The sequence below is a fragment of the Folsomia candida genome, unplaced genomic scaffold, assembly GCF_002217175.1.
Source record: "Folsomia candida strain VU population unplaced genomic scaffold, ASM221717v1 Fcan01_Sc014, whole genome shotgun sequence".
Classification (NCBI taxonomy): Eukaryota; Metazoa; Arthropoda; class Collembola; order Entomobryomorpha; family Isotomidae; genus Folsomia; species Folsomia candida.
Genome location: NW_019091206.1, coordinates 1,266,730 through 1,325,778, shown reverse-complemented (window position 1 = coordinate 1,325,778; position 59,049 = coordinate 1,266,730). Strand labels below are relative to the sequence as shown.

At 34.1% G+C, this 59,049-nt stretch overlaps 2 protein-coding genes across 7 annotated transcripts; both read right to left on the bottom strand.

Annotated features, from left to right (window-relative positions):
- Positions 1-10,644: 10,644 nt before the first annotated feature.
- Positions 10,645-15,895, bottom strand: LOC110856074 (laccase-2). Of its 4 annotated transcripts, XM_035856811.1 has the most exons (9): positions 15,608-15,895; positions 15,443-15,524; positions 14,922-15,001; positions 14,365-14,612; positions 13,504-13,853; positions 12,032-12,331; positions 11,727-11,781; positions 11,150-11,353; positions 10,645-10,880 (listed from the first exon to the last, which is right to left on the bottom strand). In XM_035856811.1, the coding sequence occupies exons 1-5, from the start codon at positions 15,866-15,868 to the stop codon at positions 13,673-13,675; spliced, it is 852 nt and encodes a 283-aa protein (XP_035712704.1). In that variant the 5' UTR covers positions 15,869-15,895; the 3' UTR covers positions 10,645-10,880; positions 11,150-11,353; positions 11,727-11,781; positions 12,032-12,331; positions 13,504-13,672. The 4 variants fall into 4 exon arrangements, with proteins under 4 accessions (XP_035712704.1, XP_035712703.1, XP_035712705.1 ...); XM_035856810.1 differs by having other exon boundaries at positions 11,150-11,781; XM_035856812.1 differs by lacking the exon at positions 11,727-11,781.
- Positions 15,896-17,984: 2,089 nt separating this feature from the next.
- LOC110855959 (beta-1,3-glucan-binding protein) lies at positions 17,985-44,393 on the bottom strand. Of its 3 annotated transcripts, none has more exons than XM_022104397.2 (10): positions 44,239-44,393; positions 41,067-41,155; positions 40,331-40,505; positions 39,842-39,975; positions 21,687-21,835; positions 21,473-21,618; positions 20,014-20,268; positions 18,567-18,700; positions 18,392-18,490; positions 17,985-18,160 (listed from the first exon to the last, which is right to left on the bottom strand). In XM_022104397.2, the coding sequence occupies exons 2-10, from the start codon at positions 41,127-41,129 to the stop codon at positions 18,059-18,061; spliced, it is 1,257 nt and encodes a 418-aa protein (XP_021960089.1). In that variant the 5' UTR covers positions 41,130-41,155; positions 44,239-44,393; the 3' UTR covers positions 17,985-18,058. The 3 variants fall into 3 exon arrangements, with proteins under 3 accessions (XP_021960089.1, XP_021960090.1, XP_035712554.1); XM_022104398.2 differs by having other exon boundaries at positions 40,331-40,465; positions 44,239-44,284; XM_035856661.1 differs by lacking the exon at positions 44,239-44,393 and having other exon boundaries at positions 40,331-40,501.
- Positions 44,394-59,049: the final 14,656 nt, after the last annotated feature.

Genomic DNA, 59,049 nt, shown 5'->3' with positions numbered 1-59,049 from the left:
CAATTTTTTTTTTATTTTCGTAATTCCCGTGATGCATTAACGCCGAAAAGAGTAAATCTAAAAAAGCATGAAAATATAAAACTAAATTTAGATTTGCTTTATGCATCTGAAAATCCGATGTTATGTTATTCGTTTTGAAATATTGGTAGGATAAATTATCTCATTAAATTGAAGCCAATTTAGGCATTTCCATTTAAAGAGAGTTATGTTTAACAGGGATAGTTGAGTGAGTTTAAAAATCTATGAAATATCGCATCGTCACGTTAAGGATTTTCGTAATTCTCGTGATGCATTACATTAACGCCGAAAATAGTGCATCTAAAAAAAATATCAAGATATAAAACTAAATCCAGATACAATATTTCCTCTTATCGAACCAGATGGTACAAGTGTTATATTATTCATTTTGAAATAATAGTGCGATAACATATCTCATGAAATTTTTGAAATTTGAAATTAAAGATAATCATTCGGAATAGTTTGAGCTTGAGATTACGAATTTATTCCACATCAAATCGTGATCCTACGTCACCTTAAACATTTTCATAATTTTGGTGATGTATCTTAACGCCAAAAAGTATAAATCTAAAAAAAAATATCAAGTTATAAAACAACCTTCAGATAGTTCTAAGTTATTCGTGGGATAACTCATGAAATTAACACGATTTTAGAAATTTCCAAAAATAAAAATATTCATCAGGGGTTAAGTGAGATTAAAAATCTATTAAAGCTATAGTCACCACCTTATGGATTTTCATAATTTTTCATAATTCTCCATAGTAACGCCGAAAAGAGTAAATCTAAAAAACATATCAAGATGTAAAGCTACAATCAGATCTTATTTGTCCTCTTCTTGAATCGGATGGTACATATTTTATGTTTTATTATTCGTTTTGAAATATTATGTGAGATAACATATCTCAAGAAATTGATGCCATTTTAGAAATTTGCATGTAAAGATGTTCATCAGGGGTAGACTGAGATTTAAAATCTATGCAAAATCAAGTCAAAATCAAAATCAAAATCAAAATCAAATCAATCAGTCACCTTAAGAAACATGTAACCTTAATAAGCATTTTCATAAATTTGGTGATCTTTTACGCCGAAAGAGTAAATCTAAAAGATATGAACGTATTAAAACTACATTCAGATCACATTAGTTTCATACGGAATGGGATGTTGTCGTCAAATTCTTTGTGCTAGTCACCTCATTTGCATATTTTGACTATTTTTCGTATTTTTCGTACATACACATATATATTTTCCTGTGTATTTCGAGTATTTTTCTAAATATAAATATTTTAATAGATATTTCGAAGTTTTTTATTCAAAAATATTTGTCTTCATTCCGAAATTAATGTTTCCTCAAAATTACAAGTTATAAATAAAATAGAAAATTTCAGTTGAAAAACATTAATTTTTTATGTGCATATTTTAAGGTTTTTTAAGCACATATTACATACGTATTTTGCTGAATTTACGTACATACATATCCGCCCTTTGTTCATTAGGGGTAGACTGTGAAAATCTATGCCACATCAAATCGTCACCTTAAACATGTAACCTTAAGGATTTTCATAATGTTTGGGCTACGTGTTCACCCCCAAAAACCGTTAGTCGAAGAAAATATCAAAACACATTAAGGTACGATTTCTACATCTGAATCCGATGTTATGTTATTCGTTTTGAAATTTTAGAATAGTTCATGTAATTGATGCAATCTTAGAAACTTCCAGAGGGGTAGTGTGAGACTAAAATTCTTTCCATACATCAAATTGTCAAATTTGCATTTCAATTGGAGTAGACTGAAGTGAAAATCTACGTCACACTCGTGACATTGCGCCATTTTCATAATTTTGGCGATCATCAAAATCATTGTATTAATGCAAATCTTAAAAAAAATGTAAAATAAAAACTTTTTTTAGAAAGTTTCAGAGGTTCAACAGAGGGTAGAGTGACATTAAAAATCTTTCCATACATTTATCAAATCGCCACGTTAAATGCGTAACCTTAAGCATTTTTTTCATAATTTTAGTGATACGATTTAACGCCGAAAAGCGTAAATCTAAAACATATATTAAGTTGGTAATACATATTTAGATAGCACTTCTTCCTTAGCCTATAATTGAGTGGTATGGTTTGTTGTTAATTTTTTAGTTTTTGGGATAACTTATCTCATGTCAGTTTAGAAATTTGCATTTAAAGATATTCATTAAGAGTACAGACTGAGATTAAAAATTTATTCCGCGTTAAATCGTCACCTTAAGCATTTTCATAATTTTAGTGATCCATTTTAACGCCGAAAAGTGTCAATCGAAAAAAATATATAAGCATTGAAAACTACATTTAGATACATTCATTATGTTGTTTTTGTATATTGTGCTATTCGTTTTGAAATATTTGTAGGATAACTAATAAAATTGATGTCATTGATTTTAGAAGTTTCCATTTAGGAAGATTGAACAGGGGTTGAGTGAAATTAAAAATATCAAAATATCAAATCGCCACCTTAGAATTTTCTTAATTTTGGTGATGCATTTTAACGCCGACAAGTGCCAGTCTAAAGAAATTATGATAAATTAAAAGTACATTAGATAGCCCTTTTTCCTAATAAGAACTGATTGTACATATGTTACTGTTTTGAAATATTGGCGGGATAAGTCATGAAGTTGGAGTCATTTTAGAAATTTCCCTTTAAAGGGATTTAACAGGAGTTGAGTGAGATTAAAAACATATAAAATATCAAATCGCCACGTTAAGTATTTTCATAATTTTTCATAATTCTCGTTATGCATTAACGCCGAAAAGAGTAAATCTAAAAAATATATCAAGATGTAAAACTACAAATCAGATACAATTTTTCCTGTTTTCGAATCCGATGGTACACATATGTTATTTTATTCGATTTGAAATAATAGTGGGATAAATTATTTCATGACATTGATGTCATTTTTGACATTTGCAATTAAAGACATTCATTAAGGGTAGATTGAGCCCGAGATTTAAAATTTATGGCACATTGAATCGTGATTCTACGTAACCTTAAGCATTTCATAATTTTTGTGATGATGATGATGTAATTTTTGTAATTTTTATTCATTAACGCTGAAAAGCGTGAATATAAATAAATATCAAAATATTAAACTACATTCAGGTACGTTTTCTTCATCCGAACCCGATGTTATGTTGTATCATTCGTTTTGAAATATTGGTATGATAACTCATGAAATTGATAGCATTTTAGAAATTTCCAGAGATTCAACAGGGGGTTGAGTGAGATTAAAACTCTTTCCACACATCAAATCGTCAATCGTCACGTTAAACATGTAACCTTACGCATTTTTTAAATAATTTATGTGCTTCGTTTTAACGCCGAAAAGCGTAAATCTAAAATATAAATAAACTTAAAAACACATTCAGATAATAATTTTCCCTCAGACTACTCTTGTTTTATTTACCATATGATTAGTGCTGTTCACGAGCTGGCTCGGGTCATAAGATTAACATTGGCTCGGCTCGAGTACAACGAGCCGAGCCAATGTTAATCTTATGACCCGAGCCAGCTCGTGAACAGCACTACATACAATCCTCGACGTCATCACTCTCATTACTAATAGTATTGCAGTGGTGACGTCGAGGGTCGTATGGTAAATAAATGGACTGTAGTTGATTCGTTATTCAATTTTTTAGTTTTAGGGATATGGCTCATGAAAATTGGGCTATTTGAGTAATTTGTATTTCAATTGGAGTAGACTGAAATTAAAAAACGCATCAACTCGTGACATTACACCACTTTAAGCATTTTCCTAATTTTGATGATGCATTTTCATAATTTTGATGATGCATTTTCATAATTTTTATGATGCATTTTCATAATTTTTATGATGCATTTTCATAATTTTTATGATGCATTTTCCTAATTTTGATGATGCATTTTCCTAATTTTGATGATGCATTTTCCTAATTTTGATGATGCATTTTCATAATTTTGACGATGCATTTTAACACCGAAAAGCAGGAATGTAAAGAAATATCAAAATACGAAACTACATTTACTCCTGTTTTTTTGGCTACACTCTAAATAAAATCATTACCAAATCATTACCAAAATGCACACGTATATGACTCTGCAGTAACGGTAATAATAACCACCAGCTGGTAAAGAAATTGATTGAACCCGAAGTGGTAATAAAGACCACTTTTCGGGATAAAATTAATACCATGATGTATGACAGATGTACTACAATATGTAGTAAAATGTCTACCCCCTGGTAATAAACCATACCACTTTGTGCACGGCGTGCTATTCATACCGGTATTAATGCTTTGTATTACATGTACCCCATTATTACCAAATGTTGTGCAGATTTCCACCGAAAAGAATAGATTTTTTGTTTTTCTTTACAATGATCTTTCAATCAATTACATTTATTGTAAAGCAATGAGACATACTTACATAATTATAAAATTTAAGTATTAAGCAAACTATTCAGTTACATACATACACATGTATACATAGATATTAACATGAAATTGAAATCGAACTGAATATTTTATAGTCTTAGCCGTACACTTACCTTAAATTTATGTTTCACTGAAAAACTAAACACAAGATTATAATTTTTATTATTTACTTGTTCCTATTAAGATGGTGCTCGATCACCATCTTAATAAGGCGCCTACATATAATAATTTGATACTTACCTGTTTCCAAAAATTCTATATAATTATATAGAATTTTATTTCATTTCAGAGAAGTTTCAGAGGAATTTTTATCAGTTATTTCCCACAAGCAGAATTGGATTAGTTTCGCCGTGTTGACTTGAGTTGAGCTGAGCGGAAACTAAAACTGACAAATGCGCACTGTTTAGCGTCTCACATTTCACACCAAATGTATTAAAATTCTTACCCCCATGGTAATAAACTACACCAAAATGTAGATCTCATTAGCACCACAACGGAAACAATTTGTATAGCACTCTATTAAAATTATGGTAAAGAGTGTTACCTAAATTTGTAGGATATAATTACCGGCTCGTAGGAATTTATTACCAAAATCATACAGATAACTTAAAACATTGCGGTGGAAGGCTAGTTACTGGTTTGGTATTGATACGGTAATAACCCCGTATACTTTTTGTAGAACGCGTAATTACCAAGAGCTCGGTAAAGACGTTTATTAGGGATTCTTTACCAAGTTGCTAAGAGTGTATAAAATCTCGCGGTAAAAAGGTTTCCACCTGGCCCACACAGTTCGCACCCACTTCCATTCAAAACCCTATGTCTAAAGTTTTAAGTTGCCATAAGCTTTGAATGGAATTGGGTGCGAACTGTATGGGGCAGGTGGAAACCTTTTTACCGCGAGATTTTACAGCAAATAAAATAAGAGTAGATACGTTTTTATGCTCAGAATCCAATGTTATGTTATGTTACTCGTTTTAAAATATTAGTGTGATACTTGTCTCATGAAATTGATGCCAGTTTAGAAATTTGTAATTAAATACGTTCATTAAGAGTAGATTAAGGCTGAGATTTAAAATCAGATCGTCACGTTAAACATGTGAGGTTAAGCATTTTCATAATTTTGATGATGCATTTTAACGCCGAAAAGGGTGATTTTACAAAAATATTAAAATCTCAAAGTACATTCAGATAAGTTTTCTTCATCCGAAAATCCGATGTTATGCTGTTCGTTTTGAAATATTGGTAGGATAACTTATCTCATGTCAGTTTAGAAATTTACATGTAAATATATTCATTAAGGGTAGACTGACAATGGAGGTCTCCCAACGTATGCTCACAGATTTGGACCAAACTAGTGTCAATCGATCACAAATATGATTAGTATGAAATTTGCAAATGACACTATTTGCCAATGCGCAGGTTTGGCGGAGATATTTGCATAAAAAGCAGAAAAAATGCGCAGGAAATTTGGAAAATGAAAAATACGCCAGCCTTTTGGTGCGTTTCCTCCTCTTTTTATGCAAATATCTCCGCCAAACCTGCGTATTGGCAGATAGTTCCATTTGCAAATTTCATACTGATTATATTTGTGATCGATTGACGCTAGTTTGGTCCAAATCTGTGAGCATACGTTGGCAGACCTCCATTGTGAGATTTACAATCTATGCCACATCAGATCGTCACCTTACACATGTAACCTTAAGAATTTCATAATTTTTGTGATACATTTTAACGCTGAAAAGCGTGAATTTACAGAAATATTAAAATCCCAAACTACATTCAGATACATTTTCTCCGTCTGGATTCGATGTTATGTTGTGTTATTCGTTTTGAAATATTGGTAGGATTTGTATGGGTTTTTGTGGTGGTGGGGAGTGTGGTGTGTAATGTGGTGCTATGTATTCCTCTCGAGTGCTGACTCCGACCACTTCTTTACACTCGATGGCTTCACACTCCATTTTATTTTATGCCTTTTATTGGATTCTTATTCCCAACCCTTTCGCCACTACAGTCGCACTCAAAAGATGAGAAACTTGATCAAATGTCTCGTCTCGTTTTAAGAAGAAAAAAAAATAACAGGAAACTTTCGGGAACTCAATCCATTACAAGGAATCTCAAATTGAGGAAAAATACATATGTACACCGAAAAAGAAATGGGGATAAAGATTTTCTTAAAAAGTAAATATTGCAGTTTTTTAAGGAAAATGGCAAAATTCAGTTGAACAAAAAAAATCGGTTGAGAAATGACTGAGATATCGCAGATGGTCACTTTTTTGGGGTGGGTCAAATGCATACTTAGTAATTTTTTTCGTTGTTAGGTATTTGCCTCACTAAGAAAAAGCAGGAACAAAATTGGAAAAAATTGTTTAAATTCAAATTTTTCAAGAAAATGGTAAAAATCATTTGAAGAATTAAAAACAGAAACAAAATTTCAAATTGTATATAGTTAAACTTGCAATTTTTCAAGGAAATAATAAGATTCTAATTAATTTTATAAGTTTTAAGCAAATAATTTTAAAATTCAGCTAGAAATCGGGGAGGAATTTAAAATGAAGTTAGAAAATTTCAAATTTTAGTAATTGGACTAATGCAAAAATTTCATCCTATCTTAAATTTATTTTTAATGTGATTAGTTAAACGCCGCCCAACCTTGACAAAACGTTTTTGAATTGAAATAATATCCGCTTAACAGAAATTACCTATGTAATTTTTCAAGAAAATATTTAAATTTATTTTAAAAAGATGCAAAATTTCAAGGCGCAGTAAAAAAAACGGACAAAATTTCAAATTTTAGCAAATTGGAATCATGCCCCGGAAATTTTACCCATCTAAATTTTACCCTTTTTTACGTAGAAAAAATTGTAAAATAGACAAACGGCATTTAACCAAGACTTATTTCTTCGTCATAAAATAAATCATGCAATATTTTTTTTAAATGTTAAAATTCATTCAAAACAGTTTCAAAAAATTTAAAAATTTCAGTTAATAAAGGACACAATTTGAGAATTTTTATTGACTCAAGTTGTGTACTTTCATAGCTCTTGCGGAACTGAAGATTCCTCCAACTACACAAAAAATTCAAAAGTCAAACGGCACGCAACCCTGGCAAAAGTTATTTTAGGCAAAATAAATGTTCAAAATATTGTGAAATTTTTCAAGGAGAAACAAAATTTCAAAATGTAGTTAAAATTGCAATTTGTGCCATGAAATATTCAAATTCTGAGTAATAATAAAAATTTTTAAGAAAATACTTTTAAACGTATTTCGTCGTCATCAAAAGTAATTTTAAGAATAAAATATCGGCGTGAAATTAGTCATGCGATTTTTCAAGAAAATTGTAAAATTCGTTAAAAAAAATTTCAAATCTTATCAATTTGAATGATTAAGGGCGATTTTAGTAGTTTGAATTTTGCAAAACCTATCATCAAATCTAAATTTTACTATTAAATATAGAAAAAATGTAAAATAGTGAAATGGCATTCAACCCTGACAAACCTTGTTTTTTTTCTCCCCAGTGAAATAATATCGGCGTAAAATTACTTCGTGATAAGTGACAAACGATAAGTTTAACAACTTTTTCTTTACGAGGTCTCGTTCAGAATTCCAAATATCTTTTGATCCACCCCATTATTAAAATTCAGAGAATTTTTAATTCATTAGAAAAGGAAACCAAATTTTAAAAGTTTCTAAAATACAAAAAAGGCAAAATTTTAAATTTTAGTGCTTGCACTGTGTACAAGTTTTGGAATCAAATAGATCATCTTTGAAGAAATTTTTTGACTGATTAATAAAACCGAAACAACATTTCAAAAATTGCAAAAAAGTAAAAACTGAACAAAATTTCAAAATGTACCAAACTTCAAATTTTAGTAAGTTGAATAACGTAGCTACAAAACTAAAATCTAAATTTTATTTTTACTACACAAAAAAAATACGCAAAAAACCTAACCTAACAAAATTGCAAATAAGTAAAAAATTCAAAAATTTACAAAACTTCAAATTTTAGTAACTTAAATAACGTGTGGTTGTAAAAATAAAATCTAAATTGTATTTTTACTACACAAAAAATTGCAAAATATCCAAACGGCCCGACAAAACTTGTTTTTTCTCCCCAGTGAAATAATATCGGCGTAAAATTACTTCGTGATAAGTGACAAACCATAAGTCCGACAACTTTTCTTTACGAGATCCCGTTCCGAATTCCAAATACCTTTTGATCCACCCCATTATTATTTAAACAACTGTTTTTGGCTTGACTTTGACATTGCAGTTCGCTCAAAAATGTAACTTTATGTGGAAATTGGAGGAAGAAATGTCGCGTCTCGTGTGTAATAACACTTTCACTTCATGACCGGAATAATCTCAGGGAATTTCGGTGGTTTAACTGTGAAATGATATGATCCGGATTTTTAGGTGGGGAAAGTTTTCCACGAGTCGGGAGAAATCTAGCGAGCTTTTATTTAAGTGTGAAGAGTGACAGTGGAGGTGAAAGCGGAAACTTTCTCTTTTTTTCGGATAGAGGGGAGGTCTGGGTTGACTTTGGAGTTGGGAACCAATTTCTGGATAAAATTTCGTTCCTAATTTTGGAATCAGGCTTACTTACGTCAATTATTATAATATTTTAATTAATGTTACAGAAAAGTTACAAAATTATGAAATTTTTGGTGCTCCTTCGGTAAGTTGTAAATTTGAAGAAAAATTATTTCAGTGTTTTTCTAGGATTGGATTAAATTCATTTTTCAAATTGTACTGTTTTTTTAAGCTTGGTACAGTTTTACGCCAATCTTATCTTAAGCTATATAGAGACCATTAAAAAAATTATTAGATATTTGGATCCTCCATTGTTATTTTTTTCCCAAAATATATTTTGGAAGAAGTTTTTTGCAAATTCTTGTCCTTTCATTTTTAAGCTTAATGCCAATTTTAATATTTAAATTTCTGCAGAGACCATTTAAAAATTACAAGATTATTTCATTTGCTGATATAATTCTATGCTTAATTTTAATAAAATTTGGAAAAAGTTTTACGCCAATTCTAATATTTTAATTAATACAGAGACTATTAAAAAATTTTTAATTCTTAAATATTTGGTACTCCTTCTGTAAGTTGTAAATTTGAATAAAAATCATTTCAGTATTTTTCTAGGATTTTAAATTCGTTTTTAAAAAATTTAACCTTTTTGAAAATTTGGTACAGTTTTACGCCAATTTTGATCTTATCTTAAGCTATATAGAGACAATTAAAAAAATTATTAGATATTTAGATGCTCCTTTTATATTTTTTTCCCAAACAATATTTTGTAATAAGTCTTATGCAAATTCTTGTACTTTAATTTTTGCAAATATCATTTGTAAAATCCGTAAATTTTGTAAAATAATTTCGCAAACTTGAACACAACAAAAAGACGCTGTTGATCTTAGCATGCAAACTAGTAAAAATTTGTAAGCTAATTTATGTAGGTATCTACGAAATATTTGTAAAGGTTCGAAAAAGTTTGCAAAAGTTCGCAAAGTTACCAAGGACTGCGTACAAGATTAAGGGAAAGTTTTACTGTTTATTAGGGAGAAAATTGTAGCAAAATTTATTCTGAGCGAGCCATGTGGTCGACGATTTAATCACATTTGTGCATGAAATTTGATCGCATTATTGGATGGATGACCTGAATGCAGGGGTTGTTATACTCTCCCAGCCATCCATCCAGGCTGTACAGAAACCGGAAGTGAATTAGGGAATCCGGGTTGAATAATAATATTTATATTTTGCCATGCTTCCTTTCTCTCGTGGTGCATTCAATTACGAGACATATGAATATTTTGCGAATTATTTAGAAGAATTACCGTTAACACCTTTTAAATATGTTGTAATTTAGTAACCTGCAAACTTTAATAAGTATTTAATAATAATATGGAAAAGCCCATCGCAAATTTTAAAAACAAGTTGCATTGTTTAATTTAATCCAAAGATTGTGGTCTAATGTACAGGCCTAAATTAATTCTTTCAATCTGAAAGAATTAATTTAGACTATAATAACAAAATGTATATACAATTACTGACAATCTTTGGATAAAATTAAACAATGCAACTTGTTTTCAAAATTTACCAATTCAGTTTCAATAAAATATAAGTGTTCTATTTAGCAAATAATGATGTCTTCATATGACAATGAGGTAATTCACAATATCAAATTCATTGCCTGGGAATATTTATTTCCGATAGCTCATAAAATGGATCTTCTAATTTGGCTTTTAAAAGTTGCTACATATTGTTCACATCTTTTCATGATTTTACATATACCAGAATATGCATCATTCATTCTCCAAGGAGGATGGGATTCAGGTCGCTATGTTCCCAAATAACAAACATTTTTCCTACCAGCATGTGTGACGTTATGTGACAATGAGTTAGCCAGATGCCCGCTGTAAAACGGAAAATTCCAGTGTGTACACTCTTAGAAATGGGGTTACGATTATAACCAAAAAGTAAACGTATGTGACTCAACCGCCGTGGTGACAATTTAATTCCAAGTCGGCGAAACTTTAGTCGGTGACAATTGTAACCACTCGATGGCAAATTTATAACCACGGCGGTAAAGTCACATACGTTTACTTTTTGGTTATAATCGTAACCCCATTTCTAAGAGTGTACTTTAAACAGGAGAGGGCAACTAATTTATGGTAATGCTTACGATTGTTGGCAATTAGTCGAATGGCCACCCATCCACAGCCTTCCCCTGCAGCCAGGGTGGAATTGGTGTGTTCCGGATATTGGACGAAAACATCACGAAATTCCAGCCGTCCCCCTGACGCTCGCACATTTTCATCGATCAGTGGTCCGTCTCTTTCCGGGTCAAACAGGTCCGGACCGGTTGCGGCAACGTAAAAGTAGCGTCCTATTTATTATTATACTGCTCCATTTGTTGTTTGAGTTTCGAGTGGTCCCCGATTATATTAGCCGAATCGACCGAATTATTATATTATTGATATTATTTAAGACCACTTTATTTTATTTTGGCGTAAAACTCATTCAATTAGGTGTTTAGAATTTGAAAAATTGAATGATTTTGACGCCAAAATACAATAAGCTGGTCGTAAATAATACAATAATTCGGCCGATTCGGCTAATGTAATCGTGGATCGTTTGGAACTCTAATAATAAATGGAGCAGTAAGTGACTTGAATTTAATTCACACTGGTATTTAAGTTGTGAAAGTTACGTAATTTATCATGATTGAGCTCGTTTATAATATTAAGTTGGCCACGAACCATGAAAGTGAAATGGGTGCGTTGCGCAGATTCCGTTAGGGTTTATAGCCCGATTCTAATATAAATACGTGAGAACATACATACTTAAGATTAGTTAGAGATGTGAGGATATACTCGCGCAGGGTTGAACTTTTACAGAAATTTAGAATTCTGAGAAACTTCGCCACTGCCAGTCTCAAATTGCCTCAAGCTATTCGGACGAAAGCCGTTTCTCAGAATTCCAAATTTCTGTAAAAGTTCAACCCTGCGTGAATGGAGAGTATCTAATTTGCAAATTATGCATGTTCAGATACGTATTATTGCACCTGCATGATAAATTGAATGTGCTGTCCCTGCAAAATCTCAAAAACTTGCAGATTATCCGTCACATTTACGCCATCTCTGATTTGGTCCAAGTAAGACCTTTCTGGGTTCCGGAACTGGTGGCCGTTGATTAGAATTATCGCCAACCCACCGACAATTCGCGTTTGGAAATCTATCATAATCGTCCTGTCCACCCTTTTTGGAACGGGATAGACTCGGCTCTGCTTTAAGATTGGATTAGGCCAGAGTTGGGATACGATCCACTCATCCGTCACGATGGGAGTGGAAGCACCTGGTCGTGACTTTAGAAAATTTCAAAAATAATAAACTTATACGATACAATTTGATAACATACAGATTATTTATAACCAATTCAACATTATTGTATGCATATCATACTTAAGAGGGGAGGTTGTGTACTATCAACTCCGGGATCTCGATCTCTTTTGGGATTTCGATCTTTCTCTGGGATCTTGCGATTTTTCTCTGGGATGTCGATGTCTTTTGGATATGATTTATGAACAAGAACCCTGAAGTGGTTCACATTTGCGCCCGCCACACCCACTCAAAAGTGCCCAAAAAACGCTTTCACTTACTCAAACCCACGCCAAAGATCCAATTTTACTCTTATTTGGACATTTCTTTCACCATTCTACTCCCAGACAGTTGCTTTCTTCTATCCAACATCAAACTCAACTTGTCCGATGATTATTTCGCAGATACATATAATTTGCGTTGTTGATTACTACAACAATGCTCATTCAGAATTTGTTAACTAAAAATTTTCCTAAAGTTGAGTTTAATGTTGGATATAACAAAGCAACTAGCTGGGAGTAGAATGGTGAAAGAAATGTCCAAATCGGAGTAAAATTGGATTTTTGGCGTGGATTTGAGTGGATGAAAGCGTTTTTGGGCACCTTTGATTGGGCGTGGCGGGCGCAAATGTGGCCATGGAATCAAACCGCTTCAGGGTTGTTGTTCATTCGTGGGACACTACAACATATCCAAAGGGCATCGAAATCCGTGAGCTGATAGTACACAACCTCCCCTCCTTACTATGCGATGGTGTGAAGTGTCACCCTCCGATTTGGTTGAAATTTTAAAATTATGTGGTCCAGATCAATACAACCAACGTTTCTTCATGCAATTTATGCGATAGTCAGAATTTGCCAAAATATTTGAGGTCAAAGTTGAAAAACGGGCGATTTTTATCAGGCGGAGGAAGCAAACTCAACTTCCATTCTCTTCCCGTGCTAAAAATTTCATATTTAACCTCAAATATTTTGCTAGATTCTGACCATCGCACAAACTGCCTGTAGAAACGTTGGTTGTATTGACCTGGACCACATAATTTTAAAATTTCAACCAAGTCGGAGGGTTACACTTCACACCATCGCATTGTTAGTATTCAAATTCAAGTTGCATGTACGTACATACGTAATGGAAAAATATAAATATGTCCATATTTACATACCATTTTGCGTAGTGGCGTTGGATCAGCGGCATGTTCGTAATGCAAGATGGCGACCCCATTTAACGGTCCTGGTCCAGGATTTTGTACGATGTGGGTGAGATAATTTCCTACGGGCTGATCCATCCTGACAAGAACGGAGTATCTCTGGCCGGCGTGAATATCCACGTGGTCAACTTTGACTTTGAACGCAGATTATGCCGTCCATCTCAATCACGGTCATGGAATGGTCTTCAATCTCAAATCGAAACATTAACTCGGAAGACAAATTAATTATTCGAAATCGATAAGTTTTCATTCGCTGCACGCTGATAAGGGAGTATCCTTCGGCGTTAGAATTGCCGGTTGGCCACCTGTATGTTTCAAAGGTCATGAGCAGAGGCCTTTGCACGGTATAGTTATCACCAGATGGCGGATATGTATTTATGTATTTCTAGCTTTTTCATACCAAATAAGATCATAGTAAAACCTCGTATACTGACCAACCTAACCATGATAGCAAAAATTCAAACATAGTTTTCTCTATTTTACATGTTTTAGGGTTTTCGTACAGATTTCATATTTTCATATATATTTTGAAGATTTTACATATTTTCCTGTACATTGCGAGTATTTTTCTAAATGTAAATATTTTAGTAGATATTTCGAAGTTTTTTATGTAAAATATTTTTTTTCTTCAGTCAGTTTTCCTCAAAATTATATTTTCATGAATATAGTAAAAAATTTATGTTGGAAAATATTTTTCATGTGCATATTTTGAGGTTTTTTAAGCACATATTACATACATATGTTGCGGAATTTACGTACATACATATCCGTCCTCTGGTTATCAGATCACGTGGAAAATAATATGACTTCACTCACACTCCGAATGATTGCCCATTAATCATGAGACTCTGCGTTGCTGGCCGCGGTACTCCTGCCGTGGTCAAAGATTGCACGAAACGTTCGACAGGTTCGTGATAAAGTTGTTCCAGAATGAGGAGCCGCTCTTCGTCGTAGTGATACTTGCCCGCATCCCGAGTCTTTGCCCAGATTGGTGGATTGTTGTCTTTGACGATGAGTGCCCCGTGAATCCAAATTATGTCGATGTCCGTATGAGCGTGGTACATCTAGGCACACAATTAATTATTTAGTGGTTTATGCTATTTATGTGTACACTGTAAATAAAGTTGAGTAAAATTGCCACCAAAGCAACTATTGAGTAAAATTTACCCTGACAAAGGTAAAATTTACTCAAGGTTGAGCAAAAATCTTTCAAACTTGAGTAAATTTTACCTTTGTCAGAGTAAATTTTACTCAATAGTTGCTTTGGTGGCAATTTTACTCAAAATTGAGTAAATTTTAATCAAATTTATTTGGAGTGTAATCTCCATACACAATTCAAATAGTAACTTCTTAAATATCTAATTGTTAATTACATGAGTTCCAGGTTCATCTTCAATAAACATGCAGTAAGTGTACTTTCCATTGGGTGGGATGTCGGCTTGTGTGACGAAACCTGACACAGAATGTGGATATAATGGAATATACATATCTATACATACCATACCTATTCATTTTCATTCATGTGATTGAATATGATTGTGAATGAAAATGAATTTCCTCTAATTTGAATGAAAATGACTGAAAAATTCCGTCATTTCATTTGACTGACTATGATAGTGAATGAATATGAAATTCCTGTCATTCGAATGAAAATGACTCAACGATTCCGTCATTTCGGATGAATGAATGAATGATTATGAATGAGAGGATTTTTTTAATTCTTCATTTTGCACCCTATGCTTAATACATGGGGCGAAGTAAGAAATGAAATGAAATGAAATGAATATGAAAGAAAATCACTGAGTGTGAATGAAAATCTTAACTCAGAAATCGGTATGACTGAACTTTGAATGAAAAAAGTTTTTTTGAACAGGTATGTACATATATATCTGACCTGCCCCATCCGCAGCGACAGTTCTATCTTGATGCAAACCATGCCAGTGAATCGTTAGTGGGACAGAAAGCCTGTTCTCGACCTGAGATAGGAATCAAATACACGAAAATAATGAATTTGATAAAAAAAAGACTGAGAAAAGACGTAATTGAATTTTGTTTTCACCAGCACAACCAAATGCTGAAATGTCCCAATGGTAATTGTGGGTCCAGGAAATTGTCCGTTAATTACTTTCCCAACTTGCTCAAAATTGTCGGGAGCTACGACTTGTTCTGAAACGATCCAGCGATGAAAATTGGGCCCATCTTCGCACGAATTGTTGCAAAGGATGCAGAACTTATCGAGGAAGGGAGGCGCCTCTTGAGGGAGGACGCATTGTCCCCAAAATAACAATAATATGGGATAAATATTGGAAACTTTTAACATTTTTAACGTTTATACGCTAAGCAAATCTTGTAATCAAAATTACACTAAACCCATTCGATAAATCAGCTTCTGATTTTATTAATGGATAAGTGATGATTTTGCATCAAAATTAGTGCAACGTTGTGTGCGTGATTTTCTCGTAAACTTTTTTAAATTACAGATATGTATGAAACAAGGTGTTAAATATGTACATACGTACACATTTGCATACGTACATAAATTATAGTGTATAAATTTTATTAAATTTAGCAAATTAGTTCAACGAGACTATTTATAATGGTTTCATGCAAAATGGCATGTTTCAGATTGAATTTTCGACAGGCATGTATGTACATTATGTGTGTATGCCATGCCAGGCCATGCAGATTCAACAATCAACATTCAGCAGTAAAAAGCAGAATATCGCACGGTTTGCAAGTTTTTATTAAAGTTGCATGCAACTTGGTTTCTGCTAAATATACATAGAACAAAAACAACATATGCAACAGTTTATATTTATAATGCGCAAATAATAATCATTACAAAATGACTTTTTGTAATGATTATTATTTTGAAAAAGATGAGGTCCAGCTGTTGAAGACGTTTACTATCTAACTTGAGCTTTTTTGTAAGTATGTATCTTAGAAAGATGGTAAATTGCAGAAATATTCTGCTCAACTTTCAATTAAAACTATAAAAACTGTTCAACCAAAACTTATTGAAAACATATAATAAAAATGGATCAATATTGAGAAATACAATAATCTCGTAATTTTTAAATGGTCTCTGAAGAAATTAAAATATTAGAATTGGCATAAAGCTTGTGCAATCCAAATTTATTGAAAAAAAAAGAAATTGAATTATATTGAAAAAGGTTGACGTGAGTAGTCTCCATGTTACCTTGCGTGAATTGAGTCAATATTTCGAAACGAGTTAAATATATTTAATTCGTTTTCTGAATTCAGAATTTCATCGTATACGATAAATGCAGTGTTTCTTTTTGTGCGCACGAAATTATTTTTATGGATGCATGGTGCATAAAAATGCACGAAAATGCACGAAAATGCATAAAAATGCATAATAACATATGAAATGCAACTTATGAAGGGAATGTCGTATTTTCAAGAAATTTTATATATTCCCACCCTGTCAAATTGGAATTTGGTATCGAATAACCAGGAATTATTATTCGGCAAGAAAATTTCAAACAAATGAGAAGTATTTTTTTATATAAAAATACAAGCCCGTATTCAGCCGTTCATAAAAATTGTTAGGTTAATTCATTGTCATTTTAAAAACTTTCATTTTTTGTATTGAAAAATGATAAATATTTTTACACTAAAATACTAAAATCAAGAGGAAAATATCTTAAATAGCACATCGATTTCTCAATTATTCGAATATTTAGAAAAATTACATTATTCCAATTTTATTTGCATACAAATTATTTTCGTCATTTTCGTGCATTTTCATGCACTTTCTAGAATATTTAGTAGGTGTTATTAAACGTTTCAAAACATTTTCGTGCACTAATTTCGTGCAGGTGTTATTTAACAGCAGAAACACTGGATAAATGTGATGTAAACATTAAACACTTCCCTAAAATAACAGAATATGTACACGTATGTAAATATTGCACATTTCAACCTCTACTTGCTAACCCTCCATATTTCGATTACATTAAATCCTTAATGTCCACATGTTTGCATTGTACTTTTCGTTTCACTGGGTAGGAAAAATGTGGAGCATTCGACTCCCTCCTCCACTTTCAGTTCCGGCTCCTTTGTCCATGGACGTTGACTTTTCTTCCTCCTTTATTCCGACGGAAGTGAAAGTATTACATAAAAATATCGGTTGCAAAATCGAACCATTTTTTTTCTGCGAGGGCAGCAGCATAAGCAAAATTCTAGGATATTCTTCTTCCTCAATTCATGCAAAATAAAGACCCGGAAGGAAATGCAAATATTGACAGAGAAGAAAGTCTCCGAGAAGAATTGAACCATCAAATTTGCAAATTTCATAATCAATAATGCAATAAATCCTTAAGCAACTTGCATACATATGTATCAAAAGAATTGCAAAATTCAGTCCTAGCTTGTACGTATGATTGCAAAAAATTGGCAAATATATTCGCACACATGTTTCTTACGACACTTTATTTTCAGAGAGGAAAAGAAGAGAATAAATAATACTTGAAGACATAAATCATCATCACAGCGCCCAAATTCGGACATAGTCGACCTGCAGGGCAGAATCTTCCCCTTTCCAGGTCGACATCCAGTCATCTCTCGCATCCCAAAAGTCCATCAAGGCCTACAAATTCGTGCAAAAAAAATCCATACATAAATTTCCACCAACTTTTCGCACACGCAAAATAAAAGTAACTCCGTGTAACCATTGGCGGCGGAAGTACAGGGGGACAGGGGGACATTGTGGCCATGAAATTCGTATTAATAAGTCCTGCCACTTCCAATCTTACAATTCAAATGTCCCCACATGCCCCCCCAACTTCCGCCGCCACTGCAAAAGTAAGTTTCTTTTCACCGTGGGCGACGTGTTATTCCAGGGCTTCCTCTTTGGTCCCCTGTTATCCGGAAAATAACCAAAAGTTCCGCCAACAGCGACGTTAATCACGATATTAAACTAAAATTTAACAAATTTAACAATACGAAACATCAAAAGTACATAAATAACTAAAAAAAAATACAATTTTTCTTACGGGTTGGTCGAACGGCGACATTTTATTCTCACTCCAAACCGAAGGTCCTGAAAAATTCCCCATTTCCCAAAACCCTCCCGGTGGTGGGGTCACCACTCCGGTGACCTCGCCGTCCAACGTGAAGGCTATCTCGTCTGAAAAAAAGGGTTAGGAATTTCATAAAATTTCACATTTTTTTAGACAAAAACAGAGATGAGCAACAAGATTTGTTAAAATGCAGTATTTTGAGCTCTATTCTTCCCAGGGTTTGGATTTCCGGGGCTGTTACACCCATAAAAAGACGAAAATCTACGTGGAGAAGGTAACAGTCGTGCGAAAATGCATAGTTTTATGACGAACACAACTTTTTATCGCGGTTTAAATGCTTTATTTATTGAAAAACCGTGAAAGCAAGGTACTTCGAGAGCGGTATAAAATTAATCTCGCCACAAAACCCATATTTTCGTGTGACTGTTGCATATATTCTCCATGCAGATTCAGGTCTTTTTGCAGCCCCAGAAATTCAAACCCTTGGAAAACCTTACAATGCGAGGACGCCAGCGGTCACGCTCCGATTTTGACGATAATTATGTAGCCTTAGATAAATAATTAGACACGTGTTTCAGGATTTTTCATAATGCTCAGGTTAAACGAAATTATGACGGAATCCGTGAGCGAGAATTTGCATTTTTCCCGTGAAAATTTTCTCGCGAGAGAGAAAAATACGAATTCTTTCTCACGGATTCCGTCATAATTTCGTTTAAATTGAGAATTATGAAAAATCATGAAACACGTGTTTAATTATTTATCAAAGGCTACATAATTATCGTCAAAATCGGAGCCAGACCACTGGCGACATCGCATTGTAAGTCCTGAAGAAAATTAAAAAGAATCTAGCTTACAGTTTAGAAATTCGAGACAACCATTTTAAGACTAGCGACTTCAATATCTCTCAAATATTACAGTTCAGTTTTGTAATTTTCTAATCAAATTGATTCTAATTTTTCCTCCAGCAAGAATTTGCATTTTCCCGTGAAAATTTGCTCGGGAAATAATTATCGTGGTCATACCTGTTCACTTTCATTCATTTGAGTGATTATGATAGTGAATGAAAATGAATTTCCTGTGATTTGAATGAAAATGAGTGAAGGATTCCGTCATTCAGATGAGTGACCGTGAATGAAGGGATTTCTCACTCATTTCATTTGTCATGCTTAATACATGGGGCGAAGTAAGAAATGAAGTCAGATGAAGTGAAATGAAATGAGTTTGAAAGAAAATGACTGAATGTGAATGAAAATCTTCACTTAGAAATCGGGATGACTGATCTTTGAATGAAGAAAAGTTTTTTTGAACAGGTATGATCGTGGTTTCGTCAAAATCGGAGCGACACCGCTGGCGTCATAGCATTTTTGGCTAAAAATATTGTATTTTGACAACTCCTGTAATTTCCATCTTAAAATTTCACCTGGCGTCCATAACATTCCGAACGTGTGAAACCTTGAGTTAAACCCGCGATCATCATATCTCGGAAAATTCGCTAGACGCCACATATCCGTGGCGCGGTCCATCCCAAAGTGGATCGTGCTTCCGTACTGCGTCACGCCTATATTTTCACCAGCGCCGTTAAACAATTCACGGTTGCCGCGGCATTCCACTAAATCTATTTCGCCAGAGACGGGCCATTCTCCGTACCGGTATTGTTGCGGGAGCAGCCAGACGGCTGAAATAGAAAGGAAAATTATCAGTTCAGGGGGCGGATATGTATTTATTTTCTAGTTTTTCATTTGATGACGACCGATGGTCAAACTTTGTGGGTGTGTTCCCAAATTCGGATAGCTCACAACAATTTCAAACCATATTTTTACATTCGAGGTTTTCGAACATATAAATATTTTGGCTGTTATTTTAAAAATATGTAAATCGCTTACATGTTTTTTTTAATTGCATATATTTGGTCAATTTCAACGACGTACGGCGAAATTTTTATTTTGTAAATATACCAACCTTGTAAAAAGATTGTAAACAAATTCAACCACAGAAAACGCGGAGAATTATATTCAGAAATATATAAAGTTGTGGAAAATTTGTATTTCTAAATAAATCTTTATGTTTTTTTTAAATACGTATGTTTTTCAAATATTTAAATTTAAAAGATATTTTTTTGGTGAGGGAGCGTCCATAAATCACGTGATCGATTTTTGGACAATTTTGACCCCCTCTCCCCCCTTGGTGACCGGTGGTGATAATTTCGCTACCCCCCCCCCCCCCACCGGTCACGTGACAGGAGATGGCTCAAATTAAATCATTGTGTCCGGAATAACAATATTTTTTAAATCATTAATCAAATTTGAGCTACACACATGTGTAAATAACTATTTAATAGGCCAGTCAGAAATAAGAATTTTAAGTCGAAGCAAGTTTCTAAATACGCAAAATCAAAATCAAATTTATATAACTTGCGTGTGGTATGCCAAGGGAGTTTATATATAACTCTCAAGACATTTATTGGCATATAAAAAAAATTAAAAAAACTTTACTCGTGTCACGTGACATCTGACCATATACCCCCCCCCCCCCCCGTGATAATTGGTGACAAATTTCAGACCCCCTCCCCCCTCTAATCGATCACGTGATTTATGGACGCTCCCTGAAATAAATTCGACCACAAAAAATCCAAAGGATTAAATCAAAATATATTTAAATTTTTTTATACGCATTTCGTAAATATTTCAGCAATTTTTTTGTAAATGCATAATATTAATGCATCTTTATGCAGCTTTTTTGTACAGCTTCCTTGAATATGTTTGCGTTTTTTCGAAAATATTAAATACATATTTCAACCATTTTTCAGAAGTAAATATCCACCCTCTGATTATTATTTATACGTGACCTTTGACCCCTCATTATTTTCACCCCGTATTTACCTGGCCATATCCAGTCCCCTTCCGGAACCTTGGCACGCACTTCTAGCTGACCATACTGAAAGGCGAATGCTCTCCGCGTATTCAATCGTGCGGAAACGATCGGGTTAAAACTTCCTCCTTCTTTCGGAGAAAAGTCGTTTTGCGGTCTGAAATGCGAATTCATGTAAAATTTGCGAGGAGAAAAAGATCATGCAAATATGTAATTTTAGCAAACCTTGGTCCCACATTAATGCTCCGATTCCTCCTGGAGCTTGGCTCCTGTCCTCCAAACTTGTCGAGGTTGTAGGTCGGCTTTATGAATAGGATGCCATCTCGGACATAACTATTTTCCGGATTATCGCTGTAACTTTGAAATTCCCCGTTCTGCAAAAAAAAATCCAACTTTTTTTATACAATAATTTCACAACTTGTGCGAAAAAAAATTTCGCCACGAAAACTTTTTCGGATTACTTAATTCAAAAAGAAAGATGGAAAACTCATTAAACAAAATCTTTGCTCGGCATGAAATCTGCGCTAATTAACTTACGTTTTTTGCTTGTGTATAACGTGTAAACTTTGTTGCGCAACCAATTTCTAAGGATTAACAAGTTCTATAATTTTCAAGATATTTAAGAACTTATTTACATTTGTTGAATATCTTTACAGTTTGTGGCAAACGGCGTGGAAAACTCATTAAAGAAATCTTTCTCTGCGTATGAAATGAAATCTGCATTAATTTACATATTGCAATTTTTACGTTTGATTAACATGTAAAATATTTCTGTATATATTTACAGTTCGAGATCAGTTAGAACTCTTATAGCAGACCAAACTGTAAAACTGTGTTTCGTCTACGAAACAAAATTTCTGAAGTTTCAGAATCTCTAAAAATTATTTTTAAAAAAATTCCGTTTTTTTGAATATCTTTGCCGTCTCAAAAAAATAATTCGTAATACTTCATAGTCTTTAAAGTTTTTAAGATTTGGATTCATTGCGCACAAAAGTTGTGCAATTGATGTCATGTAAAAAATTTCAGGAAATAGACAAAAAATTTCTCAAGTTTAAAAATCTCCAAAATAAAAAAATACTTATCAAACATTTTTGCATAACTTTACCGACACAAAAAATAGTTGATAATACTTAATCATTACATTAATTTTAAAATCTTAATCATTACAAGATTTTGCTCTTCTTCTTTGCGAAAGTTGCACAATTTCTTTGAAAGTAAATACACACGTTGAGGATAATATTCATATCAAATGGCACTAATTAACATGTCAATCTCTTCCAATTTTTGCGTATGATCAACACGTAAAAGTTTTTAGTAAATATAATAACAAAATAGCAAATTTCAATTTTGAAACAGTTTTCCGTGCAAAAATTTCAGTAAACCAAGTGACAATAAATGTCCCTCAAAATCCGAGTTTCAAAATTTGAAAAAAAACAATCGCATTTTTGCATATCTTTGCTGTCTTACAAAATAAATTCATAATACTTTATTATCTTTAACTTTAAAAGATTTGTACAGCCTTCATCCGTAACTCGTCCAATTTCTGTGTACATATGCAAATATGTACGTTGTGACCGGATGACACCAAATTTAACATATCAATTTTTGCAATTTTTGCTTATCCAAAAATTCTATGCAATTTTTGCTTATTTTTACCCGTAAAAATTCCAGTAAATAAAATTACGTCATAATACTTCGTAATCTTAAACCGTACAAAATTTCAAGCACTTTTCGATGCAAAAGTCGCCCAACTCTTGTGCCATGTAAAAAATTTCAGTAAATACAATTGCACAACAAATTTCGTAAGTTTTCAAAATCGCGAAAATTTTGTTACGCACTTTTTAACATTTTTGAATATTCTTGACGTCCCAAAAAATAAATGTATGATACTTCATAATCTTAAACTTTACAAGATTCTTCTCCCTAGTCGTGTGTAAAAGGCGCAAAAAAAGTTCGCAAAAAAATCCGTAGTTAATGAACGGGCTGATAATGATTATGATACCAAATGGCACTAATTATATTTCATCTTCCTACACCTTCGACATCACAATGAATAGTTCGTAGTTGTTGAGCCAGAGACTGGGGAAACACGATATTTATGCCTTTTTAAAGCTGCCGCAGAATAAAACTGATGCCATGAATGCACCACCACCACCAATGTGCGCCTCATAGTTGATTTAGGCACACGGGGATTCACACGTACAATACTATCCTGCCCGAAATTCGTTTGGAAAATAGTTAAAATTTTAATTGTGATAAGTGTTTTTGTCTTCTTTGGAGCTCGACAATCAAGGTAAAGTAACTTAAAGTTTTTTCTGGGGACTGGGTTGGAGGAGCACGAGTTTATGACAGGTTTTAACTTGAATATTTAAATTACGAAAAAATAAAAATAAATAAATAAAATTTCACGTTTTCATTAAATTTGTGATAAAAATATAAAGCCAAGAGATCCTCGACGAGGAAAATGGCTGTGGTGACCTTGATAGGCCCACTTTAATTAAACTCTAATAATTCAATTAATATTAATGCTCGTTTTATTTAAAAGGAAATGGCTGGTGGTTCTGAGCAGCAAAGAGATTGGTCTCTGGGGTTATCGGACGACGAGAATGATACTGATGCTGAGGCAAATAAAATAATTGGAAATGGAGACGGTAGAGTCCTATTACAAATTTATTTGTCATTATTTATATTTCTCTCGCAATGAGCAAATTATGAGAATAATAATTATTCATTCTAGAGTTGAATGACGAGTTAACCGATCTCCTAAAGGACATTGAAAATACTACCGATTTCGGTCCAAGTTTGTTACCAAATGTCAGTTCAGGATTCGCTAAGACAGCAGCAAGACCTTTAACAAAAGAATCTAAGGCGACTTTAGCAGCCAAAATCAAAGTACCCGAGAATTGCAAAGAATTTCTTGTGCCAAAAGTGAATTCAGAAATTTGGCGACTGCTTCCATCCCAGGCAAAGATCCTCGATATTAAGCAGCAACAGATCCAACAATCTCTTACACTTGGATTATCGTCACTGGCCGTAATTACAAATACAATTGTAAATTCCAAGGAGTCCATTCCTAAAGAAGTTCTTAGCTCGGTTGTAAAACAAGCAATGGACGGGGCTAATATTTTGGGGGATCAGTTCCAAGCAATATCAAGTCGTCGCCGTTTTGAAATGAAACGACATTTGAATCCAGAATATGGAGGAATTTGCTCACAGCAGGTAGACTAAGATTTAAAGTGAATTAAAGATAAAATTGAAAGAAATATTCCAAAGTCAAATTAAATTCTAGTTTCCCAGTTCCGAATGGCTATTTGGAACTGATTTGGCTGAATCGCTAAAATCTACGAAGGCGACATCCACTTTAATGCGAAGTACAATGAATCGTGGTGGACGTTATCATCCCTACTCTCAACCTAGGCCTACTTATCAATCTCAAAACCAGCCTCGACCTTCTTTAAACTGGGGTCGCCCGCAACAAGCACAGTTCCGAGCAGCGAGCAGAACCAGCCAAGATTTTCACAAAGACCTCAGGGACACCGTTTTTTCAGCCAGAACAATCAATACAATCGATTCCAAAAGTATTAAATGTTGACAAGGTATGTGAGGCTGGTAGGCTAAGTAAGTTTTATAAGGAATGGAGTGAAATTACGAACGACAAATTTATTTTAGATGTTATTAGGGGTTTTAAAATCCCATTGATTTCTTGTCCGTCCCAACTAATAGAACCATCCATGCCAAATTTTTCAGATAGGGATACAGAATTAATTGATGATTGTATTAAAAAGCTAAGCGAGACAGGGGCTATTGTAATATCTTCAGAGGAGCAGGATCAGTTCGTTTCAAAAATCTTTACAGTACCTAAGCCGGATGGAAGCAGAAGGCCCATCATTAATTTAAAATTATTTAATTCATACATTTCTAACCCTCATTTTAAAATGGAAAGTGTAAAAACAGCAATGACATTGGTTTCCAAAGATTGTTTTATGGCAGTAATCGATTTGAGGGATGCATATCATGCCATTCCAGTTCATGAAAGTTTCCAAAAATACTTGAAATTTAGATGGAAAGGAATCCTATATAAATACACATGCATTCCATTTGGTTTATGCCTGGCTCCCTGGCTATATACAAAGTTAAATAAGCCAATAATTTCTTATCTTCGATCTCATGGTGTTTTTCTAGTTTTATATTTAGACGATACTTTAATAATCGGGAAGACAGAATCTGAATGTAAAAAGTTTTTAAAACTGGCATTAAATTTGTTTCTTTGACTCCGCTTAGTTGTAAATGAGGAGAAATCACAATTAAGGCCATTAAAACAGGTCCGATTTCTAGGATTTATTATAGATTCAGAAGCAATGCGCATGGTACTTCCTCAGGACAAATGGAACACAATAATAACGAAGTGTAGATCAGTTTCTGAAATTAACGTTACATCAATTCAATGGGTTGCAGAATTGGTAGGCAGTTTAGTTGCAGCGTCACCTGCGACGAAGTACGGAATGTTGTACACAAGACAATTGGAGATCGAGAAGTCAAAGGCTTTAGTTATTAGTGGGGGTAGATATAGTGGTCAAATTATTCTCTCGCCTATAGCTAAAATGGACATTCAATGGTGGATTGGTAATATAAAATCCGAATATCGTTCATTATCCCAATTCAAACCAACCAAGGTGATCTTTTCTGATTCATCTCCACTTGGATGGGGTGCAGTTTGCAACGGTCAAGAAGCCAGGGGTAATTTCTCACCTGAAGACCAATTACTTCATATTAATGTCCTTGAATTGATGGCAGTATTCTATGGAATTAATTCATTTGCCAAAAATGCATTAAATGAGAACATTCACCTTCGTGTTGACAGTTCAACGGCTATGGCATATGTTAATAATTTCGGAGGGTGTAGGTCTGAAGAGTTGCATAATGTTGCCAAAAAGATTTGGATCTGGTGTGAGGAGCGACATATTATTTTGCATGCTACATACATCAACACAAAAGATAATGTTGATGCCGATAGGCTCTGGAGAATGAAAGTTGATTTTTCAGATTTTTCGTTAACAAAGTCGTATTTTGAAAAAATTTGCATGATATTTTGGAGCCCAAATGTTGATCTATTTGCAACATATCAAACTACACAGTGTGAGCGTTATTTTTCGTGGAAACCAGATCCATTTGCATTAGGTGAGGATGCATTCACATTTAAGTGGGAGTCAAAGTTTTACGCTTTTCCCCCTTTTAATTTAATTGGAAGGGTCATAAATAAGATAATTGAAGATCAGGTTGAAGGTATATTGGTAGTTCCAAATTGGTCCACCCAACCTTGGTATCCGATGTTTAAGAATTTAATAAAATCAGAAATTATTTATCTCGGTCCAAGTAAAAAATTGCTGTTTAATCCTATTTCCAGAGCTTATCATCAAATCAACAAGAATTTGCAATTGATGGCAGCAGTATTATCCGGGAGTCGATGTCATTATCAATTTTGAAAGAATCTAAATCTAGTGGAACGTGGCGTCAGTACGAATCGTCATGGAAAAAGTGGAATTTATTTTGTGTTGCAAATGGTTGGTCAGAATGGGAATCAAATGTCAGGCATTGTTTGTTATTCTTAACTCATTTATATGATAGTGGACTAAGTTATTCCGCAATTAACTCTAGCAGATCAGCCTTGTCGTCGTTATTAGAAAATGTGGATGGCTCAGCACTAGGTCAGCATAAATTGGTGGTCAATTTTATGAAAGGCGTTGCTCGCCTTCGTCCACCAGCTCAGCGTTACTCTTCTGTTTGGAATCCGGATACTGTACTTTCTTATTTAGTTACATATGACATTAATAGTTGTAGTTTTCAACAATTAACTTTAAAAACAATTGCATTGTTGGCTCTAGCTACAGGGCAACGTGTTCAAACTCTTGTATCGATTAAGATAAATGATATTATTTGGGGTAACCCTATTCAAATTAGGTTAACAAGTATTTTAAAAACCACTTCTTTTAGTAATCCAAATCCCGTTCTAATTTTACCGTATTTTGAGAATAAGCAAATCTGTCCAGCCCTAGCTTTAAGTAAGTATGCTAGTGAGACACAGAAGCTTAGATTGTCAGACCAATTATTCATAGCTACTACCAAACCCTTTAAACCAATTTCCTCACAAACTGTCAGTCGCTGGCTAGTTAATGTTTTAAATTTATCTGGAGTTGACATTAATAAGTTTAGTGCACATAGTTTCCGTCACTCCTCTACATCCAAAGCCTCACAACTCGGCGTAAATGTGGATACAATTTTAAAACGAGTTGGATGGAGTGCTAAATCTAAAGTATTCGCAAAATTTTATAAGCGACCTATTGATAATAGTAGTGAATTTGCCGAGAAAGTTTTGTCATTAGGGGACTAATTTTATAAATTTTATAAATGTGGATAAATAAATCGTATTGGCGTCATTACTGAATTTGTCATTCTACGCAATTTTATTTCCCTCATCGACGCTACTTTAAAGTCTACGAACTATTCATTGTGATGTCGAAGGTGTAGGAAGATGAAATAAAATTGGAAATTTTGTGAGCCCGGCGAAGCCGGGTGAAACAAAATTGTAATTTTGTGATATCTTCCGGAACCGGAAGACATCACAACCCTTCAACCCACCCCCAGTATTCGAGCGTCGATTCGGCTTTAAAACTATGAGGCGCACATTGGTGGTGGTGGTGCATTCATGGCATCAGTTTTATTCTGCGGCAGCTTTAAAAAGGCATAAATATCGTGTTTCCCCAGTCTCTGGCTCAACAACTACGAACTATTCATTGTGATGTCTTCCGGTTCCGGAAGATATCACAAAATTACAATTTTGTTTCACCCGGCTTCGCCGGGATCACAATAGGATGGAATCTACCATGGTTATCGTTCTGGGCTGATTTTTCTCCCTTTCCCATTTATCCCCCAGGAAAATTATGGGGTCTTTTTTGGGTGGCACAGAATAAACAATTTATGAAGAGTTTCTAAGCAAAATATGTTGGTTGTGATGCAAGTATCATGTCGAATGCAGGAGGTTTACAGAATAATTTTAAACCGATGACGGATGATGCAATATATGATCAATTTGGTCCCACTGACCTACCCCAACTTGTTTTTCGATTTCCAGATAATTCTTTTCTCGTTCTATAAATACATAGCATACATAACTTATTTCGTTAGTCTCATTCATGTTTTATTTTTCAATTTTGGAAATTACAAAGGTTACACAGGTTACAAAGGTTGCACGGGTTACAGAAGTTAATAAGTTTACACAAGTTACAAGGGTTACAAAAGTTACAAAGATTACACTGGGGAGGTTTATTGTGGTAAAATCACAAGCATTTTACACAAGAACGTGCATGAAACAATACAAAATAAATATACAGAGGACAGGCTTACAAGCCGAAAAAAACTATAAACTGTAGAATAATCAACTCAAAAATATGCCGACTCTTCAACTAATCCTCATCAGAAAATTCCTCATCATCAGAAGACTCCGCGGCGTTAACATCGGCACCTTCCAGCAATTCGACGACATCTGCGACCAAAGATACTCCATGAGATGGTCCAGGTTGAGAGGAAGATGGAACTTCTTGATTGGGAGTTGCATCCAAGTAACCTTCGGAATCCAACTTCCGACGACTTCTGATTGGAAGGAATCTATCGTAGGATAAGTACCGGAGAACCTGGGAAAAGCATTTAAATATTTTAAGAGGGAAAACTCGTTTGTATCAAAAGTTCAGAGAAGATTTTATTACCGCCGCAACATGACCGCAGCAACCTAAAGTTCGGGATCCACTCTTGCAAAGGCAGTACCATCCTCGAATCGACTCAAACCAATGTCCCCAAGGAGTGAAAAAAATCCAAACTGTGTGTGTTCGACGTCTGGAGAATCGTGACCGCAGTTTTATCCGGAGGAGATCGTCCATGTCTTTATGAAGCTGGAAGTCGTACCCACCACCAGAGGGGCATGCTGCCAATTGTACTGTATTCCGATATTCAACTGGTAGGGACCAAGAGTTATTAATTTTAATTCATCCAATGACAATTCTGGAAACTCCAACACGTCATCTTCATCGGCGGTATTCCATGCAGCATTTCCTCTTTGAAGATTGTTTTGTTCTACCAAAGCTTGTACGAGATTTGGGGATTCAAGTCGGCTGGCAACATATTCAATCAAATCCTCATGCCACGGAGATTGAGTGAAGATTGGGGGAGAGAAAGCATTGAGTATTGCAACAGTTACTTTCAAAAGTCCAGGAAGCTTGGGGAAGTAGCTGGCGCAGATAATATCTTCAAAAAACTTGAATTTGTTCTTGAGTCTTCCGTTGACACTTTCCACCACCCACCTCAACATAGTAACCAGTCGGGATTTGTTGGCCTCGGTGGTTGTGAATTGGACTTGGTTTTTCTTCAACAATTATGGCATAAAACATGCAAGTCCCTGACTTTCAGCCGACTCAATGGCATCTCGAAATCCACGGTCAAGTATAAGGACGTCATCTTCTTCAAGCAATGACATTATGGAGTCCTGTTCTTCCATCATTTTGCGTAAAATATTTGCGTCGTTGTTGCCGTTATCTCCATAGAAGAGCCCAGTTGGTTCTATTATATACCCATCCGGACAAACTGACATCATTGGCTTGAAGAGGTTGCGTTTCTTGTGATTGGAGAAGGAACGACGTTGGAGATGAAAACTTGAGGACTTCTCCACGAAGAGGTAGGTTCCGTCAAGAATCAAAATGAGAGATTCAGGAGGGACGCCAAGGATAGATGTAAAAAAAGGGTCTCATGTGCTGGTCGAACAGTTCTTGACCAGTTTTGTGGCCGTATCCAGTGTAGAGAGGGGCAAAACTTGCAAGGAGTGACTTCAGGACAGAAGAGATGGTTTCAGAAATTGTTGATTGATGCGAAATTCCAAACAAGAAAGCAATGACCCGTTGGGACAGGTTCAATCTCAATTTCATGAGGAAGATGGCAAGGGAATTTCTCACACTTCGATTTGCAGTATTCCGTACAGAGCCTTGGCAATGGGCAAGTAGTACGTCAAAGTTGTCGATCGAAACCCCGAGAAGCATCTCATAATCAGAGTTGGTAAGGCGAGAATCCTTGGAGAAGTCAATGGGAAGTTTTTTCTCTGTGATAATTCCTCTCAAGGTCACCATCCACTTCGAGACTTGTTCCCCAGTTAGCGAAGAAGAATCTCTTGCACTGACAAGTGAGGTGAGCACATCTTCTTTCAACATTTCTCCATGCAAGTGTTCACGGCAGCAGCGGTTGTTTTCTGGAATGAGGATCCCGCGACGAATGAAAACCTCGATGATGGCACGTTTCTTGATTCTGGTTCTGACTGGGGACTTGCAAACAAAACAGTGTGATTGAGTGGAAATGACGGAAGGAATTGGGACATCAACGACTGGAATTCTGGGTACACCAACGGGAACGGGAACAACTTGATGGGGTGGGGGAATGTTGTGTTGAATACGTGGCGATGTTGGTACATTCTGGTCCGTGTTTGGAGGTAGTGGCAACACATCAGTATCCAGCTCCATAGACGCAACAGGATCTTCACACGGGGTAGGTTTTGAAAAACTACGTGGCCTAGATTTTGCAACTTGATCCAGACGAAGCTGAAGGTTTACCGCACCTCGTTTAGAATTCACATGCAGAAATGCGAAGCATCCACCGCAGACAAGGTCGTCAGGCCGAACAATTTTTCCGATGTCCAGCACTGCCCCTCGTAGTATTCCCCACAGCGAATCCTCATTAGCAGAGCGCATGCTTTTCCTGACGCCAGACTTGGAATCGCACACACAGCACGTGAACTTGACCATTTTTGACACCTGTGGAAACTTTTAATGAAAATGCACAATATTTAATATTATTTTTGGTTTATTTTAGATGGATTTATTGTTTGCACAGTTCTATTATTCATAACATTTCATAATTCATAATATTTCATGATTATAATTGATACCATTTTATCATTTAATTAATTATTAGTTGGGTTAAAATAATATGTAATGATGTAGTTGTACCTCAAATAAATCACCACCACCACTACCACCGATTTCTCTGCAAGATCAAACAGAGAAATGTAATTGAAGATTACACAACACCAATCTCAATGTTGCCAGTCCTCCCCACCTACTTCCTCAATAATGCCAGTGCAACAGAAAGGGTGAAACTGGCTAATTTCAACTGTTGCACTGGGTTTACTCCCGTCAATTTAGGGCGCCCTGAATTGACGTTCTTCAACCAGAAGTAGGATTTCGTAGAATGCATAAGTTGCTTTATTTTTGTATAAACTTACTGAATCAGGAAGGAATAGCGAGGCTGAGGTGTCCAGAGGAGGAGGAGATGAAGAAATCCAGAGAAAGTTGACAAAAATCTTGAGAAAGCAGAAGAAATCCGGGAGCGATTCATCCAAGAGAATGATGAAAAGATGTGCAGTCTTTCCGGTATTTATGCCATTTTCGTTGTTGATTTGGCGAAAAACGCCAAGAAAAAGTTGGCAACCCCTGCCTTAGCAACCCGTAATTCAGTGAAAAAATTAACATTTTCTCATTTTCCCCACTGAATCTCATTTTGTAATTTCAGCATCACTAAAACTTTTTATCTGGGAATGTAACATTCCCAGAAATCATGCATGTATTGCACAATGACCTGAATGATCATTGTGCAAAGTTTAAAGAAAATCGCTCGTGGTCTTGATACTTTTATTGGCGTTGCAACATGCATCCCATGAAAAGCATACGGAGAACCCACTCTACCAAAACCCAAACTGCAAAAGTTCCAGGAATGTAACATTCCTGAAACTTATGCAAACTCAAGCTAAAGACTTGCTTTATATCATACAAAAAAATCAGTGAAATTGATCGTGGTCTTCATTGTTTTTTCTGCCACCCAAAAAAGTACATCTTTTCAATTTGGTCCTTTCCAATTAACTCGTGCAATTTTTGCGTATGATCAACATATACAAAATTCCAGCAAAAACCCAACAAGTAATTGACAAATTTTTCTTAAAAGATTGGTTTTAAAAATCACTAAATTTATGAAATAAAACTTATAAAAATGTTTTGCATATCTTTGCCGTCTTAAGAAAATTAGTTAATATACTTCATAATCTTTAATTTACAAGATTTTCAAACACTTTTCAGTGGAAACGTCGTCAAGTTTGTGTCACGTAACAAATTTCAGGAAATACAGTTGCATAACGAATTTCTATGTTCGACAACTTTTAAAATTATAGACAAAAATTATGTAACATGTTTTTGCATATCTTTGCCGTCCTAAAGAAATTAATTAAAAATACTTCATAATTTTTAACTCTATAAGGTTTTCTCGAAGCTTTGTTTAAAACTCGTCCAATTTGTGTGGCAAAAACTAGAAAAATTTTCCATCTTTCGTAATTTTTGATCATCATCAACATACAATTACGAAAAAAATCACTCACCTTTTTTTGCACATATTTGCCATCTCAAAAAAAAATTCACAATGCTTCATAACTTTAAACTTTGCAAGATTCTTCTACCTCTTTCTGTGAAAAAGTCGTCGAATGTGGGTCATATAAAAAATTCCAGTAAATACAATTGCACACCAAATTGCCATCAAAATCCAAGTTTCAAATCTCAAAAAGAATCATTCAATTTGTTTTGCATATCTTTGCCGTCCTACAAAAATTAATCGAAAATACTTCATTATTTTTAACTCTACAAGATTCTCTCCATCCTTTGTTGAAAACTCGTCCAGTTTATGTTTAGCAAAAACGGGATAACATCTCTATCTCTTGTAACTTTTGATTATTATCAAAATATAGCAAAAGTCAGTAAATACAATAACATAACGAATTTCAACAGTTTCTGAAAATCTTTACAATTACGAAAAAAATCACTCACATTTTTTGCACATATTTTTCCATCTAAAAAAATCATAACTTTAAACTTTGCAAGATTCTTCTACCTCTTTGTGTGAAAAAGTCGCCGAATTTGTGTCATAAAAAATTCCAGTAAATACAATTACACGCCAAATTTCCATCAAAATCCAAGTTTCAAATCTTCAAAAGAATCACTTAATTGGTTTGTTTTTAATATCTTTGCCGTCTCAAAAAATAAATTTATAATAAATATTTTGTGATCTTTAACTCTACGAGATTTTTGCTCCTTTCTTCGAAAAACGCGTCCAATTTCTGGGTACCTTGTACCCGGCTGGATAATGTTCAAGATATCAAATAGCACTAATTTACATATCAATCTCTTCCAATTTTTGATCATATAAATTAAGTACAACTGCACAACAAATTTTTCTTTAAAGACGGGTTTAAGAATCAATAGAATCATTTATTTTTTGCATATGTTTGTCGTCTGAAAAAATAAATTCAGAACAAATTATAACATTAAACTCAACAAGATTCTCAATCGGTCTATCCAAAACTCGTGCAATTTTCACGTATGGGTATGGCGAAAATGGCACTAATTAACATATCAAACTGTTTTTGCAATTTCTCCTTATGATAAACACACAAAAAATGTCACTTAAATAACAATTTTTTCTTAAAAGACAAGCTTCAAATTTACAAAAAAATCTTTTTGAACATCTCTGCACTCATAAAAAAATAGTCATAAAACTTCGTAATTTTAATTGTTCCAAGATGTCTGCACTTTATTTTTTACAGAAAAGTCCCCCAATTTTCGTCTGAATAAATACCTTATGACCGGTTGGGTAATTTTCATGATACCAAATGGCACTAATTAATATATCCATCTCTTGAAATTTTTACTTATAATAAACATGTAAAAAACTTTCAGGAAATAAAACTACACAATAAAATTCAAAATCAAAATTTTAAAATCTCTAAAATTATAATAAAAATTATCCACATTTTTTGCATATATTTGCCGTCTCAAAACAATAAATTCGTAATAGTGTATTAGTGTATAAGTTTAGATTTGAAAAGATTTTGCCCTTTTTCTGCACAAAAGGGCTTTCAATTTACATTTATGTACATGACCAGGTGGATACCACCACACGGCACTAATTAACATATCTATCTCTTGATATTTTTACTTGTAATAAACATGTAAAAAAATTCAGGAAATAAAATTACATAATAAAATTCAAAATCAAAATTTTCAATTCTCTAAAATTATAATAATAATTATCCACATTTTTTTTGCATATATTTGCCGTCTCAAAACAATAAATTCGTAATAGTGTATTAATGTATAATTTTAGATTTTACAAGATTTTGCCTTTTTTCTGCACAAAAGGTATTCCAATTTGCATTTATGTACATGACCGGGTGGATGACGGTCATATCACCAAACGGCACTAATTAACATATCGATGTCTTGAAATTTTTGTTTATAATAAACACGTAAAAAAAATTTCAGGAAATACAATTATGTACATGATCAATTTTTATTAAAAGAAAACTATGAAAGTTATGAAGAAATTATCCACAATTTTTGTCTATCTTTACGATTATTACCAAAATGTAAACGTATATGACTCTCCCGCAGTGGTTATGAATTTGTCATCAACTGGTTATAAATTTATTTGCTCTGGTGACAATTTAATACCAAGTCGGCGAAACTTTATAATTAGTCGGTGACAATTGTAACCACTCGATGACAAATTTACAACCACGGCGGTAGAGTCAGGTAGGTTTACTTTTTGGTTATAATCGTAACCCCATTTCTAAGAGTTTATATTGTGACCGGGCGGTTAATATTCATCACACAAAATGGCACTAACTAACATATTAATCTGTTGCAATTTTTGATCGACGTATAATAAATTCACTAAATACAACTACATAATAAATTCTCTTAACAGTTTTTTTTGCATATCTCTACCTCCCAAAAAATAAATCGAAAATACTTCATAATTTTTAACTCGATAAGATGGTCTCCACCGTTCGTTTAAAACTCGTCCAATTTTTGTCCGACAAAAACTGGAAAATTTATCCATCTTTTGTAATTTTTTGTAATATTTAAAAAAATTCAGTAAATACAATTTATTAATAAATTTCTCCAGTTTAAAAATCTCAACAATTACGAAAAAAATCATTCACATTTTTTGCACACGTTTGGCGTCTGAAAAAAATTAATTCATAATACTTCATGATCTTTAATTCTACAAGATTTTTCCCCTTTCTGCGCAAAACTCGTTCTGTTTTAGTGTGCATAAATACCACAGAATTGAATTATACATACTAATAAATGATTTGCGGACGTAAGCCACCCGCCATAAGCCACCCACCAAAAGCCACTCAACAAAAGCCACTCTCCATAAGCCACTCTAGGAAATAAGCCACCCCAGGAAAAAGCCACTCACAAAAAGCCACCTTCCCTGAGCCACCGTAGGAAATATGCCACTTCTAGAAAAAGCTACTCTTATTATAATCACCATCTTTATTAATAAACCGGGGGTTGGAATGCGCTTTGTCCTTGTATTTACCACACAAGCTGGAAATTTAGTAACCTACGCAAATTTCTGAAATATGTTGTACGCAGCTAAAATTTGGTATGACCTGAGACCTCGGAGCACCTAAATTGACGTATGTAGATTTTCAAATATTTTCAACCTCAGCTATAATTTGCGATGTGAGATTTCTCAAACTGTGTGTACAGTTTGAGAAATCTGGTACAAGTCACACCAGATCATGAACAATCATCAGTTACTGATTGCTCAGTATTAAAATTACTACCTCTTGGTATTAAAATTATCCCCGTCCTTAAACATTTGATACCAATATATTACAACTTTAATACCGAGCTACTATTACTCCACGGTATTATCTACTTAACATTAATACCACTTTAGTTGAGTCATATATGAATACCGCTTGGTATAATTTTAATACTTGATTTCTAAGAGTGGTGTAGGGTATACATAAGTTGAAGATATCCAAGGAGAATGACCTCAACAGAATTCAACATCAATTTAAAATTTTAAAGGCACCGGAAGGGATCGGAACGCTTATAACCCATTGCCCTAACCGTTCTCATATTCCTAATGTTAAATGTAATGATATGCAGGCATGTATTTTTATCATGATTTTGTGTGATATGAAGATTGAGAGCATTGCACTTTATGTAAGAGACAGTTTTCAGAGAGTAAAGTGACCGGCTCATACGTATGTAAGAATGATATATTTTGTATGAAGGTTATTGTGAAGGTTAAGGTGACGTGGAACTGCCACGACTACAAATAATCCAGTTTTAACCAGAATTAATGGTAGGCGTTTTTAGTTCACATTTTAGCTTCATAGTTAAGTTACAAAAAGTCCCGAAGTAGACTCAGAAGGAGAAGCATCTCAAGTCAAGAGGTCTTCTCATAAAATTATTAATTTGTACCAATTTTACAGTAATAAATAGCTTCACTGCAAGCAATTGTTAAATTAAATTGGAATTGTAGTTGTCATATAAGTCTTCACATTCTTCAGCGACACATTTGTGAGTTATATCGATAGTCTGGTAGATTTTCGTGATACTCAACACCTAAAATTTGTAATGTTAAATAGCTGATTTGATATTTAACAATCTCAATACAGTCTCTCAATTGTTTTTTTTTAATCCGCGTTTTCTGTGACTTTTGTACCAATAATATATCACGAAATTATATTACGGGTGTAAAGTTGTTTGAACTAGGTTTTATCAATGAAGATGATAAGAGTAGCTTTTTCTAGAAGTGGCTTATTTCCTACGGTGGCTTATGGAAGGTGGCTTTTGGTAAGTGGCTTTTTCCTGGGGTGGCTTATTTCCTAGTGTGGCTTATGGGGAGTGGCTTTTGTTGAGTGGCTTTTGGTGGGTGGCTTATGGCGGGTGGCTGGCCTCCGTATACCCTAATAAATACAGATCTAGTACCCGACAGGATAAAGTTCAAATAGAACTAATTTACATATCAATATCTTCTAATTTTTTATCACAAAAATTATTAATTTTTTACTAAATATAATTACACAATAAATTCTCTTAACAGACAAGTTTCAAAATCACAAAAATAAAAATAAATTCCTTCAAAATTTGTTCATATCTTTGCCGTCTCAATTAAATACATTCATAATACTTTATAACCTCTAAATATGCAGATATTTTCCAATTTCTGCGATAAACTCGTCCAATTTTGGAAAAATGTCAAAAGTGAATATATCCATCTCTTGCAATTTTTGCTTACGAGTGATCCGTAAAACATTTCAGTAACCATTTATAAATTTTGTTTTAGAGTTGAAAAATCTCTAAAACCTAAAAAAAGAATCTATTTTTTGCATATCTTTGCCGCCTCAAAACAATAAATTCAGAATATTTTATAATTATTAACTATACAAGATCAGTTCTAACTCCTGGATAAAACTGGTATAATTTTTGTGTAAATACATATTTACATACCATGATAGATTTCAATGGCACAAATTAGCATATCAATTTGTTTTGTAATTTTTGCTTATGATACATGTCAAAAATTTCGCAAAAAACTTTTGCATAACTCTCACGAAAGGTTTCAAATTAAAGAGAAAAAGAAACCTTATTCGCAATTTATTGCATATCTTTGCCGTCTCAAAACAATCAGTTTATAATACTTGATGATTTTGAAGTTTACACGATTTTACCCTTCTTCTGCACAAAAATTCGTCTAATTTGCGTCTTTTTAAATAAATACGTACTTGCTCATGATACCCAATGGAACTACACCCTTAATAATCCGGTAAAGTCACGCAGGTAATGATTTCTCGGTAATAAGTATGGTAATAATGTTTTACCAGGTAGTAAAAATTCGTTACCATGATGGTATAGTTTTATTACCAAGCTATTGCCATTACCACACGGTACAACTTATCATTACCACTTTGGTAGAGTCATATACTTGTGCTTTTCGGTAATGTTTATTACCAAATTATTTATAGTGTAATTAACATGTAACTAACGTTTTGAAATTTTTTCTTATGATCAATACGTAAAAAATTTTAGTCAAAACAATAACATCACAAGTTTCTCTTTAGAGACAAATTTCAAGTTTAAAAAATGTTTTAAATATCTTTGCCGTCATAAAAAAATAAATTTATAATACGGCATAAGTTTAATCATTATTAGATCTCGAGGCCCTATTTTTTTACAGAAAAGTCGCCCAGTTTGTGTTTAAAATATCCAAGTGCGTACCATGTGGCTGGACGAATATGATCCCAAATGACACTAATTAACATATCCATCTCTTTTTTAAGCTTTTCTTAGGGAGCGTCCATAAATCACGTGATCGATTAGAGGGGGGGAGGGGGTCTGAAATTTGTCACCAATTATCACGGGGGGGGGGGGGGGTATATGGTGAGATGTCACGTGACACGAGTAAAGTTTTTTTAATTTTTGTATATGCCAATAAATGTCTTGAGAGTTATATATAAACTCCCTTGGCATACCACACGCACGTTATATAAATTTGATTTTGATTTTGCATATTTAGAAACTTGCTTCGACTTAAAATTCTTATTTCTGACTGGCCTATTAAATAGTTATTTACACATGTGTGTAGCTCAAATTTGATTAATGATTTAAAAAATATTGTTATTCCGGACACAATGATTTAATTTGAGCCATCTCCTGTCACGTGACCGGTGGGGGGGGGGTAGCGAAATTATCACCACCGGTCACCAAGGGGAGAGGGGGGGTCAAAATTGTCCAAAAATCGATCACGTGATTTATGGACGCTCCCTTATGAGCAACATGTAAAAAATTTCAGCAAGTATAATTACATAACAGATTTTAAAATCTCGTAAATTATGTGTAAAAAAAATAATGCTCAATTTTTTGAATATCTTTGCCGTCTCAAAGAATAAATTCATGATACTTCATAACCTTAAAATTTAATAGATTGTTTTCCTCATTGTGTGTAAAAGTGACCCAATTTTATAAGTCATGATAATGCAAATAGCACTGATTAACATATCCTTCTCGCAATTTTTGCAAGTTTAAAAAATCTCAACGCTACAAATTTCTCTTAAAAGAGAAGGTTCAAAACCCCCAAAACAACGGAAAAACATTCAAATCTTTTGTCATCTTAAAAGAATAAATTCATAATAACTTCATAACAAGATGTTTTCAATTCTTTGGAATACTCGTTCAATTTGCGAATGGAAAAATGGCACAAATTAATTTAATAATATTAATTTTATTGATGTATTATATCAATTTCTTGAAATTTTGGTTATAATCAGCACATAAAAAATGCAGTTAATTCAATTACACAACATTTCAAAATCTCAAAAATAATTTTAAAAAATCATTCAAATTTTGTTTGCATATTTCAAAAAATAAATTCATGATACTCCATAATACAAGATTTTTTCCCTCTTTCTGTATAAAAGTGGCCCGAATTTTACCTACCTTGTGACCCGGCGGGTAATGCTCATGATACCAAATGCTGGTATCGAAATCGAAAAACTCGTCGGAAAAGATGAGCTCTTTAGGTTTGTGTCGTCTCAGCACGGTCGTCGTTGTGGGTGACAGGTCCTTCCCCCCTGCAGCCAATAAACTTACAATGGAACCTTTTTTCAAGCTAGACTCGGATTTTCTTGCGAGTTATGTTAAAAAATTAAGCCAAAAATTAGGAGTCACGTTACACTTTTTATCCGTTGAATACCGACCTCGTTAAAGAAAATTGTTGGGTTCAGAGTTCAACTCTGAACCCAACAATTTCCTTTAAAGGGGTCCATTCAACGGATAAAAATGTGTCACGTGACTCCTAATTTTTTGCTCAATTTTTTAACATAACTCGCAAGAAAATCCGAGTGTAGCTCGAAAAAAGGTTCCATTGTTAGGCAAAATCTACAACTTTTTTTATCCAGAAGTCTCATCTCGCCTCCCAAAACTTACCAGTTTCTTGCCCCAAGAAGAAAACGCAAAGGCTGGAAATGACTAGGAGTCGTTTGGTGATGGTGGGAGAAGGAGTCCTCGTCGTCGCCGTCATCTCGCCCAAGATCCCGAGGTTAAATAAATCTTGGCCACGATCTGAAGATCGATACGATCCAGAAGAAGATCGGATCACTGGCTGAATCGTGGACCAGGTGGTTGAATGGTTAGTTAGGTACAGTGGCCGCGGAAGCGTGGTGGGGACAGAGGGGCATGGTCGGCCAGTGGATTTACATAATTCATTTTGCATAACACCAATATTGCATACAGGGAATTTGTGTAAATTTCAAGTTATGTAAAACCACAATTTTGTATAAAGGGAATTTATCTAACTTTAAAATTATGCAAAACCACAATTTCGCATAAAGGGAATTTGTCTAAATTTATGCACAATTTGTGCAAAACTTATATCTAAAATTATGCAAAACTACCATTTTGCATAATCTTTGTTTTCATTAGCTTCACATTCAGTACAAAGGTTTTACCATATCGGTAGAAAATTTGTACGGCAAATTTTTTTTATGCAAAACACCTTTATGCAAAATCCGCCTAGAACCGTGACAATGTCGCCACGGTTATTTAATGTAAGCATCATCATCTGTTATGTAACCCCCCCGCTCCCCTATCCTGTCCCCACATGTCCCGCACACCTTCCGCGGCCACTGGTTGGTTGGTTAACTAACTTTTTGGATACACTCACTTGCTTAATGGGATGAGATAGGTCGTCAACTTGTCTGCTGCGAACGAGATGTGATGTGATCATCCACTCCTTTGTTTTCCAGGAGAAGACTGGAATTGACATTTCAATCATGCCAGCCATGCACTAATTAATTTCATGCATACACACAGACTTATATTTTAAGCATGCCCCAACAAATTCCTTCCAGCCCCGTTTCGGAATTTTCAGTCCAATTTTCACAAACAAGTAGCAATATGTATCAATACGTATCGATCCTTATTATAGTACACGAAGCAATGGCCCAAAAAATTCCATCTTTTTCTATATAGCTAAATAAATCCCACCATGACATCACATCGATAAAACCAGGTGTATGCACTAATTACTCAAGAAGAAGATCAATAAAAAAAATATATTGAATTTGTGTCAAAAAATCTTGCTCTAGATCATGCAACTTTTTTGAAATTTCCAATTCAATTTTCATATAGGTATACTCTTAGAAAACTGGTATTAAATCATTACCGACCGGAGTACATATGTGACTCTACGGGCATTAGTCCAATTGGTACGAGAATTACCTCTCAGTAATATTGTGGTAATGAAAACTTTACTACCCAGGAATAATTTACTACCAATTCGGTAGGAAATTATTCCCAAATCAATACCAGCACGGAGTAGATATGTGACTCGGACTCCAGCAGATTTTTAACAGTGTAAACAAATATTACCACGATATTTTTTATTTGTAAAATAATCTCTCAAAAAATCTCATCTTTATCTAACTAGATAAATCCCACCACGACATCACATCACGGACAAAACCAGCTCTTTCGGTGTGTCCACTAATTATTCAAGAATGGAAAAAAAAGACATTGAATTCTTCTTCTTCTTCTCAATAAAAAAAATCTTGCTCCAGATCATTGAACATTTTGATCCGAGTCATCGCATCGCATCGCATCTCTGCATAATCCACTCCACTCCAGCAGCAAACCAAGCATGATTAGATTATCTACCTCAACTACTACAAAAGTCTCTAGTCGATCAAGAAATGCTGAAACAAAGGCGCAGTTCATCCTGGGTTGAGTTAGCTCCCGGCTTTGATAACAATTTATAATTTATTGGCATTTTGCTCTCCTGGAGGAAAACAAGTCCAGCCACCACGTTTTCAATTAAAAAGTATCAAGTTCATTGCCTGGTTAATGGAACGGCTGGCTGGCTACACGTTTCTATTATCCTTACGGAGAAATGCATATTATTTATTTCTATGCTGTGCGAATTCCTATTATTATGGTGCAAGAACCCCTTTGCAAAGTCAATGATCCAATTATAGGTACGATGCGTTCAATAATCAATAATCAATAGGCAATAATCTCTGGAAATTCCGGATTTTACTCGAATTTTTTGTACATATTGATACGAAACGTTTAGTAAATTGGATTGCAAACCCGAAATAAATCTTATTCCGCATTTTGTTCTATTTTTCGTTCAAAAAATATGGACAAAAGTTCTTATTAAGTTTTTTAATAAATTTTGTTAAAAGGTTAACTCAACTTTTAACTGAACTTTTAACGAATAAGACGCAATTAATTATCAATCAAAAATTAATTATCACACAAAATGCATAAAAATACGATACATAACAATACATAACAATGAAAATGATCCAGTGTCAGTCACAAAAAAAAGCATTATCAATTATTTATTACGAAACAATTTAATTCGTATTTCGTATTCAAAAAATCCGAAAAAATTACGAAAATTATATATTTATGAAAAATTGTTCCATGTAAATGCCAGATAACCTCTTTAATTTTTTTGCGTCTTTATTTTTTAAACGGACCGTAATCATTTTACATTTTGATATCGATTTATGTAATCCCGATTATTTTAAACCTAAATTTCCCGACCTTATCATTAATTTCCCTCCGTTAAATTATTTACATACACGATTCTACATAACCTCAATCTATAATTTCTACCATGCCATTATACATTCCTGCCATTTCCCCCCGGTAATTACTGATTTGTACACAAAAATCGTACGTATGTAGGTAGAGGAAAATGTGAAATCATGTCATGCCAATTACAACCTGGATAATTAATGGATTGGGATTATTCCGATTCTGGTCGGGTTGTGATGTATTCGCTAAAGTAAGTTTCAGAGAGAAGGACTAATTAGCCTGGAATGGAATTGGAATTCAAGATAAATACAAGTTCACCTCCACCTCGCCGACCTCCCAGCCTCGCTAACTGTGTCAGATATTTAGATCTGAAGGAAAGATTAATTGGGTTGGTTTACTTTAATGTAATGCAATTTAGAAAATAAAAAAACTGGAGTGGGTAAAATGCTCATAACTTTTCGTACAATTTGCAATCCCAGTTTTGCAAAAATTACATTTCATGGAGAGAGTTTACAGGGATAATTTCATGCAGAAATTTGTACACATGAAACAAGTACGTTACGATCCCACCACAGTTTTGCAAAAGTTGCATTTAATGCGGAATTTACGTACAGAATTTATATACATGAAATACTCAAATGGACACATATGTAAAATAAATTCGTGAAGTAAAGCCCATCTTTTTGTCACCCAAAAATATTAATAATTTTGAAAATTGTATATTAAGGGCTAAAGCGGATAAAAAGACTGCAGTGAGTAAAATTTCGTACAATTTGCAATCCCAGTTTAGCAAGAATTATATTTCATGTCGAGTTTACAGAGATAATTTCATGCAGAAATTTGTAACAAGTACGTTACGATCTCACAACAGTTTTGCAAGAATTGCATTTCATCCCCAATTTACATGCAGAATTTGTATGTACATGAAATACTCTAATCCACACATATGTAAAATAAATTCGTGAAGTAAAACCCATCTTTAGTTACCCAAAAAATGAATAATTTTGCAAATCTGCATAATTTTGTGTTAAACTGCATAAGAAAACTGGAGTGAGTAAAATGCTCATAACTTTTCGCACAATTATGATACCACCACACTTTTGCAAAAAATTTAATTTCATGCCGAATTTATAGGCATAATTTCATGCAGAATTTGTATCTACATAAAATACACTAGTAAAATACTTGCATGCAGTACGACGGATCCCACAAAAAACCAATTCCACCCATCTGTACTCGCCAAAAAAAATATTAAATTTTCAAAATTTTGTATTTAAAGCGTCAAAGCTCACCAAATTTGGGATATTTTTTCTTCTTCGATTATGTAATAACTGCACCTGTCCTGCCTTAAAAACGAACTAACGAATAATCCACTGCTCAATTTTTTAATGGAACTCGTCACCTTGTGCATATTTCCCTCCCGACAAATGTATTAAATATTTGTTTAAATCTGCATCTATTTACTTGACCCCGTTTAAATACAATACGATTCAATAACTTTATAAATTCAGCGTGATTTAGCAAAAAATGAAAAATAAATGCATATCTCAAGGTTACTACATTGTTCCAGATCCACGAGAACAATGGATGTGGGATTGCAGTGGAAAATTTGCCATATTTAAATAAGCATTTTTACTATTAGTTAAGGTGTAATTTTGCTCTGCTGCCACACTCTGTTTAAACGAGCTCGATTATTATCTCGCAATTGTCAACATTAAATCGCTCCGACTGCGACAGTTAGACATTTGACAGTTTCGTCTGACACACAAAATCTCAAAAATATTTATCCAGCGAGAAAATTCATCACGTGCTCATGATGCAACTTGTTACATTTCTAAGCATACAAAGTTTCAGCCTTCTGCTCACCACCAAATGCATAAAAACTTGACGAAATCTATGACCAAAGCAACCATCCGGGCACATGATGCTCACAATTTCATCCTCATTTATCAAGGGAATTGCAACTTTTTCTCCCGATCCATTCATTTCTCAGCCAATTAATCTACAAAAGTTTTTCGTATCCATTTCATTTATCCAGTAATACCTAAATATGTAATTCTTGTACATATGTACGTTTAATCCACTAATTGTTGTATAAAATAACGTTTGTGAGATTAAATCATTCCTAAATTTAGATTATGGACCATTATTCAGTTACGCAATCAATCATAGCTTTGCACGCATGAAATTTTTCTATGGGATTAATTAATCACTTATTTATTGGCATAACCTCGAAACTAAATTGCAACACATAATTGCAATTAATTTGTTCTACACGAGTTGTAAATCTCGATCAACTTTATGCATGCATCCTTGTCCCAAAGCTATTTTTATGCATTTTCTTCAAACTTTTCACTCAATTTTTTCTAAGAGAAAAACTATTTTTGTATTTGCAAAGACATGAACAGAGGGCGGTTATGTATTTATTTTCAAATTTTTGATTTGATGCCGACCGACGGTCAAACTTTTTGAGTGTGTTCCCTAACTCGCGTAGAGCATAAAAATATCACAATATTTTTATTTCAACAGATTTCTAGGTTTGTATAGACATTTCTGCTATTATTTATTTGAAAAATACGTAATTTTTTCTCGCATATTTTTCCAAAAATGTATTTATTTCGTAAAAATTTCAACGATGTGAGACGAAATTTCCTTGCTTAAACAAATCAGTGCACAAAAAATCCAAAACATTCAATTCAGAAATATAAATTTTGTGAAAATTCTTATTTTTATGTTTCCTTTTTGGTATATATTTTTTCGCAAATATTAATAACATATTTCACCCATTTTTTCATAAATACACACCATCTTGTGCTTATGACGATCGTAATCATGAAAATCTACATGATCTTGTAACGAATAAAATATTTGAATTGGCGTGCAAAATTTGCAGCATAAAAAATGAGAATGTAAAATGTCTGCTAAATATGCAGGAAAAATAAATACTGAAGTGGAATTTTTTTCCCGAAATTTGTAGTTCACAAAAAAACATGGGAATTTGATTAATCTAAATAATATTGATTGAAAGTGTAATTCTTTGCAGAAATTGAAACATTTCGAAACAATTCGAATTAGCATTGGCATTGGCAAATCTGGGAAATTTTCAAAAACATTTTACAAAAACCAAATAACCTAAATAAACTTAAAAACCTAATAAATAATAAACCTAATAAACCTTAAACCTAAAAACTAAATAAACCCCTCAGAAAAATTTCCTGGGAATTTATTTATACTTACTATTGGCTGAACTACTTGGCATCTAATAATTTTTTAATGGTTTGTGCAGAAATTAAAATACTAGAATTGGCATAAAACCTACTTCAAAATAATAGCTTGGGAAAACGTAAATATGTTTAATCTATAGTTCAGCTAATAATAATAGTCTGAAAAAATCTGAAAGGTTTCCGGGCAGATAATTTATATTATCTATTTTCCAAAAATATAAACGCCTCTCAGAAAAATTTCCAAGAATTGAGACTATTAATATTGGCGGAACTACTGTTCACAGGTTGGTTTTTAGAAATAATATAAATTATTTATCTACCCGGAAACTTTTCAGATTTTTTCCAGACTATTAATATTAGCTGAGCAGTAGTTGGCATCTAAGAATTTTTTGATGGTTTCAACAAAAATTAAAATATTACAATTGACGTAAAACTAGAGATTTCTTGGGATAAAGTAACAATAAAATTTTATTTGAAAATTATTATATCTTTATGTTTTTTTTTCATACGCATTTCGCCAATATTTAAGTGCAAATTTTCGTAAATATTTCATAGATTTTTCGTGCATACATATCCGCCCTCTGGACATGAGCCAATTAAATCTTTTATTTTTCCCCAATTAAATGTTTTCCATGGACCGAAACTTCTTGAGCAACTAACTTTTCGTCCGTACTTTCTCCCCACTTTCTCTCCTCCTTCACGGCTTAGTTTCCGCGTGGTTTGGTTTACTTTATGCGATCCTCTCTCTCTCCGCGTGGGAGGAAATCTGGTCAACCCCAAAGTACACCAAAATTCCCAATATTTGCAAATGATGAAAATAGCATTCTTCACTTCAGTCCGGTTAAGACTGCTAAAATGTGCTAAAAATAAATTTCTGCGATGCGACGATATGACAAAGTCCAATTATTCGCAACCACGACCACGTCCACGACAGTATTGATGCGGGGGAGGTTTGGTTTGGTTGTAAAGTCAAGTTAGTCAATAATAGATATGTATGTACACTCTTAGAAAACTGGTATTAAATCATTACTGACAGGAGTATATGAATCTACCGGCACTGGTAATAACGGGCATTACCGTTTAATAATGCCGTGGTAATGCAAAATTTACCACTCGCAATGGAGGTCTCCCAGCGTTTGCCCTCAGACTTTGGGCAAATTAGTGTCAATTGAAGACAAATTTAATTATAACGAAATTTGCAACAGACGCGATCTTCAAATTCGCACTTTTGACAGATAATTGCATCCGAAGCGGAGAAAACGCGCCATAAAGTCGACATAAAGTTGGCAAACTTTACACTTTCCAAATTTACTGCGCGTTTTCTCCTCTTGGGATGCAAATATCTTTGGCAAACGTGCCCATTCGGAGATCGTGTCTTTTGTTTTTAAAGCTTCTGAAACAATCACAAATATACATTTGTTTCGATTTTGGCGTCCAACCTGTACAATTTACGGCATTTTTGATAAAGTCGGACTCCGAAATTAAAAAAAAATACGTAATTAATATTATTTAATTAAAAAACTTTTCTGATTGGCTGTCAATGGGAGGGAGGGGACGAAAACCACGCCGTCCAGCGTAATTGGTTCTCCGGGTCTCAATGTGGCTTATGCATTCTTATTACTCTACATCTTCTATATGAATGTATGTTCAATGGAATAACGCTATGAAATTAATTATTTGTATTCCGTAAATGTCACACGGTATAAAAAAAACACTTTTCTCATAATTTCAGGTGAAAAAATAGAATTCAATAGATTGAAGTGAATTAATTACACGTGCAAAACAAGTTTGACGCTAGTTCGTGTATTTTTCAAGAAAACAAGACAAAACAATATAAAGTCGGCAAATTTTACACTTTGCAAATATATCTTCTCTTCGGATGCAAATATCTCGGCCAAACGTGCCCACTGGGAGATCGTATCATTCGCAAATGTACTAAATGTACTTTGATACTAATTTGCACAAAATCTGAGAGCATACGTTGGTCTCTATATTACTACCAATTTGGAAAGCAAGTTATTACTAAATCAATACCACCACGGAGTACATACCTGTCTTTACCAGATTTTTAACAGTGTACATAAGCGAATGGATGGATATGCCAATTACAGCCGCGTTACGAGGACCTCATCATGTCGGGATAATACGATTATCCGGAACTTATAACACCTGCGATTTCCTTCCTTCGAGAAGCGGCTTCCGGATCAAAAAACTTTTCAAAAGTAAAAAAGTTTCGGTGGACTAACTTTTACTGTTTGTTTGTGAAGGATACGTACCTACGTACGTGGAGTTAGTGAGGAAGGGCTTCGTGTTATCTGGTGTGGAAGGGAATTAAAAGAGCAAAGTGGGAGCAGTCGTTTTTCTCGCTTTGTTTGTTCCACTCGTCGTTTGATCTCTTTTTAATCCCTTTATTTACACTTGGCCGGACTGGGTTAAGAGTGGGAGGAGAAAGGAGAAAGTCCGAGATGGAGAAGGGTGGTGAGTTCCTTGTTCGGGGTAAGACGAGACTCTGGACAAATCTACGTATGAAAAGTATACACATTTTTCCTACAATTTGTCACAAGGTTCGGAAATGATGACTTTTACAAGTCAGGTCTGACTTGGTTTAATGGTCCAAATATAAATCCGTCATCTATATTTTACACGGTCCGAGTAAATTTTATTTTATTTCCAGAAACGGCGTGTAACATCTACTTTCTAAATTAAATTAACTTTTCCGGCTCAAGAAACGTACATGAATTAAGACTTTCATAATTTCAGCATTGAAAACTGGCTCTTATCTTACCAAGGACACAAGGTCACATGCAGATTAAGCTGTAGAATTGTATAATCCAATAAAATTAAGCCATCCTAAATAACATATATAACACCGAAAAAAACAAGATTAAGCCGTATTACGTACGTACGCAAGTACATAGATCCATCTCATTTTTGTTTACAACTTGTCCAAAATTTCCACAAACTAGAGACTACATTTTTCATACAATTTGTCACAAATCTGGTCAAATGATGACTTGAATAAGGCAAAAGTGTCGTCTGACTCGTTTCCCTATTCCAAGTTTTGCACCTATATTTTCCACTTGTCCAGGAAATTTTACTTCATTTCCAGAAACGGGCGTGTAACTCATGAATTAAATACTTTCTAAAAATTTATCACTTAATAAAACGCATAGAAATTAATATTTTGGAAATTTCTGCATTAAAACCTAACCCTTACCTTACCGAAGTCACACATTTTGATACCCCGGACTATACATTTTTCCTACAATTTCTAAATTCAAAATTCACGTCGGAATGATTTTCCTTTCCTACCTTTTCACCTAAATTTTCCACGTTCCTAGTAAATCTACTTTATTTCTAGAAACGACGTATAACTCATGAATTAAATACTTTCTAAAAATTAATAACTTAATAAAACGCTCAAAAATTAATATTTTGGAGAATTCTGCATTGAAACCTAACCCAAAGGACAAAGTCACACATTTTTACACCCTGGACTACATTTTTCATACAATTTCAAAATTCTAATTTTCCTTCTCCACCTATTCCACCTAAATTTTCCACTTTCTTAAACCCAAATTTAACTTTATTTCCGCAAACGACGTGTAACTCGTTCAGTAAATACTTTCTCAAAATTAAACTCACTCTGCATCCTTTCTTTCATTAAAAAAATGAAAGAAAAACGAAATTATGCAAAATTTCGAAATTTTACCCGGGTTGACATTTCCGGTTCAAAAAACGTGCACAACATAATTCCTTGAAAACTAACCCCATGTTTTACCAAGGACAAAGTCACAATAGAAATTAAAATCAGAATTATTTAAATCAAATAAAGTTAAGCAATCCTACATAAGGTAACATAACACCCAAAAAAGTCAACATTAGGCCGCATTAAGTGCATAAACTCGTTCAATTTTTTGTTCACACTTTGTCCAACATTTTCATACCCAAACAAAACGATATTTTTCCCACGATTTCAAAATTCACGCCTGACTCGTTTTTATTCCCCAAATTTTGCACCTGTAATTTCCACGTGCCGGATACATTTTACTGTGTTTCTGAACCGGCGTGTAACTGACGCATTAAACGCTTTCTAAAAAAATTAACCTAACTCTGCTTTCCTTCCCACGTTTACATTTCCATCTTAAGAAACGAGTGCAAAATTTTTCCAAAAATTGCAAAATTCATATCTGACTCGTTTTTTTATTCCCCAAATTTTGCACCTGTAATTTCCTCGTGCCGGGTAAATTGTACTTTTTTTCTGAAACAGCGTGTAACTGATTCAGTAAATACTTTCTAAAAATTAAGTTTCCTTCTCACCTTTACATTTCCATCTCAAGAAACGAACACAAAATAATGCTTTTGAAATTTCTCCATTAAAACTATCCCCTATTTTAACAAGGACAAATGCACAATAGATAAACATCAAACCCAGGTCGTAGAGAATTATAAATCCAATAAAATTAAGCCATCCTAAGATAACGCAAAAAAATAAACATTAAACCGAACCACATACTAACATAGACTCGTTTCATTTTTGATCAAACATTGCCCAGCATTTTGACCCCACGCCCCACAGGCCATATTTTTCGTATAAATTGTCAATCATATCACTGACTCGTTTACTCATGAATCTATATTACACCAATTTCTGTACAGATTCATGGGTTTACTCTTCGCGAACCTTAAACAAATATACCACCTTTATTTTCCATGATGCGAGTAAATTTGGATTTATTTTCAGAACCGGCGTGTAACTCATGCACTGAATACTTTCTTAAAATTAATCCACTCTAATAAAGTGGTAGTATGATCCCTGGCTGCCTGCCTGTCGTGTGAAGCGATGCAAGCTGCCCCGTAGAGGAGACAAAGAAGGAAGCGAGCAACCACTGCATGAATGAATGCATGCATGAACCCGTACCCCACATACATACATCGCTCATCAATAGTGGTTATCATGATAAGCGACCGTGATAAACACTATTAATTAATTATTTTAGTTTGAGAAACTATACCCACAGCGAGTGGCATATCAATTCGAATGTATTTTTTACGCTGAATCCAACGCCGTGAACGGTTTTGACCTGCGAGGCCCCCGTGACCTTCCCGTGACCGTGGGGTTCAAATATGGCTTATTCGTGATGTCGCATATCAATTCGAATGTATTTTTGACGCTGAATCCCAATCCGTCAATAGCTTGGCGTTAATTGTAGACGGTAACGGGGTTTATGGAACTTAACGGGAGCGTGAAGCGTGGGAATTTAAATAGTTAACCATGCAGTTACTCCCACGCGACGCGAATTTAAGTAGTTAGCTATTCAACTACTCCCACAGGGGGAAATCAAATTGTCATGTGACCAGGTTAATTAAAATGCAGTATGACTTGGGCAAACCCTCACTCTGATGTATGTATTTAGTATGACAAAGTCTCCACTGGGAATTATTTAAAGTATAGTATGACGGATTTTTCGCTTTGGGCACACCCCCCACTGGAACCCTAGAACCCGGCCTTGGTCGGGCTATACGCTAGTCACTTAATGAAACGCACAGAATTTAATATTTTGGAAATTTTGGGCTTAAAACGTAACCCTTACTTTACAAATGACAAAGTCACACATTGCTACACTCTGAACTACATTTTTCCTACAATTTCAAAATTCTAATTTTCCTTTTCCACCTTTTCCACCTTTTCCACCTTTTCCACCTTTTCCACCTTTACCTAAAATTTCACTTAAATTTTCCTTCATTTCCGGAAACGGCGTGTAACTCACTCTATAAATACTTTCTAAAAATTAAACTGACTCTGCATACTTTCCATCTGTACGTTTAGCGTTTGTGTCAAGAAACGCATACAAAATAATACTGGAGAAATTTCTGTATTAAAAACTTACAAAGGACAACGTCACAATCGTCACCAAACCGTCGAAAATTATATAATCGAAAAAATTAAGTTAAGCCATTCCACGTAACATAACACCAAAAAATTGACATTAAGCCGTATTACGTAAATACGTACGTACGTAGATTCGTCTAATTTTTGTTTACACCTTGTCCAACATTTCGACACCCCAGACGCAAAAAAAAACATTTAAGCTCTCCTCCCGACATGACATTGTTAAACCATTTACTTGCATTCATACACATGCAAACGCGGTGGAAGGAAGGAACTGCGTTGTTCATCAAGAAAGTGGTGGGTGGGCGTGCAGCAAGAAGAAAATAAGATGGGATCATTTATAATCAAACCTGACTGACTTTCTCTCTCTCCGTTTTCACTTTTCCTTTCATCATCCAGATATTTAAAAGCGATATTTCATTCCCTTTCTTTCTCTCTCCCTACTTTTTCTAGGTAAAAGGTGGAAATTGGGTACGAGGTGTTTCGGGTGCAAGAATTAAACACTTGCAAGAAATAATGGGGAGAAAGTAGTTTCTTGCAGGTAAATATTTCGACCTGGGAGGAATGCAAGGCGCAAAAAACTACACCTCGCTTTGATACTTATTTCTTGCAGTTTCTTGAACTTGGTTGATGTTTCTTGCAATTTCTTTCACTTTCCTGCAGTTTCTTGCACTTTCTTACACCTTGCATTTCTTGAGTTTCTTGCATTGCAAAGTGCACGAAATGTGGCAAAACTGCAAGAAACGAAACACTGGGAAGTAACCACGTGCAAGAAATAACTGCATGAAGCTGGTTGTTTGCAGCTATCTAGTTTGACCAGCAAGAAATGCAATGCGCAAGAAACTACGCCACGACGCTGTAGTTCATGGCTAGATGGCGCATATTTCTCCCAGTTTCTTGCACCTCGCTTTTCTCGTGTTGCTTTCTTTACAAGAAATGTAGTAAACCACCAACAAAAAACGAAACACTGCTCGTATTTGACCATGTTTTCCATGTGTGTGTGGGTGGATTAAAAAACAGATTACATACATACATCCGTTAGAATAGATCAGTTCCCCATCTCCGCCGGGGGGAATTTTCGCTATTTACTATTTATCTCGACCTTGTAAAACGTTAACTACATCACATCATTTGAAATGCGAAAAGACAAAGAGCAGAAGTATCAGAATTAATCCAATATTCAATTTTCTCCTCGACTGGATAGTTTGGAACACAAGTTTTGGTATTTGCTCATGTCCCCGTCGGAATTAAAGGAGCGTTGTGCATTGTTCTTCTCAAGTAGTTAATCCTTCCTTCCTCCTCGCCATCAATGATTCACTCACACCGATAAATAATTCCCAATCATGTCTCTAGTTCTCTCTTAATAATGTGGTAGCAAAATTGGGATGAGAGCTCAGTGCTTAGGTTGTGATGGTGTGAAGTGTAGGACTGCCAGTGAGTTGTTAATGAGTTGGCCTTAAATTTACTATAACTTTTCACAAACTTGTGCAAAGTTGAAAGTTTAAGCATTTTTGAATTCCCAGATAAATTTTTGGTAAGATGGCAGAAATTCAAACGAAATAAAAAATTGTAAGTTGGTTAGTTTAAGATCAACTCATTAACGACTCAATAACGACTCAATAACGACTCATTTACACTTAGGTTTCAAAATAAGATAGTTGAAATTTTTATATTTATTCTATTCGATCCCTAATGTATCTGGGAGTTCAAAAATGCTTAATACTTCAATCTTGCTCAAGAATGTAAATATCTATAGTAAGTAAAAGGCCAACTCATTTACGACTCATTAACAACTCACTGGCAGTCCTAGTAAAGTGTAACCATCCGATTTGATTGAAATTTCGAAATTATGTGGTCCATGTCAATACAACTAACGTTTCTTGAGGCAGTTTGTGCGATGGTCAGAATTTGGCAAAATATTTGAGGTCAAAGTTGAAAAACGAGCGATTTTTAATAGGCGGAGGAAGCAAACTCAACTTCCATTCGCTCCCCGTGCTAAAAATTGCACATTTTCCAACTTTAACCTCAAATATTTTGGCAAATTTTGACCATCGCATAAACTGCCTCAAGAAACGTTAGTTGTATTGACATGGACCACATAATTTCGAAATTTCAACCAAATCGGAGGGTTACACTTCACACCATCGCATTGTTAGTTTGTCTCATTTCTTGCATTGCAAAGTACGAACTGCAAGAAATGTGCATGAGGTGCCAAAAACTGGGAGAAAGTGCAGGAAATGTGCGCCAACTAGCCACGAAGTCCGGCAGCGAGGCGTAGTTTCTTGCATTTCTTTGCGGGTCAAAATACCTGGTAAAAAACACTTCCTTGCAAGCAGGTACTTGCCAGAGTTTCAATTATTGCGGATTTGCTAGATTTCTTCAGTGTCTCACAAGAAATTCGAGGTGTCAAAAATTGGGAGAAAGTGCAAGAAAAATGAACCATATAGCCACGCGCCTTATGAAGGAATATAAGTAGTGGACAGAAGCGTTTTTTAGCCTTGAATTTCTTGCAGGTCAAAATACCTGCTAAAAAACACTTTCTTCCAACTGGTTATTCATAATCAAAATATTGTTAGGAGTTCGAAACGATAAACGATAATCATTAGGGTACAAATCCTAATTTAGATAAATTTCGTAAATAGATCGGCAAGAGTAACCAGTCTCAATTTATGTATTGCAAAATTGTTGCAGAAATTAGCTAACTCGCCATCAGTCTCAATTTTGTTGCTGCATTATTTACCGTGCATCTAAAAGTGGAGATAATTCTCTCCCTTATTAAACTGCCGTCGCATCATCACCGCCGCTTTCTCTCTTTTGTGTCCCATTTCTCAGATTTATGTTAATTAATTCGTCCAAAAATAGGTGTCCCATTCATTCCCAGCCGAAAAGCAGGTGCATCCATATTATTATGCGATGGATTAAGTGATTCCAGGGACGGAAAGTGACGTCAGCTCAATTTTCGCCAAAATCATTCACTCTTTCTCCCTGCATTAAGCAAGGTGGAGAAATTCGCATGCATGCAATTGCATGCAAACTGATGACTACATTAATATTAATGGTGCCCAATTCACAAGACTGACAATGGAGGTCTCGCAGCGTAAGCGATCCGATTTTGAGCAAATTTGTGTCAATCGGTCGCAAATTTAATTAGGATGAAATTTGCGAAAGACACGATCCCCCAATGGGCACATTTGGCAGAGATGTTTGCATCCCAAGAGGAGAAATCGGGCAGTAAAGCTGGAAAGTGTAGAATTTTGGCGACCTCATGACACGTTTTCTGCTTTTGGGATGCAAATATCTATGCCAAACTTGTCCACTTGGAGATCGTACCTTTCGCAAATTTCATACTAAATTTGCGATCGATTGACACTAATTTATGCTCAAAATCGGATCGTACACGCTGGGAAACCTCCATTAATTGAGAGAGAAAGTTGGTGAAAATATAGCGTGAACTTGTGGCTGGTCTTCTCCCGTAGCGTGGGTGGCATGGATGGCAATCATAATATTATTATGAGCAGGGGTGGATTGGATACCAAAATTCTGGGATTACAGCCGACTCACTGCCTGACTAACTGACTGACTCGGATTTTGCGGATTCAATTACCTTTATTACGTACGTAATTAAGTCGTCCGAACCCCCTTTTGTTCGCAGGCTTATATTCACGTACGTACATAAGTCTGAACAGACCGGGTTACAAAATGTGGATATATTTCAGATACATACGCAGGCCGCAAAATTATTATTTTGTAAGGGATAATGATAAATAAATTGCAATATTTTAGCACACAGGTGGAAATTCGTGCCTATCGCGGTATCAAATTATTTCTAAAAATAAGGACGACACGATATTCATAAATCTCATTTGTTTTTTTTACATCAAGTTTTCAACTTATTTACGCGAATTCAAAAACAAAAACTCGAGTGGAGAAGTATTGCTGCAAGTTTAGACTTTTAGACATCTAGATTAGCAATTATAAATTTGAAAAAACTATTTTACGATTAGCGACATCAATATTTCTCAAATGAATTTTTCCACCCAAACCTTTAATCCAATTCGTCCAAGTTTTTTCTCAAAGCAGAATAAACAATGCTATCAGGAATTCTATGTTTTTTTTACTTTATTCAGTTGGAACCTGACAAATTTTCTTGATTATACGTACACAGCGAATAAAATAAAAAAACCCAGGTAGTCAATATTCTGCGGATTATTGAACGCAAACCATCTACAATATAATTTATAAACTCGACAAAACTACTTTTCAATTAGCGACGTCAATATTTCTCAAAGAAATTTAATTCAAAAATTCATCAAATTTTTTTCAAACCAGAATAAAAAAAATTTAATTTAATTTCTAGGTTTTTTATTTCGTTTATTTAAAACCGTACCAATTTTCTTAGGCAATAACAATGAGTTGGAATATCTGCCCAGGAGGTTATACATTTACTCAAAACTATTTTAACATTGGCGAAGTTAATATTTCTCAATAAAAATTTGTCGGTGTAATTAAATTCTAAAATTGTGTAACCCATTTCATCTATTTTTTCTCTTAAAACCAGAATAAATAAAAAATCTATCATAATTTCCGTTTTTTATTTTAATCATTTGCAATTTTCTTAATTAAACGTACACAGTCAATAAAATAAAAAAATCTGGTAGCCAATATGCCGTAAATTATAACAAGTAATACATCTAGATTATGATTAATTAGTTCTACGAGACTATTTTAAGACTACCGACGTCAATATTTCCCAGTCAAATTTTTCCATGTAATTCAGTTCTGAAATTTTCAAATTCAATCAATCCAATTTTATTGTCAAAGCGGAATAAAAAAAACTATCATAATTTCCTGTTTTTTTACTTCAATCATTTACAACTGGACCAATTTTCTTAATTAAACGTACACAATCGATAAAACAAAATTTCCAGGTAGTAAATAAGCCAACACAAAGTAAGGATAGACCTAAATTATAATTTGTGAATTCAAGAAAATTATTTTAATATTAGCGTCGCAAATATTTTTCAAAATTTTTTTTTCAAATGTGCAAATTAATTTATCCAAATTATTTCTGAAACCAGAATAAAAAATACATTATCATACTTTCTGTTTTTTTACGTTATTCTACAGCCCGACCACTTCTCTTTTTTATAATTTTATGTAGATTTTATCAGGCATGATGGGCATCTGAATCATAATTAATAAACTCGAGAAAACTATTTTACGATTAGCGGCGTGAATATGCCTCAAGCAAACTTTTCCGTTAAATCCAATTTTTCATTAAACCAGAATAAAAAAAACACTCATAATTTCGTTTTTTTATCCCATTCTTTTACTGTCCGATGAATTTGCTTTTTCGTAATTAAATAGATAAAATTATGTAGATCTCTAGCGGTCCGAGAGGTTCACATCTACATTACAATTTATAAATTCGAGAAAACTATTTTATGATTAACGACGTCAGAACTTCACATAAAAAATTTTATCGAATTTTCTAATCCAATTAATTCAAACCATAAATATATTTGTCAAACAAGATTTAAATAACACCATCATAATTTCGGGTTTTTCTTTTACTTCATTCATTTGCAATCCGATAAATTTTCTTAATTATGAGTATTAATTAATACTCCATAAAACAAAAACTCGACTCATTGGAGCTTTCAAGGATCTATATTTAAATTAGTCACTTCTACAAAACTATTTTACGATTAGCGACGTCAATCTTTCTCAAATATATTTTTTCACCCAATTCCAGGAAAAATTGAAAAAAATTGAGAAAAAATTGAAACGCCTTTTTTATTTTGGTGACCAGAATAAAAAAAGCAGTTTCAATTTTTTTACTTCATTAATTTCGTACCGACTTGTAGATTAATTAATTATAATTAAACTAACTAAAAGATTATTCACAAGCAAAGGCCGCGGAAGCCGTTGGGACATTAACATTGTAGAATAGGTGAGGGAGGGGTTTATATAAGACGGGGAGATGATTGGGATTGGGACATCGAACAACCTTGGGGACATTGTCACTCTGTCCACACGCTTCCGCGGCCACAAACAATTGAGACACCTGTTAATTTATAATTAAGTTAATTAAATTTATATATAATTGTAGTAATCAAAATAATATAACCTTTACTGGGGTCAAACTCTCTAAAACAAATTAATTTTTCCACGCAATTCAATTCTCCACCTCTTTAATTCGGTTCATCCAGAAAAAATTCTGAAAAAATGAAAAAGTTGTTATTCTAATTAATTTATGTATTTTTTGCCTTCATTAATTTCGCAACGCGCAGTTAGCTAATTATAATTAATCTAAACATTTGTCCCGGAACATTGGTCTCACCTGGATAATTTTAATTACATAATTCAAAATATAATGTTAACTTTAACCGGCGTCAAAATTCCTCAAATGATATTTTTCCATGAAATTATTTTCTCTCTTCCAATTCATTCATGCAAGTTAAATAAACCGATTTTCACATTGCGTAATTAATCATAATTAACCTAACTAAACACAAACTTGTTCAAAAATTTAGTATTCATTCAAAAGTCAGTCATTCCGATTTCTGACTGAAGATTTTCATTCACGTTCAGTCATATTTGTTCAAATTAATTTCATTTCGCTTCATCTGACTTCATTTCTTACTTCGACCCACGTATTAAGCATATGGTGAAAAATGAAATGAGTGAGAAGTCCTTTCATTCACCGTCATTCATCTGAAATGACGGAATCCTTCAGTCATTTTCATTTACATGACAGGAAATTCATTTTCATTCAAGATCATTTATTACCGTAATCAGTCAAATGAATGAAAGTGCACAGGTATGACTAAACATTAGACTCATTTTGATACCTGTACTGTTATAAATTAACAATTCAAACTAATACTTTAACTTTTACTGGCATCAAAATTTCCCAAAATTTTTCTAAATTCAATTCATGTAAAAATCTTCTCAAACCAAAATAAAAAAAGTTAATATTATAA

What these genes read in the sequence shown, in the direction of transcription:
- LOC110856074 (XM_035856809.1), bottom strand. Translation starts at nt 15,868, where the DNA reads ATGTTAAAAGTTTCCAATATTTATCCCATATTATTGTTATTTTGGGGA. An exon ending in TTCAGCATTTGGTTGTGCTG is followed by an intron (nt 15,525 to 15,607) that starts GTGAAAACAAAA and finishes TTCCTATCTCAG; the next exon opens with GTCGAGAACAGGCTTTCTGT. An exon ending in AAGATGAACCTGGAACTCAT is followed by an intron (nt 14,613 to 14,921) that starts GTAATTAACAAT and finishes TTGTGTGCCTAG; the next exon opens with ATGTACCACGCTCATACGGA.
- LOC110855959 (XM_022104397.2), bottom strand. Translation starts at nt 41,129, where the DNA reads ATGATCACATCACATCTCGTTCGCAGCAGACAAGTTGACGACCTATCT. An exon ending in CTTCTTGGGGCAAGAAACTG is followed by an intron (nt 39,976 to 40,330) that starts GTAAGTTTTGGG and finishes TATTGGCTGCAG; the next exon opens with GGGGGAAGGACCTGTCACCC. An exon ending in AGCATTAATGTGGGACCAAG is followed by an intron (nt 21,619 to 21,686) that starts GTTTGCTAAAAT and finishes TTCGCATTTCAG; the next exon opens with ACCGCAAAACGACTTTTCTC.